This window comes from Acipenser ruthenus, chromosome 11 (assembly GCF_902713425.1).
Source record: "Acipenser ruthenus chromosome 11, fAciRut3.2 maternal haplotype, whole genome shotgun sequence".
Classification (NCBI taxonomy): Eukaryota; Metazoa; Chordata; class Actinopteri; order Acipenseriformes; family Acipenseridae; genus Acipenser; species Acipenser ruthenus.
In genome coordinates, this window is record NC_081199.1 from 13,126,167 (window position 1) to 13,198,255 (window position 72,089).

Here is a 72,089-nt window from a genome sequence, read left to right on the forward strand (position 1 = left end):
AAAAGAGATTTGTTGCTTGGAGATCTTGTATTTAATAAAAACAATCTAAGATGGGTCACAGCAGGGATACTAAGAATGCCACTGGACGATGTTTTAATTTGAATTTAATTATCACATGGATGAAATCTGAGAGACATCTGCAGCTGTGTGGGGGCGAGGCACTGGTTTCATGACATCACTGCTATAGAAACGCATTCTTCGCAGTTTCAGCTGCAGATTGAAGCAGACACTGGAGGGAAGTTTGGCGTTTGAAAGTTTTGACAATGGAACAGGAATGCTCTGTTTTTACTTTGATACTTCTCTGTTTAATCATAGGTAAATAAACTGCTACACAATTAGACACAACTTTTGACAAGATTTTGGCAATGTCTTTCGTGTTACTGTATCTGTAGTCAGTTCCAGCATTTTACAGTTTCTCAACATATAGGAAGCATAACTATGTATTTCCTTTGTGGTTGTAATGATTATTTATCTGTCTATTTAATGTAAGGCAACTGGTATCTGCAGTCTATTTCATTCTAATTTCACAGTGATTTCACAGTGATTATCTTTCCTCTTTTAGAAATGATCCAGGGAGATACAGTGACTCAACCTCCAAATTCAACCCTTGTTAAAGAAACTGAGAACACCACTATACACTGTAGTTATAGCACAGCTGCCAGTAGTCCAGTTCTCTTCTGGTACATTCAGGATCCCAATCAAGCCCCACAGCTCATACTCAGTGACTATTCTAAGCAGGAGGACATTCCACCAAGGTTTCAAAATCGTTTCTCTGCATCTCATGACAAGACAGAGAAGACCTTTCATCTGAATATCATTGCGGCTGTGCTGTCTGACTCCGCCACGTACTTCTGTGCTCTGAGTCCCACACTGTGAGAGTCTCTATATCACTTCATACAAAAACCTCCTGCTTCCTGCCGAGTGAGTCTCGCTGTTGAAGATGGCAGTGCAGCCTGTGTTTTGTGTAGAAACTACTAGAGAAAACAGCACCCATTAATTTGTACCTGATGATAACTAACCCCCTGCCAAGGGCGTAGGTTTGGTTTGAACATTGGTGGGGACACAATTTTTTAGGGGGGTGGAGTCGCGGTCGCTAGGGGGGTTCAGGGGCGTGTCCCCCCGGGAAGACATTTTTTAGGAGACAGCTGTTAAATGGTCACTTCTGGTGGCTTGAAATGAATGAATCGAGGATAATCTGATTGACATGAAGTTGGCTGGTATACACTTAAAACACTATGATAAAGTGGCCCTCCTGGAAGCTGGTTTGACATCCCTGCTATAGAATTACTAATAACCTGAATTATAACCTATCCCAGCCTTACTGTAAGCTACCAATACCCCTGGCGCTACAAGCATGAGCACATGCACACTCACGTGCTCTGCCTACCTCTCCTGTGTCTGTGCTGCTGCTCGTACCTGGGTGCATTGCTTCATTCACCTGATAAAATAATAAATTGATGCATACCATATAGAGAGAAAATATATGGCTATGCTAACTTTATTTGTTGAGTATTACTATACAGCATTAGCCTACTATCATATCACAATGTGCCTCAAACAATAATATATCTAAAAACTGAGTCTAACACTTTCACTTTTATTATCACTAAGCCATTACAAACCTCACCTGCGACCCTGTTGCTCTACCTGCCTCTGTACTGCTTTTACCAGGTTGCACTGCTTCATTCGCCCGATAAAATGATAAATTGATGCATGCTGTTTAGAGAGAAAGTATGACTCTGGTAACTTCATTAGTAAATTATTTTTTCATTTGCTATGAGAATCATTATCAATTGTGTTTATTACTTTAACAACATCTTCCTACTTACACTTTGACTTTTTGTAAAAAAAACGTCCTTATGTCCGTCTTTATTTTTTTGGCTGCCATTATGCTTTAGTCACCTAAAGCCAAATTGAAGTGATTAGCTAACGTTAGTTGGTTGACGATATCAAAACATGCTCATGCACACTGACTCTCTCTCTCTCTCTCTCTCTCTCTCTCTCTCTCTCTCTCTCTCTCTCTCACACACACACACACACATAATGATTAGCTGTGAAACAAGCTAGCTAGCCACCAAGGACGTGGGGTTAGCAGCTAGCAATGGGTCGCTAACGTAATAAACCTACTTACCTACCCATTAGGTAGGTAGGTAGGTTTATTCTCTCAAACTATGTTGCTGACGAGCTGACAATATCTTCAGCCGCGGCACCTGGCTTTCATTCAGTCAGTGGCTCACACTCATATCAGACTGACCGGCAAGCGGCACCTTCAGATGAGCGTCTTTCCAGAGTCCAGCCTAAGCCAGCGGGTCTCAACCGTTTTTTACTCACGCCCCACTGAAATTTATTTTTATATCCTCCCCCCCAGGTTAATTTGACTTTTTAATATATATATTTTTATGACTACCTATATAATATAGAGCGTTTATTTAGCCGCCTGGATAGTCACACTGTCCATTCAATCAAATATATGTTCGTGTTCGCTTTTTACACACACGATACAAAAATATCAAGCAAGGAGTAAGTTAGTTACAAAGGGAGGAAGGAGGAGGATTGAAATAATGTGACAACGCATTAACCAACAAACACAAAATAAATATCGAATTTAACTGATTACATTTGTTCTTATTTTTTAAAATAAATGTGAAAAATGTGGCACAATATACACCGTTTAAGATTGACTAGAATGTTCCTTATTTTAAACCCGGAGAATCACCTTTAACTCCCAAGTCCTTGTATACTTTCGCGCCTCAATGAAAACAGAACACTCTGCTTGGTCCCTGACGTGAGCCGCGCACTGAGTCCGTGTTACAGTGATGCATTATGGAATTTGTAGTTTTCTTGTCTGCTGATTACACCCCAAAACCCCACCAAACACGTACAAATCCCAGGGTGCCATTCTTTTTAAAGCTATCTCTTTTTCTCTCTTTAATAACTCGCTGCACTCAAAGGGCGAAATCGGGAGTATCGTTTGGCACGTCACTGTTATAATTACTAGTACGTTATTATTCAAACGTTCACCGCCCGGTTGAGAACCTAGTGCCTAAGCCAATCAAATTACCGTTTTTATTTTTTTTTGGGGGGGGTTTGGAGGAGGGAGGAGCAATGAGGGGATCTTGAGAGAGTTAACCCTTTGTGGAGCGGATAAAATAACATGACAAAAGACGTTTCAGATTTATCAAAATTATTGGTAGGGACAATTCAACGGTCCCTTGACATTGGTAGGGACATGTCCCTACCGTCCCTAGCTAAATCTACGCCAGTGCCCCCTGCACTCTACAAGAGAAAACAGCACACATGAATCTGTACCTGCTGGTAACTACCCCCCTGCACTCTACTAGAGAAAACAGCACACATGTATCTGTACCTGCTGGTAACTATCCCTCTGCACATGGGTGCCTTCATACAATGTACGAGATAAGAGTTCATTTAACGAACCTGCACTGGTTGAGCTCTATACGGCTTCTCATTGCATCTCATCTTGTGTCTCTATGAAACTCACATGTTATCTGAAGACATTTCAGATCCTTGTTAAGGACATGCCTGCCTGGCTATATCAGTGAATTGTTATGCGATCCTGTTTGAATGGATGGCGTGTGTTATGTGATTGCCTGGGTTTCTATTCTAATGGGATTGTTTGTGTGTGAGTGTTGGTTGCATCTTACTGCTTGCTTACAGCTTGCTGCTTCTGCTTCTATGGGCTCCCTTGTTAACAAGGTATTTCATCTCACATTTCAATACACCTTGTGATTTTAACACCAACATATTGCTTTAATCTTTGCAGACACTTGTGGGAAGGAGTCAGTGACATCATTGTCTGCCCATGTCAGCAACACTGAAGGAGAAACAGTCACAATACAGTGTCCATACACTGCAATCAAGGGTGATAGTATTTACCTGCAATGGTACAAGCGGAATGGGAATACTTCTCCACAATATTTACTACAAACCTATTCCATTGCTGGAGGCACAGTCAATACAGACAAGCCTGAAGCCACTGACCCCAGACTGTCTGCTTCTTTAAACCCTGAAGCTAATTCAGCTAACCTGACTGTGAACAATGTCAATGAGCTGGACTCGGTGAGGTACTACTGTGCACTGAAGCCCACAGCGATGCATTCACTGATGAGTCTGAACACAAACCTTTATACTGCAAGAGAATATGTTGTTAATGCAGTTTCAATGCAACACCGCCAGATGACAGTGTAGAACTGCATGTCACTTTTCCACAATTAAGAATCTTGTCAGAACCGTTCAGTGCCACGGACAGATACCAGCGTCCCTAACTGCTGAACGCTCTACTGAAACAAAAACTTTTCTGACCGTCGGGATTTCGTGTCGGTGTTTTAATTTTCCAACTGTTTTTCGTGTTCAGAGCAAAATCAGTCAAGATGACAACAGTCGCAAAATCCAAATTCCGACAGTATGAGGAATGTTATCCAAATGAAGTGGGTACGTAATAAACATATCTCCCGTGCAAAAAAAAAAACTGAAGTGTTCATGTAATCAGAATGATCAGTATTTTCCATCTAAAGCGGTTCCACTCGTTTCAAAGAGTCCTAATGGAGATGGGAGGCTCATTCAAAAAGGACTTTCGCTAAATAAAAAGGGTCTGATGTGGGTGCAGTTACTCTGACTATGCTAATGGTGGTGGAGCCCAATGTGCTGCTAGGGATTTAGGTTTAGGTTTCTCATTCAAATACTGAACAGTTATTCCGCCAACTTTATGTAAATTTCAACCATTCCAACTCTCGGAAAATATCAGGAAAATGTTTCATTTTTTGATGGAAGCACGTTCGGGATGAGCCGGTAAAACAGAGTGAGCCAGCGAGTTTCAGACTGTAGGAAAACATTTTTGATAATCAGTGCCATTAACTCGATTGATCCCAAGTTCTGGTTACCATGACATTGCTGATATAGAAACACATTCTTCACAGTTTCAGCTGCAGATTGCGGAAGGATCTGACGTACGGAAGTGCTGAGAAACTGAAATGCTCTTTGCTACATGTTTGTTTAAGAATAGGTATCACACACTGACCAGATCTACAAACACGCCCTTATACAATAAAGCAATCCTTGTGACAACATGTATTTTGCAAAGTATTTTTTGTGTTATTGTGTGTTTTTAAAGCATTCTTTGCAATGTACTTGCAATTTACTTGTCCCGAAAAATTAAGCAGTTTAGCCTACTGTCAAAACATGTAGTGTAAAAGCGGGGAAACTGGCAGTGGAGACAGCTGTTGCGCGTGGTTGGAACGAGAGAAGGACTGTGGTTCTAAACTGGAGTGGGGAAGTTCCTGGGACTGTATGAGATTATAAATACTTTATTTTACTTCTCCTGGTTGCAATTTACGGCCAGTCACTGAACAATTTGACTCTTTATCTTGATCTAGAAATCAGGAAAGTGCGACTTTCATTGTGTTTTAATGTACTATTGCAAGTCCCATTGTAACGTGTGCTTTAGAGTGGGATCGTTGTAAGACAATTTATATGTTGTATGCTGGGCTTTTAGATCACGTTTTTGATAACTGCTTTGCTGTGTGAAAAGAAGCTAGTAGTTTATATTTTTGTTTGATTATTTGGGGATGTTATATATTGTTTTAGTTTCATTGAATTGTTTAAGAATCACTGTATTTTAACAGGGATCCCTGAACGGCTGTAATTGGGGTAAAGTACATGTTAGTTTATTTTAACAGTATGTTTTAGTAAATTATTGAACCTTTACCTTGGGGTCTCCTTCCTTGATCATTGTGACATTACTACTGGTTTTCCCTTCCATAGCCAGACCTCACCGGCTATTAAAGGTGGTGTCAGCTGTAGATTATTCGGTATAAACAATTTCATTACAATCTCTCTCTCTCTCTCTCTCTCTCTCTCTCTCTCTCTCTCTCTCTCTCTCTCTCTCTCTCTCTCTCTCTCTCTCTCTCTCTCCTGTAAATCCGCATCCACTCTTTCATCTCATTAATTATCTGTCTGATTTGTCTTCTTTTAAAAATGATCAAGGAGACTCAGTGGCTCAATATTCAAACTTCACTGTTGTTAAATAAACAGAGAACACCACGCTACATTGTGATTATATCACAGCTGACAGTAATCCAGGTCTCTGCAGGCAGGGGAAGCGATAGTTCAAAACGAGACACCAGAGGCCCATTTCAAAAAAGCGATTTGCGACGATTCACAATCGCCTTGCAGTGCTGCAACATCGCCGATTTTCAGAAACATGTGACTGCCAGACAGCCGCTGCAAGTAGCAAATTTCAAAGCAGGTCCTGTGAGAACATACAGCTCGTCATCGATATGGCAGGGAAATCCGAAGGGAAAGAATATTTAGGGACCCATCAAATCCTCTTGATTCATATACAGACTCCGAATTAATAGTGAAGTATCGATTGCAAAGAGGAGAGATAACTCATTTGTGTGATTTATCAGATGAAGAAATTAGAAACGAAATGCGACAAAGTATGGTATTACCCGTGCCATTGCAAGTGTTAACAGACCATAGGTTCTATTCTAGCGGTAGTTTTCAGGTTGGGTCATAATATTATTTTGTTTATGAAATTAACAGACATTGAATATACAGGGGGTCCGAAGCCATTCTCTGTGTCTGCTTGGTTTCTTGTCACGAACTCCCCCACTTTTCCAATGGGAAAACACTCCACGTGGACTCGGGCACAGCCCCAAATAAACAAACTATCCAATCACCGAGGTGAAGAGACGAGTAGAAAAGGACTAGCACGACTTTCAATCCGGATTCCCCGACACGCATAACACATTTCTGAACTTTGACACTTGAAGACCGGCAGCTGTGGTCGGCTTGAAGAGAGATACCGTTTTCAGAAACTCTGATACGGGATAACGACCCATGTATTTACCTTGGTGTAGAAGAGTGCTGCATAAGATGTCTAAAATCCTGAAAGTACTTGGAATCAAATCTCTAACTTAGCCTGAATTGATCACCGGAGGAAGATAGTTGGACATATCATTTGAAGTCGACAGACACTGAAATATATTCAGTCTGTTATTAAGCTAGCAGTGCTAGAGTCTGAGGTGTAATATACTCGGACATAGAGTGCACGTCATGTGGAGGATTGGGCAGCAGTGTGGAGTAGTGCTTAGGGCTCTGGACTCTTGACCAGAGGGTTGTTGACTACAGACCAATAAGCCTGACTTCTATTATATGTAAACTTATGGAAACTATAATAAGATCTAAAATGGAAAATTACCTATATGGTAACAGTATCCTGGGAGACAGTCAGCATGGTTTTAGGAAAGGGAGATCATGTCTAATTAACCTGCTTGACTTTTTTGAAGATGCAACATTGACAATGGATAATTGCTCCCCAATTGAATAATAATTCGGCCTAATTTGCCTCACCCACAGCAGGGGGCACCACTCCGCCACCAAGCCCAGACAGACCATTTTCAGGTGGTGCCACGAAAGCCAACCCCGACTGAGCCATGGTGCTGGTGCCGCCTGTAGCACTTGAGTGGTTGTGGTCTTCAAATGCTCTGCTTCAATAATTTAATTAAAAGCAGACATTAGTTAAACAACTACTATCCATCTAATACATCTATAGACAGGGCAGATACATTAGTACATATAAATGATACAACAAGCAAAAGGTATTATACTTTATAACTTGTGCAAAATAACTTTGGTTTAATTAACTTCACAAATACAAGCTCCACTCATTCTCTGCCTATCCGAACATGCCCTTTCCACAGGTACTCTCCACACCTCACTTCCAGTCTCAGGGTTCTCTTTTTGTCTTGTCCTCTATTTTTCAGGGTCTTTCTCCATCCTGCTTTCTTTCCAGTGCCACCGCTGTTCTACTGCTTCTCTGCCCTCTGCTCTGCCTCTCTGATTTCTCTCCAGCCTTGCCACTGCTCTACTGCTTCTCTGCCATCTGCTCTGTCTCTCTGCTTTCTTTCCAGTGCCCCTGCTGCTGCTTCTAATGCTGTTGCTTTCCTTTCATTTTGTTTTTGTTCTCTGCCTCCTCACTGCTTCTGTCTCTTCATTTTTGCTTCTGTCTCTTCGTTTTCGCTTCTGCCTGCCTGCCTCTGCTCTTTATAGCCAGTGTTTATATGTGTTGGTTAAATTGGCTGCACCTGTAGGCAATCTGAAACGGCTCATTAGCGTCTCCATTACTAACAACTCTCCCTGTGTGTGTGATCTGAGTGGAAACAAAACAACATCTCAAAAATCATAATGGGTCGATTGCAACATACAAAGTTAGTCCACTTGTTGTGTCTAACTAGCAGATTAAACAGGTTTAGTCCACTTGCTTAGACTAAAGTTAGTACACTTGTTAATCCCGATTGCATCGTACCAGAAGATAATCACCACAGGTGGATCAACTGCTAAATCAGACTAAACAAGATCCTGATTGCAGCGTACCAAATCGGGTGTGAGATGATCCTGTTCAGGTGGACAAACTTAGTAAGAACATAAGAACATAAGAAAGTTTACAAACGACGAGGCCATTCGGCCCATCTTGCTCGTTTGGTTGTTAGTAGCTTATTGATCCCAGAATGTCATCAAGCAGCTTCTTGAAGGATCCCAGGGTGTCAGCTTCAACAACATTACTGGGGAGTTGGTTCCATACCCTCACAATTCTCTATGTAAAAAAGTGCCTCCCTTTATCTAATCTCCATTTGTGACCCCTGGTCCTTGTTTCTTTTTTCAGGTCGAAAAAGTCCCCTGGGTCGACATTTTCAATACTTATTAGAATTTTGAATGCTTGAATCAGATCACCGCATAGTCTTCTTTGTTCAAGACTGAATAGATTCAATTCTTTTAGCCTGTCTGCATAAGACATGCCTTTTAAACCTGGGATAATTACGGTCGCTCTTCTTTGCACTCTTTCTAGAGGAGCAATATCCTTTTTTTGTTTTAGTCAGAATTCTAGCGGCAGTATTCTGAACAAGCTGCAAGCAGGATAACACACGTTTTGGGACACCAGAAAAAAAGTGCATTACAATAAACTATTCCTGATGAAACAAAGGTGTGCATTAGTCTCCATCAGATACGGAAATGATTGGTATAAGTTTGGTTATATTTCTCAAATGGTAAAAATATACTTTTGTAACTTCCCTTATATGAGTCTCAAATGAGAGATCAGGGTCAAAGATGACCGCCAAACTCTTAATTTTTAGTTTAAGTTTTGATGAGAGACTGCAAGGGTCAAGCTCACGGAATCCCACATTTCCTTTCAGTTGGTTCTGTGAGTCCACTAGCATAACCTCTGTTTTATCTGAATTTAACATTAGAAAATTCTGTGACATCCAATGCCTGTCTGTAAGGCAAGTAACTAATAACAACCAGGCAGAAGAAATTCATGACTTTAGGGACAAATATAGCTGGGTACCATCAGCATAGAAAAGGAAGTTCACTACGTGTCTGCGGATAATGTCACCTAACGGTAGCATATATAATGAAAACAACAAGGGTCCTAGAATGAAGCCCTGTGGAACACTACAGACAACTTCCGATAATGCCAGATATTATCTCCCCAATAGAGATTAACTGAAACCTATCAGGAAGATAAGATTTGAGCCAGGACTAGGCCAGACAGTCCCACTGTGCACGATTCAGTTGGATGGAATGGTCTACAGCAGCTGTAGGTAACCCTGGTCCTGGAGGGCCACAGACACTTCTGGTATTTCTTTTACCCAAGCCCTAATTGATTCAACGATTGGCTTAATTGGTCAGAATTACTATGTGTTCCAGGTATTTAGCAATTGATGATTAAGAGATACCTACAAAACCTGCAGGATTGTGGCACTCCAGGACCAGGGATGTCTACCCCTGGTCTACAGTATCAAAAGCAGCACTTAGATCTAAAATAATTAAACTGATGGAAAGCCCAAGTCAGAACTTATTAGTAGATCATTCACAACTCTGACAAAGGCCATCTTGTTGCTATGTGCAGCACAAAAAACAGACTGAAATAGAATTTCCTTTTGACATATAGTCTTGTGAGATATTAAACCTCGCTGAATAAACCCATATAATAACACAGAGCTGAAATCAATCATACATACTATGGTATAGTTCACAAGTCAAGCTACAAATACTTCCTCTTTCTGTTTCACATTTCTGTTACTATATGCAGCTAACCTCTCCAGAAACATAATGGCAAACTGTATATACCACTGGCAAGACTGTAGCACATATATTGTTGAAAATGAAAAGTACTAACTTTGTGGTTTTGATGTTTATTTGTTTTTTTTAGGTATTCAAACTGAGTTAGGAATATTAAATGCAGTCGCGCTACTTTTATGCCAAGCGAAAAGGCTGGGAGAGCCAGATTACATTTTTTTTCCCTGACGTTCAATGAACACAAGCAGTACGAACACAGATTAGAAAGCAGTGAATTTACGTGAATGCTAGATTTTGTTTTTTCTTAAATAATGCTGCCTAACAAAAAAGAAGTCAAATGTCAACAAGACAAATGTCCCTTCATAATGTGTAAGTTAGTTAGTAGTTAGTATGTGTTTCACATTAGAAAGCTGTTTCAGTTAATGGCGGAGCTGTAATAAATATTCATTTATAAACACACCTGTAATAAAAGAAAACAGATAAAGGGGAATAATGCAGACTGCATACATATCTTATTTTGGGAGTTGTTTGTGGACCACTGTGGAAGAGTGGTGGGCAACTCACTGACACACAGGAGACAAAACTTTATTTGTTGCGCCGCTCAGGCACACTGATATATTTTCATACCCGCAGAGGGCGCTGTTGTCCGTGGCCTGAATACTGCCAACACTAATCAGGACCACAGGGTTACCAATGCGGTAGACAGTCCAGTGCACATACAGTGCTCAAAATAATAATTAAAACTAAGAAAAAGGGAAAACAAAACACTACTAATAAAACTACAAAATAAAGGTGCTGCACTCTGCAGCGTTTCCTCGACCGTTGCTACCCGCACGGTCCGGTTCTCCGTTTTCCACCGTTCCTTCAGACTATGGTCTATACATTTGGGCCTGCCCACGGTTTGTCCGCTACCCCTATATTTATTTTTGTTTTGGTTCTCCGGTCGTTCTCAGTCTGGCAATAGAGTTTCCACTCCCTCGTTTATTGTCCTATAGGGGCCGACCTGCAGGAACAACAGAGCATTATTTTATAGGCCCAGCAAACCCCAAGGCCCGCCTCCCAACCATTCAGAGAGAGAGACTGCGTCCCAAACCATTCCCTTGCACCCTACACCCTTCGACAAGTGTACACTTCGCGTGACGTTTTACTGACGTCACAGAGTGTGCACTTGGGTGAGCGAGGGAGTAGGGTGTAGCTAAAAGCGTTAAATGGGATGCACTTCAGCATCATCATTCAGCGCCTTTACCTTTGACTGAGCAAGAATCTACGCAATCTTTTGTTATCAGATTGTAGTTTGGAAGAATGGCTGTAGCATTTGCGCTATTCCTGTTCCAAAGAACTGTGGCAAGAATTTCGGCAAGTAGGAGACATCCTCGCCGCGCTATTGCCCTACTAAGCGAACAAGAGGTATTTGGAACATTTTACATGTACTGTAAATGGCTATTTTTTAAACTTTGAGATAATTTGAAAAACTTTGATATTGGTTAATAAAATGCAGACTTTGCCACATCTTACGAACATGTTCTTAATAATGTAGCCTAATATTTACGTTTATTTTGTTTTTAAAAATATTTTAAAGAATAACACTATGTAACACAATTTTTGTTCCTGGGTAGTAAGTGTTATTTCCTAATTGCTTATGCCTCAAAAGTATAGAAAATGGCTATTATTCCCCACAAACTTTGCTTTTGTGACCAGGACAGTGATATTTTGAAATTTACCTATTTCCAATGAGAAAACGGGCGAATTTGTGTCTTTTCGTTCACATAAAGTCAGAAAAAAACAACATATGAATCCAAATTAACATGTATTTATACTAAAGTAATACAAAAATGACTACAAAAGATTTAGAAGTGAGTAGTTTTTCAAGATTTACGATTATACTGTAAATCACTTTCACAAATCAGCCCCCAAATGTAGTCTCCCATCATGTTCTCATTATACTGTCCTTGGTAGCGGCGTTCAAAGTCCAATATATCCTGGTGGAAGCGCTCGCCTTGCTCCTCCGAGTACGCTCCCATGTTCTCCTTGAATTTATCAAGATGAGCATCAAGGATATGGACTTTGAGGGACATCCTACAGCCCATTGTGCCGTAGTTCTTCACCAGAGTCTCAACCAGCTCCACATAGTTTTCGGCCTTGTGATTGCCCAGGAAGCCCCGAACCACTGTGACAAAGCTGTTCCAAGCCGCTTTCTCCTTACTAGTGAGCTTCTTGTGGAATTCATTGCACTCCAGGATCTTCTTTATCTGTGGTCCGACGAAGACACCGGCTTTGACCTTTGCCTCTGACAGCTTAGGGAAGAAGTCTTGAAGGTACTTGAAGGCTGCTGTCTCCTTATCTAGAGCTCTGACAAATTGTTTCATAAGGCCCAATTTGATGTGCAGTGGCCCACAGAGAACTCAGTCCGCTGTGGCCAGTCCCGCCTGTGGTAGTGCGCCTTGGTGTCCCTGCTGTCCCAATGGCAAAGATAGCAGGGAAACTTGGTAAAACCGCCTTGGAGACCCATCAGGAATGCCACCATTTTGAAGTCTCCTATGACCTCCCAGCCGTACTCATCATTCTTCAAGGTGTCCAGCAAGGTCTTGATGCTGTTGTAATCCTCTTTGAGGTGCACCGAGTGAGCCAGGGGAAGAGACGGGTACTTGTTACCATTATGGAGCAGCATGGCTTTGAGGCTCCTGGATGAGCTGTCAATGAAGAGGCGCCACTCATTCTGGTTACAGGCGATTCCGATTGCCTCGAACAGACTGGTCACATTGTGGCAGAAGCAGAGCCCATCTTGATGGTTGAAGAAGCTGGAAAAAGGTTGGTGACGCTTCCTCTGATCTGCGACTTGCACACTTTCATCCAACAAGTTCCACTGCTTGAGCTTAGACGTCAAAAGCTCGGCATTGGACTTGGTGAGACCAAGATCTCTAACCAAGTTGTTGAGGTCTTTTTGGTCGGGGTAGTATGGGTTTCTCTCCTCAGCTCCACCTCTGAAATTGTCATCTGGATCTACAACGTCTTCCTCGCTCTCTGACTTGCTGCTCTCTTCTAAAGACGGCTACTCTCGTTCCGGAGGAGTGGGTACGAGAAGCTCATGGCAGTGTGGCACCGGGGCGATGGATGAAGAAAGGTCCGGATACGTGATAGCAGGTGCATTCTTGCCAGTCCGACGTTTGGAAGGGTCCACCATGCAGAAGTAGTAGTTGCTTGAGTGGTCAGTGGGTTCCCGCCAAATTCTTGGGATAGCGAACTTCATGGCTCTCTTTTCCCCTCTGTACCATCCTACAAAAATACATTTATTTCACCCATGACTAATGTGTAAGAGATTCTCGCAACATTTTTCATATATGATATATTTTTTCAGTAACATTGAAAATTGTAAAACATTTTAAAATTAAAAACTTTTACAATTTAAAAATTTTAACAAATTTTATAACATAAAATTCTGAGCAACAATTGTCCATCTTACCTTCCAGAGTTTTTTTGCAGTGCTCGCAGGTGAAATGAGGTGCCCAGGGTTTGTCTTGATCCTCGACAGGCATGCCGAAATATGACTTGTAGGCCTCACACATCTTAGCAGATGCTTCCACGGAGTACTTTTTCGCTCTTGTCTTGATAAATTGGCCGCAGACATAGCAAAATGCGTCTGCTGGATGCTTGCAGCCTCTTGATGCCATCTCAGAAAAAATGCAAATATGTATCCACTTAGGCAGCTGGAACTAAACTGAACTGGTGGGCTTAAGGCCCCTGTATTTATACTACTATTTATATTACTGGAAAGTTCTAGAAAGTTCTAGAAGTTACTCCAAGTTTACTCAGCACTGAATCTATCTGGAATGTTCTGGAAAATAGGTGAATTTCAAAATATCACTGTCCTGGTCACAAAAGCAAAGTTTGTGGGGAATAATAGCCATTTTCTATACTTTTGAGGCATAAGCAATTAGGAAATAACACTTACTACCCAGGAACCAAAAAAAAAAAAAAAATTGTTACACGGTGTAATATTGACTTTATTTTTTTGTATTTTGCTTTATATTCAGTATCACTAAGAATTATCTAAAGGTTCTACACTAATTTATTAATCACTGCAAAAACATATAATGAAAATGATAAAAATGTGCAGGCTACATAAAAGTTTCAAATGTCACTCCCAGCCCGGCTTCGCAGCGTTTCTTTTCCCCGTGAAGAGGACATTGTTTGCCGCACACAGCTGGATCAGTTTTAGGGTCTCTTCCTCTGTCCATGTATTTTGTAAAAAAAAATATATACATATAATTTTGAAATATATTGCTCGCTTATCTTCTAGTTTTGTAGCTACCTATCTAGTTCATTAATTAATTGATAGATAATTAATTCAAGCAATCGATATGTACTGAAAAGATTTTTTGCTGTACTTTCTAATCATATATTTAAATTGTGATCATAGATTTAAAAAGATTAATTTTATTATCTAAGCGACTCAATACAACATACATTTCACAAGTAATTTGCTTGTGAAATAACTTAACAATATCTACAATTTCCTAGCTTACTACATTTACATCATATTTATCTGCAGCCGCGTCTGCTATATTTGCAAATTGTTCCAATTTGTCTCCACTTTTAACACAAAGAGTTCTGGGACTTCAGCACAAAAACACTTCCACATAAGTCAACTGTTTTGTACACTCAGTCGAAGGGTGCAGTGATGGGCACATAAAGCTCCCTTCACTCATTCCCTAAGGAATTGGGACAGCCCTTAAGATGGCGAACATAGTACTTCCGTCCCTCAAGGAAAGGTAATGAGTGAGCAAGGGTGCAGTTTGGGACGCAGCCAGGGAGAGACCACACACCCTCATCCCACAGGTTGCTGTCCTCTTCCTGCAGAACCACGCATGCATCAGACAGTCAGCACAGATCTCCCCTGTTACAACCACCTAGAGTTTACTCAAGGACCACAAATTGGGAACCACTGAGTTAATGCCATCTACTTGTGGAAAGATTGATTGACATTTGTGTCATCCAATGGAAGCATTGAATGTTTTTTGCCCACTCTCTCCTAAAAAAATTAAAAAATAAAAACTCGGAGGACTGATACCTGACGACTGACTCTAGGAGGACTGCCTGACGCGGGAAGGAGTGATCCCTCAAGATGTCCTAAAAAGGACAATATATTAATTGACAGACACCATTCACTGGGCGAGTACAAGAAATTAGATTTTCTTTCTCAAGCACAAAAGAGTAAAATACACAAATACTATATTTACGTATTTAACACCGAATTGATTTGGAACAGTGAATTTCAAAGATAACATTTGAGGTCCTTTACCAGGGATTAAGGCTATCGTATTGACCAATCAGGTTAAAGGAAATCTCTGATCCATTTTCTAATTAGAAATAATGAAATTATTAGAATAACACATATTCATCAAATACATTAAAACCCAACACCAAGGACCAGACAACTTGTGCAATTATGGATGTCTAATTACCAAGGTCTAGGAAGGCACTAACGAGTGCCATCATTTCTAGTAAAAAACTCCTCATTGAGGTTTCATAAGATCATGTTACACAATGAAGCCGCCATTGCTGGCAATGCTGTGCTGTGCTTCTGGTTTGGTGGTCACACTACAACAGACTACACCAGTGCAGGACGGTTATTCTCTGAACAAATTAAAACCAAGAATCTAAATACCCAAGAATTACACAAGACCAAGAATTACACAAGACCAAACTATGTAGTTCTTAAATTGTTATATAATAACTGGAACTTACAGGCTCAGTAAATAGAAAATACACACATCTTTTAGCACCAAAGCAATCCTTGTATATAAATATGTAGCAATCAGACTAGATATCATGTTTAAAACAGTATTTAGTAAACTGGTTAGATAACTTCAGTCCCAATAAACAGGTACAAGACAAACAGAACCATGCTTTGCTATAAATATCGGGCTAATAAATATGGGTAATAGTCTTAATCAGTAGATTTATATGATTTAATTAACTTAAATTACTTAAGTAGAAATCTGACAAAAAACTGTGTATTGGGGGGTTGGGGGGGGGGGGGTATTGATCATCAATTAAGCTCAATGTGGAGGGTGAAGACCCTGCACATTGAAATGTTTTCTTTTAGTTTGGCAGAGACATATGTATAAATGCAGCTGAATCAATTCAGTTAAGGGAGGAGCTCAGGAGAGAGAGGACAGCTCTTCCAGTATATAGTCTTGAAATGCTGACTCTACACAGAATTAAGTTCTGTATTTAGAAGCCTGGGTGTAGGACATTTTTGTTTGATAGATCTGTATTTGCAAATACAGCCAAGAGTGTCAAGAAAAGGAGAAGTGATACCACCACATACCAAGCGGCTATTGAACAAAACAGTGCACCACATATCAGTGTTAAAACGTATACATATTAAAAACAGATTTTCCTCTTTATTCTTGCATGATTTTAGACACAGCTGGCAAAGGGAAGCATCGCTGCAGTGTGAAGGTTGACCGACCAAGTAGAAAGAAAACGTCTTGACTCACAAAGATCCTGATATGTCGGGTGAAGTTCTCTACTCCGATGTGAAGTTTCCTCAGAAAAACAAAGGCAGAAAAGCAGCTGATCAAACCAGCACAGGTAAGAGAATTGTTCATTTAAAGAGGCAATGCTATTCAAAGTGTTTGGGCAGCCACAATGGAATGATGCTGCCATTAGGAGAATGGTACCACAGCAGGATCACTGATATTAAATGGTAATGTACACAGGCACAGGTGTTGCAATGGCAATACAATGGTATTGTTCTAAGGAGCAATTACTGAGATGCACAAATATCATTCATATATTGAATTGCTGTAAGTGGAGTGTAGCCTACTGTGAATTCCAAATGGAATAAAAACATGTTGCTTATTTTCATTATACAACTACCATTACATTGATGTTAAAACATTGCAATTACATTGCAATCAAGTTCATTTCTCCTAATGTTTCTTTACACAAGGAGATGGAAATGATGTCACCTACGCTGACGTGAAGTTTGCAGAAGCTCCAAGTGCCCAGAAACAGGGTGAGATTACAGAGTAATTATTACATCAACATCTCTGGATTTATCTTGCAATCTACAGCGTCTTTCTTGAAAGCATGTATTTATAACAAGAGTATGGCCACTAGATAACATTATGTATCATTTTTAATAGTAGCAGTCATAGTACAACCAGGATTAGAAGCAGCATGCTTCTGATTGCATGACTCAGTCTGCACTCCGGCACTGTGCTGTCCTTATTGGATGAGCCACGGGGGACCCCCAGCTAACTGTGTAACCGTACAGACTAGGAAATCTTCATTCATTTAGCAAATATTCATTCATTTAGCACCCCATCAACCTATCAACTTCCTATCATTGCAACCCAAGTATTGTGTACTCAACAGCCTGCTTAATAGTGAATAGCAGTCACTCAATTGAGGAATCAATCTTTTTTCAAACATATAAGACACAATACTACTACAATAATAATACTACTAATAATACCTATAATAATAATAATAATAATAATAATAATAATAATAATAATAATAATAATAATAATAATAATAATAATTTGTGGAAATCACTTTTACAGTCACAGAGCCCAAGAGCTTTTCTTGGTACCACCGTCTTCACTGCTATTCATTTGAACAGGTGATGCACTGGACTGCTGTGGTGTGCAGGTGGTTTACTCAGTTCATTTGAACAGGTGATGCACTGGACTGCTGTGGTGTGCAGGTGGTTTACTCAGTTCATTTGAACAGGTGATGCACTGGACTGCTGTGGTGTGCAGGTGGTTTACTCAGTTCATTTGAACAGGTGATGCACTGGACTGCTGTGGTGTGCAGGTGGTTTACTCAGTTCATTTGAACAGGTGATGCACTGGACTGCTATGGTCTACAGGTGGTTTGCTCAGTGGTATCTGTAGTGGTAGCAATACATGTTCAATTCCCCCAGAGTATCTGTAAAGCTGCTGACCAGTGAAATCTTTACTTATCTACCCTCATCTTCCTGTTATCACACAGTATCACGAGGTGCTGTTTATTTCACTGCAGTTGGTTCTCACATTATTCTAATACAGCACATTTGTGCAAAAGGGGAAGCTTGCCCTGCTAAAGAAAGAAAGAAAGAAAGAAAGAAAGAAAGAAAGAAAGAAAGAACCCAGAAGGCCAGCTATCCAGAATTAACAACACACAAGAAAATATGTCAGGAAAAAATGGCCTATCGACTTAATGGAGCTCTTACTCTTGAGAGTGGAATCCTCAGAGGAAACCACAGAGTACATGTCATCTTTTGAAAAACCAAGACTGCAATGCTTCAAAACAGTGGGGATGGGGGTGGTGATTCTGATGTGAAACAGTTTTATTGAAAACCTTTTTGTTTCAATTGTAGCAGCAATTGTATTTTGTTCTTATATTTCACTGTTGTTGCTCCATATTGCATTGCATATCATTGCCCAAGATATTTTCTTTATTTCTTTATTTCTTTAATATAATTTTATACTGGCTGTAGAAATCTGTATACTAGAGTTTGACTGTTGAAGTTCTCCCATTTCTAGTTATATATTACAGCATTAAATTTATTTTAAGTACAAAACCGCTGTTCCTTTGATTTTATAGTATCAGGTTAAAGTGATCATAGCTAACACAATAATTCAATACAACTGACCTACTTTGCACTTTTGCACATTGCTCTCAAATGTGCAGTTTTGAAAGAAACACGTGTTACAGCAAACGTGGATTTATTCTAAAACAGCTGGTGCTACTTTAGGGTTAGAACACTCTCAGTTTCTTTGCATTTAAGATATCTGCTCTGCTTGCACTTCCTGGGTCATTTTACAGCAGCAGCATCTTCTCAGTCAAAGCATGTTACTGGATGAATACATGTTAGTCAACAGGGAAGCAACTGATTGGTTAATAACAGGAAAAAAGCCATTGAAGAGGTGGGGACAATTATACAGAGATTTATTTGACCAAGTGTTTTGATATTAAAATACATTTGAAACCTATATAATGAATCAAAGTGCACAGAAGCTGTGATTAATATATATATATATATATATATATATATATATATATATATATATATATATATATATATATATGTGGTTTGCAGAAGTATTCAACTCCTTTGCTACTGCAGCCCTAAATCAGCTCAGGTGCAAATTATCTGTTTGAAAGGTCACAAAATAAGTGAAATGGTTTCAGCCTGTGTGTACTCAAAGTGGTTTAACTTGTAGATCATTTCTATCAGGTATATAAAGACTTTCAAGCTGCAACTCACATAGTGATCCAACAAAGCAATCATGAAGACCAAGGAGCTTTCGACACAAGTCAGGGATAAAGTGGTAGAGAGGCACAGAGCAGGAGAAGGGTACAAGAAAATTTCAAAGGTGCTGATTATCCCTCTCAGCACAGTGAAGTCCATCATTAAGAAGTGGAAGATGCATCATACCACCCAGACACTACCCAGATCAGGTCGCACTCCCAAACTGAGCAGCCGGGCAAGCAGGAAACTTGTTCGGGATGTCACTCTGAAGCTAACAATGATCTTGAGAGATCTGCAAAGTTCTGTGTCTGAGATGGGAGTCAGTGTTCACACATCAACAATAAGCCGGTCCCTACACAAAGCTAGCCTGTATGGACAGGTGGCAAGAAAGAAGCCATTATGCAAAAAGCCTCATCTTAAAGTAGTATGGAGTTTGTTAAAAAGCATGTAGAGGATACTGCAGACATGTGGAAAAAGGTTTTGTGGTCAGACGAGACAAAAATTGAACTTTTCTATCTAAATTCCAAGAGTTCCATCTGGCGCAAGCCCAACACTGCACATCACCCAGTCAACACCATCCCAACTGTCAAGCATGGTGGTGGCGGCATCATGTTATGGGGATGCTTCTCTTCAGCAGGGACTGAGAAGCTTGTCAGGATAAAGGGGAGAATGTATGGTGCAAAGTACAGGCGAATCCTTGACGAAAACATGTTTGAGTCAGCCAAGACTCTGAAACTGGGGAGGAAATTCATATTTTAGCAGGACAATGACCCGAAGCACAAAGCCAAAGCCACACTGGAGTGGTTGAACAAAAAGAGAATTAATGTTCTTGAATGGCCCAGTCAAAGTCCTGACTTGAATCCAATCGAAAATGTATGGCAAGACTTGAAGATTGCAGTCCATCGACAATCCCCAACAAACTTATCAGAACTGGAGCAATTTTCCCATAAAGAATGGGCAAAAATGTCACCATCCTACTGTGCAAAGCTAGTAGACTCTTAGTAGTAATTGCTGCAAAAGGTGCTTCTGCCTAGTACTGACTTAAGGGGCTGAATACTTATGCAACCATTGAATTTAATTTTGTATATTTTCTTTGCAAGTTTTGCTGACATTTAACCTCCTCCTCATATAACAGTGTTCAGTTTAACCACTACAGCTTTGAATAAAAAAAGTTTGTTTGAAAAACTGTGCATACATTATTTGTAATTTAACTAAATGTGATATTATTGGTAGGGGGTGAATACTTCTGCAAACCACTGTGTGGTGAATGTGTTATAATAGTGATAAGTTTCTTTTGATGCTCGGTATATATATATATATATATATATATATATATATATATATATATATATATATATATATATATAGAATTATCTTCAATCATATTCTTATTTTTCTTCACACAAAGGAAAGGAAAGTGATGTCACATATGCTGCAGTGAAGTTTGCAGAAGCTCCAAGTGACCAGCAACAGGAAACCTCTAATGGCACAGCAGGTGAGATCACAGATCACAGTACATCAACAGCTCTTCATTTTACCCAACAAACAGGGGCTCAGTTAACATAAACTCCAGAGTGCCATTCTACAAAGAGCATGACCAACATGTAAGAGATGTATGATGTATGATAATAACACCAACTGCTCTGGGAGGTCTGCTGCCTCCCAGCTGCCAGGGTCAAATACATCACATTGCAGGTTGACAAGCTACTGGCCAGAGTTGGGCAGAACCCGGGAGTCATCATCCATGGTGGAACCAATACTGAGGAAAAGAGCCCAAAGGTGTTTCAAAGAAGGGCTCCAGCACACTAAGTGAGTGCATAGACATAGAACTGATTACCTGTTTAAGCTAGGACTGAGGAGGGCAGGGTACACTGCTGGACCACTGGGAGAAACTAGTAAAGAGGCAGAGAGTAGCCAAGTCACAGTGGACAACAATGGTAATATTTTAAAATGCCTATGTTCAAGTGCAAGAAGAATTCAAAACAAACTACTAGAGTTACACGCAACAGAAGCCTCTGAAAACTATGATGTCATCGGGATTCAGTTTGTGGGTTTAGGTTGTTGGACAGACAAGACAGAAGAGGAGGAGGGGTGGCGCTTTATAGAGACAACATAGAGGTAAAACCAATGGACATAGATGGAACACAACATCTGTGTGAATCCATCTGGGTCAAGGAAACTGACAAGAAAACAAAAGGACTGACACTAGGAGTGTCCTACAGATGCCAAGCACAGATACCAATGATAGAATCTGTTTATGCAACAAGAAAGAAGGGGATGCCTTAATCCACTGGAACAGCCCCACAGATTGTGGAGCGACAGAGCAGGAAATGGTGGAAGTGGCAAACGACAGCTTCTTAACACAACGTGTAAAGATATATATTGCATTTATATAGTGCTTTTTATACAAAACTATCGCAAAGCACTGTACAGTACATAGCGGGAAAAAAGGACAAACCACAATACATTTGTATAGCATGTCACACATACAAATGAAGGCAGAGCATTCCATAGTTTAGGAGCTCTACAAGAAAAACCCTACCTCCCGTGTTGCTTTTGTTGACCCTAGGAATAACTAGCAGCCCGCATCCTGTGATCTCAGAGAGTTCAGAGACATCATGCTGGAAATGCAAGACCTCTTCATCCCAAAGACTAAGAATTCCAAACTAAACAAACAGTCGGAAATATGGTTTAATTGTAAAGAGGGAGATCTACCGAGCGTACAAAAAACACAACATAGAGCAAAACAAAATGAGCACAAGGAAGTTCTTGTGCAAGTAAAGAAAATATATTAGACATGCAAAGAGATATAGCTCCATATTGCTACAAACAATAAACATAACACCTCTCTGGAAAGAGTCCAGTGAAGAACAACCAGACTAATCATTTACTACCGCCCTGATGAGACAAGCATCAGTGAGAGAGAGGCCAGACTAATCATTTACTACCATCCTGACGAGATGAGCACCAGTGAGAGAGCTACCAGACTAATCATTTACTACTGTCCTGATGAGACGAGCGTCTGTGAGAGAGAGGCCAGACTAATCATTTACTACTGCCCTGACGAGACGAGCGCCCGTGAGAGAGAGGCCAGACTAATCATTTACTACCACCCTGACGAGACGAGCGTCTGTGAGAGAGTGACCGGACTAATCATTTACTACCGCCCTGACGAGACAAGCGCCCGTGAGAGAGAGGCCAGACTAATCATTTGCTACCACCCTGACGAGTCAAGCACCAGTGAGAGAAAGGCCAGACTAATCATTTACTACCATCCTGACAAGACAAGCGCCAGTGAGAGAGCAACCAGTCTAATCCCATGGCTCAAAGGAACAAGCTATAAAGACCCAACTTGACAGTTTTGAGATCAATCAGCTACTGGCAATCAAACAAGCTTAGATGGGCCAGATGGCCTCTTCTGCTCTATACATGTTCTTATGATTTTATGTTCCTATGCTCTTCAGTCTACCCAACAAACACTGTGAGAGAATGAGCTATTTCACTGCTGTCTGTGTAAGCTGTGTGTGAGTCAATCCTGTGCTGTGTTCTCTCTCTCATTAGATCCTTCTGTCTGCAGAGTGTTTTCGTGCAGACAGGTTGCATTGGTCGTGACGTTGCTGTGCTTGCTCTTAATGGCTGCCATGATATTCCTTGCATTCTACCGTGAGTATTTCACACAACATAGATGGAAATGTTTCATGGTTCACTTATAATCAAAGCTTAGCAACAGAATCATATAATACAGTTGTGAACCAATTGTGAAGGCAATTTCTGAAAGTGTTAAGCCTCCATCAGTCAGAAACCAAACAAAGTCACATAACTGCAATATGGAAGCTGCATAAGTTTGGACGTTAAGGCAATTTTGTTTTACTTTCTTTTCAGTTGTGGGCGTCCTCCAAGGTCAGTGAGCATCCTCCTGTTCCACTATAAATCAAAGTGTTTGACGACCTGAAATGAAGGCATTTATAATTAGACCATTCTTTAACCTAGAATGGTACCTGCTCTCATTTTCTAAAAAAAGAAAATTGAATGCATGTTTGCTATAACAGGTGTGTACAGTATTTCAAAACTGCATGTGTGAGACCTACAAAGCGAATGGAAAGTCATTACAGGTAAGATCATAAGTGCACACTGGTGCAGTGGGTGCTGAGCCTCCCTGAAGACGTGCATGTTTGTTATAAAGTGTGAGTATAGACATTAACTAATGACATTCAGTTTATAATGTATTCTAGACATTAACTAATGACATTCAATTTATAATGTGTTGAATTTGTATTAGTTCTATTTTGTCAAAAGTAAAATAATCTGACTTTTTTTCTTCAGCAGCACCCCATTCAAGTATGGAATGTTTTTTTTTTGTTTTATTATATACAGGGCAGTGATCCAAAACTCACTTTTAAGAAAAGACACAGAGAACACAAAGCAATCCTCTAACAACCATTTGCAGCTACCAGATAAATACTTCGTGCAACAAGCTTGATCTTGGTTGTGGATAACTGCACTAGAAACAGGACTTTGTGATCTTGAATTGCACATCTATTCATAACCCACAACAGTGAAGGTTTCTTTTCTGCCTCAAATTACAAAGAAATGACTTCAGTCAACAATGACTTGAGCAAGACTGAACAGTATTGTACTCCACAATCACAAAGAGGGATCTAAAGCATTTGTAAATTAATTAACAGAAGCCCAGCGAGAAGGAACCGATGTGCAAGGTTATATAATTGGGTAATTTGCTAGAACCTCTTAAAAGACAGCTACTGTATCTTTCTCTCATTATGCAGGTGTCCCACACTGTCCACAGGAATGGGAGATGTCCAGTAACAAGTGTTACTTCTTCTCAAATGATAGAATGGACTGGAGTTCCAGTCATAAAAACTGCACATCAATGGGGGGTCACCTGGTGATTATAGAGACTGTGGAAGAACAGGTATGGCAATCTTCTTTACAGTGTTTATATTGTCATTTTTATTAATCATGGCATTGCTTGTTGCGCTAGACCATTCTGGACAGAAGCACACCTTCATTCTTTTGAAAGAAGTGCTGTTATATTCTTGCACCATCTTATTGAATTAATTTGTTTATTTCATGAAGTTTTAGCCAGGACTATTACTCCCTGAGCCTACAGGTTTCAGTCTGTCTCTCTTCTTTAACAGTAACGCAGAATCAGACTCTTCCAGGGTCCTGCTTCATCTGTGTGTCTGCAGTGCACTATAGGTGATGAAGACCTCCTAGACCAATGAATCATTTCAACTGTCTTCTCTTCCATCTCCAGGGTTAGGAATTTCCAAAACATATGCCAGTACTGGAGAACCGCACATTTTGAATAAGTAATCCAGTATTTAAATGCTGGTCCAACAAGAGGAGGAGTAACTTGTAGGTTATTGATTTTTATTCCAGTAGTATGAATAACAGGCTGTAATAGATACACCTACTTAAGAAAGCAAGTCAAAGCAAAAGATTCAGCAAAAGAAACTTCTGTGTCATTGCAAAATCCTGCTTGTGTAAATAATGTGTGTGGGAATGTAAGGTTGGCAGAAATAGAGTTAATTTTGTCCCTGCCAGCAGTCACAGGTGTGGTCATTCCCCAATTGAGTGCTAATTGGGGAGTGGCCACCTGTATAAAGGAGAGAAAAATCCTTTGTTTGGAGGGTGGAGTTTGGAGTGTGTTTTTTTTTTTTTGGGGGGGGGGGGGGGGGGGATTGGGAATGTACAAAATGCCTACACACAAAAACCCAAGAAGAATGTGCCCGTGACCATAGGGATTTCATTGACTTTTCATTGTCATTTCAAGACAGCAAAGGAAATAAGGTACAACTTAAGTATGCAAGTACTGTCGAGTTTCTACTATACATATTTTGACAGAAAAAAAAAACACTCAAGCATTTTGGAAAGTAACCGAAAACACTAATTTCATACAGTATATCAAAAACGAAAGTCCCGAAAAAAAACAATTTACATAAAACTCGAAAATAGCTAAAAATAATCATTGAAAAATACAATTAATAAAACCCGAAAAACAGAAGCCCTAAATATAACCTACAATATTATATTGTTCTTATATACAAGCCTGTTGTTATCTCTACTGGACCTGGCAGCCACCAATTCCTTCGTTTTGAACAAGGAATGCACCAGGGAAAATATCAGTAGGAGCGATTTCATCTTGAAGTTAGCCACAGCGCTTTGGCAGAAACATTTTGATCAGAAAGCAGCAGGCTGCTGCAGCTCAACCTGGATTCAGTGCTACATATGTTACTTTTGTTTTAAATTAAAAAATAATATGTACATATACCTGTTTACACACTAGTTTCTTTTGAAATGTTTATTTTATTTGGGTTTTTGAAGTAGTGCTTTATATTTGGTAAGTTAGATAAACCCCTTTTATGTTTAATTGTTCATTTTGATATTGAGGTTGTTTAAAATGTAACTGTCATAATGAGTATGAGTATATACATATGAGTATAACCATGGCGGTTCTAGTGTTAAACCCCATTCTCTCATCGTAGATGAGATCATTCAGAGATGACGGCTTATAGTGCAATCTGTTTATGTGTCTACAGATAGAAGGGAGAGAGTGGTGTTTTTTATCAACTTTAGATGTAAAATATAACTCTGAAGAATATATTTTTCTTGGAGGGGATTTTAATTGCACTACTAACGATAAATTAGATAGGAACCATATGAGGCTCCATGCCCAGTCTGCCAGGGAGATGCTCAGGATTGTGGAGAAGTGGGAGTTAGTAGATGTGTGGAGGAATTTTAATGGTGACAAAAGGCAGTATACCTGGATGCAGATCAGAGATATCACACTCCCTAGCTAGATTAGACTGGGTTTATTGTTTTAAACACCAGTTTTACAGGTTGTTTTATGAGCCCCATGGGAATATCAGACCACTCTCTAGTAATCACTACTGCTTTACTCCCATCATTAAAGCCAAGGAGTTCACATAGGCATTTTAACACACTTTTAACTCATGATGTACATTTTAAGGAATGTTATTTTTTTTTGGTAGAGGTGGCAAGTATAAATTCACTGTTATAATTCACTGAGGCAGTGGTGGGATGATGGGAAGCTGCAGATCTGCCAGTTCTGTCTGCAGTACACTGTGAGTGTCACAAAGAACATCAATGAGTCAGAGAGCCCTAGAGATTGACATTGTGGATCTCCAGCATGATCTGGAGTCCACTACAAATAGCAGGTAGATTGCAGACCTCAAAGCCAAGAAAGATTAATTGAATGACTTGTTAGACACTAAAGTACAGGGGGTGCTCATTTGATCCAGGTTTCAGAGTGTGCTAGGATGGATGCCCCCACGCAGTATTTCTTTGGTCTGGAGAAGAAACAGAGCCAGAGTAAGCTGATCCACTGCCTGCATTTAGTGTGGGGAGATCCGCGGGAGAAAGGTGGAGTTTACTCCCAGCTGTTCTCCAGTGAGTTGCAGGACAAAGAGGATGGCACTCAGCTGTTATACAGCAATCTACCACAGGTCCCTGCAAAGGAGAAGGGCAGACTGGAGAGGGCACAGCGATCTACCACAGGTCCCTGAAGAGAAGGGCAGACTGGAGAGGGTACAATGATCTACCACAGGGCCCTGAAGAGGAGAAGGGTAGACTGGAGAGGGTACAGCGATCTACCACAGGTCCCTGAAGAGAAGGGTAGACTGGAGAGGGTACAGCGATCTACCATGTCCCTGAAGATGAGAAGGGCAGACTGGAGAGGGTACTGCGATCTACCACAGGTCCCTGCAAAGGAGAAGGGCAGGCTGGAGAGGGTACAGCGATCTACCACAGGTCCCTGAAGAGGAGAAGGGCAGGCTGGAGAGGATACAGCGATCTACCCCAGGTCCCTGAAGAGGAGAAGGGAAGACGAGAGGGTACAGCGATCTACCACAGGTCCCTGAAGAGGAGAAGGGTAGACTGGAGAGGATACAGCGATCTACCACAGGAACCTGAAGAGGAGAAGGGCAGGCTGGAGAGGGTATAGCGATCTACCACAGGTCCCTGAAGAGGAGAAGGGCAGGCTGGAGAGGATACATCGATCTACCACAGGTCCCTGAAGAGGAGAAGGGCAGGCTGGAGAGGATACAGCGATCTACCCCAGGTCCCTGAAGAGGAGAAGGGAAGACGAGAGGGTACAGCTATCTACCACAGGTCCCTGAAGAGGAGAAGGGTAGACTGGAGAGGGTACAGCGATCTACCACAGGTCCCTGAAGAGAAGGGTAGACTGGAGAGGGTACAGCGATCTACCATAAGTCCCTGAAGATGAGAAGGGCAGACTGGAGAGGGTACAGCGATCTACCACAGGTCCCTGAAGAGGAGAAGGGCAGACTGGAGTGGGCGTTCATGCTGCAGGAGCTCTTTGATGCCCTGCAAGGGCTGAGTAATGGTAAAGCCCTCTCATCGACGGGCTCCCGGTGGAATTTTATAAAACCTTCTGGGGTCTGCTGGGTCTGGCCCAAAAAAAAATGCCCCTCAGCTGCAGGGTGGCAGTTGTCACACTACTAGCAAAAAAGGGTTACCTATGTGCAGAGGAACTGGGAGGGGGTGCTGGAAGAGCAGAGGAACTGGGAGTGGGTGCTGGAGGAGTTGCAGAGGACCCCCTGTATAACGCTTTTCATGGCAGAGCCATCTTAAGGCACATAACAGAAAACAACAATTCAAAACATTAACAATAAAACGGCAAAACTCATAAAAACAGTAATAAAAATCTAGTACATAATATATTTTTAATATAATTATATAATTAATATATAAGTATAGGCCTGGTTGCCTATAATTATGGCTAGCATGGGTGCAAGAGGAGACCTCAGTGACTTTGAAAGTAGGGTGATTGTTGGGGCGCGTTTGGCAGGAGCTTCAGTGACCAAGGCAGCTCAACTTGCTTATATATATATATATATATATATATATATATATATATATATGTAAGAACAGTAAAAAAAAAAGGCAGATTAAAATGGAAACGATAAATTGTACAAAATAGGTTTTTAATCGGACAGGCCGCCCAGGGATATAAGGGACTAAAAGATCCCTTAAGTATGATGGGGCCAGAGGGCTGGAGATCTGCAGTGTAAGGTATCACATACCATCACTGCTATTAATTATTTTATTAGTGTTCTTAACCCTTCAGTGTGTGACTCCTGCCCGTTCAGCACTCAATGGAAAACAACTAACAATATTTATTTTACGTCAGACCAAGATCACTATATATATAATAGCAGAAAAAACCTGGTCGAAGGTCATTTTAAGCTTGATGGTGTTGTATATTCATGATCCTTGTCAAACAGAGTTGGATCCTGTAATTAGTGTGTCTCTATCTTTGCACATTGTAATTGATTACATTGCTTTCTGTTTATCTGTATTTTTATACATTTGACAATAAAGTACACATAGAACTCAGATCTGTTTTCAGATCTGTGATTAGGACTACCACTGCAGTCTGGTTTTACCAGAGAAGGACTCTTAACTGACAAGATGAGTTGTTTTCTGTTTAGAGATTCCTATCAGAAAAATCTAAGCAGATCCTGAACAATACTATTCTGACCATGAAAAAAGAGCTGCAGCACTGGATCGGACTGACCGATGTGGTAAAAGAAGGAGACTGGCTCTGGGTGGACAACACAACTCTCAATTCAAGAACAGTGTAAGAACTGCACTCCCATTCTGAAATCACATCACAAAGATTAGGATACATTTTTTGCTGTGCACTAACTTGATGCCTCTAGAATATTGCTGATTAAGTGCTACAGTGAAACACTGAGCATGCACAGGTTAGTGCTGTGATCCTGACTGACACTTGCATATCTTTCAGATACTGGGCCACTAGACAGCATGATGGTGGTAAAGAGCCAGATAACTATGATAAACTGGACACATCTGGGGAGGACTGTGTACATCTACTTCCAGTAAAGAATAACACCCTGAACATCTGGTACGATGCATTATGCTCAGCTCAGTATAAAAGGATCTGTGAAACAATACCACAGCTGGTCTAAACAATCCACAAGCAAGGGTTTTAGCTACAACTATTTAAATAAAAAAAAAGAAAAACATCAATTACATAATTCTGAAAAATATCCAAATCATAATGAAAAAACACAGCAACACAGCAACACTTCCCATTCTAACATCACTTGAACTATTCCATCATTACAGACCTGTATATGACAGGTCTAGTAAAGAGAAATCCACTCAATACAGCACACCAGTAAACTAATCAAGTGTCTGCTCATATATTGCGCTTTGTTATTTCTGTTTCTGTACAAGTCACTGGAACTGTTTAATTTGTTTAACTGTATTGTCTTTTTAAAGTGATTTATTGCTGAAAGGTTTTAAGGAGGTGAGGCTTATTATTTTCCAATGTGTGTATATTATTTTTTCATATACAGCTGTGGCCAAATGTTTTGCATCACCTAGAATTTTAGGATGAGACATAATTAAAACAAAAACGATATGAACATTATGATATATATTGTTTTAACATTATGTAATCAAAGAAACTACAAAATTATATCTCAAAAGTCTACCGGAAGTCATAATAGTAGTACTGTACAGTATTTTGTGTTAGATTTTGAAATGTCACATTTTTTCAATATTTGTCAGTTTTTTGTTAAGTATATGGTAATCTACAAAGCATTATATAATTCTTATGTTAATGTAACATTATTCAACACTTTTTATTTGACTTTATGAAGCAAAATGACTTATAATATAATACTTGTATGTCTATGTGGCAGGGCAGAAACCCTGCATGTGTAAATAATGTGTAAATATAAAGTTAAATGTGAAAAAGTGTGTGTTAGATATGGCAGGGCTGGAAGTTAAGATGTCAGCCCTGGTTGTTTTTGGTGTGTTTTTGGTGGTGGTTGGCAGGGATAGGGTTAATTCCTATGCCTGCCAAATAATTGTGCAGAATGTAGCCAGGTGTTGATTGAATTATTAGTTCTCAATCAACCCTGGCCACATGGTATTAAAGGGATCTAAAGAACTCCATTTAGAGTGAGAGCCTGCGAGAGAGACACATGCTCCTGAATGTGTGTTTAAAAACCTCATGTGATAGCACTGCCTGGGTTCTTTTGTTTGTTCATTTTTGTGGTATGTGATTGTTTTGTTATAACCTTTATTTTGCTATGCGCGCTGTGTTTTGTTTTCTTATTTTCATTTAATAAACCAGTGCAGCAGAGATTAAACTGCAGTTTTACTGTCTCTGAGTCTCTGTCCACCCAGCCACCCAGTCACAGTCTATTTAATGCATCCTGTATAAAAAGTTTTCTCCAGTGCGCCTATGTGTGTATCTGCAGTGAGATGGACAGCTCACCATCATAGAAGTACAGGATTGTAAGTAGTGAAGATAGTGTAAGTGAGTTGTTTAATTATAGTAGTGCAGATAGATAGTGTTAGTGGTTATTTAAGACAAAAGGAAAGACTCCCAGTGGAAATGAGTGTCATTACATTTGAGAAGTTTCTTTAGTATAACTAATGAGAAATCTTATCAGTCCCATATGATATGACATTGCAATGTACACCAAACATGCAGTACAATAGGAACGTGACATTCACCATGAGTTCTGAAATACAAGACACAGGCAGGCATGTCTGTTTAAGACGGCTAGCTTACATGACAACTGTATAAAAGCAGTTTATTGCTGAATGAGTAGAGGCTTATTATTTTTCTAACCTTAGGCCAAAGCCAGTGTGGTCGTGATCAATTGACATTGAAGACAGCTCCTCACTTCCAGGACTGAGGGAGAGTGGATTTCTGTCCTGGTCACTGGGATTGTTAAATGGCTTGGTTGCATTTTAGTTAACTACTGGCAGTACCATTTTTGGTTTGATATTTAGATGTTCATGTTTTTAATTAAAAGTGCTCTCTTCATCGCTTACCTGCATGTTCTGTGTCTGTGAGTCCTGAATCTGCCTTGACTGCCAAGCTACCCTGCACAGAATTACATTAGAAAACATTTTTTTTTTTTTTTGCTGTGCTTGGTAAAATGTGCATCTTGTATGATTAATAGTTTGGTTCATCAGTGTACAGAAAAACAGAACAGAAAAAACAAAAAAGAACTTGCATTCACAAACGTATTCATGATTTCTAATTATAAAGATATTAAACTGCTTCTTAAATTTGGAGAAGTACAAAATCATAATACTCTTCCAGGAAATGAATTGCAACACATTCTGCCTTGGCTATAATGTTCTGTTCCCATAGCAATGGTCTCTTGAGAAATAGGAACCTTGTTTTAGATAACTTTCAGACACTGAGCTTCTTGTTGCATACAGTGTGCTAGTGATCAGAGCCGTGTTTCAGACTGAACTGCTGTCATGAACACACTTCAGAACCGTGTGCCCCAGTGTGCTAGTGATCAGAGCCGTGTTTCAGACTGTACTGCTGTCATGAACACACTTCAGAACCGTGTGCCCCAGTGTGCTGGTGATCAGAGCCGTGTTTCAGACTGTACTGCTGTCATGAACACACTTCAGAACCGTGTGCCCGAGTGTGCTAGTGATCAGAGCCGTGTTTCAGACTGTACTGCTGTCATGAACACACTTCATAACCGTGTGCCCCAGTGTGCTAGTGATCAGAGCCGTGTTTCAGACTGTACTGCTGTCATGAACACACTTCATAACCGTGTGCCCCAGTGTGCTAGTGATCAGAGCTGTGTTTCAAACTGAACCGTGTGCCCCAGAGCATTTATTTAGAAAAAAAGAAAGCTAAAGCTACCAATCATTGATTAAACAAATCAAGCAAAAATGTAAACAGTCCCATTAAGAGCACATGTCCTGTATTGTAGCTCTGTTTTCATTTCGATGCTGTAAAAGCCATTTACTGGCAGAAAGTTGTTTAATGAAATTAGTTTAATTGTATGCACATGGGGGCTGATGTAAAGTGATCTGTGGCTGCAAAACACCGATATTGCACCAAAATCAGTATTTTGCACACGCAAACCGTGTTTAGTTGCTTCAAAGTGGGAGTTTAGTGGCCACTAAAAATGCAGCGTATGTAAAGAATGGTTTTCACTTGCCGTTCTGCACCTGTTATCAAATTAGCACTTTACCATCATTTATCCATTTAAATGATTGTGACAGAATAGTTAAGTGTTGACGTCCCCAGACCAGGAAGTTGACAGACACAAGTACTGCTTGTGAAAGTGCTGGGCGTGTTTTTATTAACTTAAATACACTCAAATACAAAAACACTTTTACAAAACCAACATGCTCACAGAACAAAATAAAAGTTTAAACAAAAACAGTCCCGAACACACAATCGCCTCACAAGTATCGTGCTGGTCCTTTCAGCACGAGTAGCAATTGTTATTTTATTAATTTCTCTCTCTCTCTCTCTCTCTCTCTCTCTCTCTCTCTCTCTCTCTCTCTCTCTCTCTCTCTCTCTCTCTCTCTCCACCCACCCACCACCAACACAGACAAAGACAAGCTTATGTACACTTGGACACTCAAACAATAAGTCAATTGCACAATCCCCTCAAATGCACCCAGGTGTTTCCCATTCAGCTCTAGAGGCTTCTGGTACATTAAGTTTGTAGGCCTTTGGCCATGACACGCCTCCCATGGACTAAAAACTACACCTAGTGAATCTACCAGCAGGGCTCTCAACCTGCCATTTTTCTACACTTAAGGCTCTGCCCTGCCACAATGATACTGAAATGTATTCAAATGAAGAAAAGAGCATAGAATTGGGCGGGAATCTGGAATACTAAGCGACACAAACGTTATAGTGAGAGGTAAGGATTCTGCCTTGTACTTAAGAACATAAGAACGTTTACAAACGAGAGGAGGCCATTTGGCCCATCTTGCTCGTTTGGTTGTTAGTAGCTTATTGATCCCAGAATCTCATCAAGCAGCTTCTTGAAGGATCCTAGGGTGTCAGCCTCAACAACATTACTGGGGAGTTGGTTCCAGACTCATAATTCTCTGTGTAAAAAAGTGCCTTCTATTTTCTGTTCTGAATGCCCCTTTATCTATTCTCCATTTGTGACCCTTGGTCGACATTGTCAATACCTTTTAGAATTTAGAATGCTTGAATCAGATCACTACGTAGTCTTCTTTGTTAAAGGCTGGATAGATTCAATTATTTTAGCCTGTCTGCATACGACATGCCTTTTAAACCAGGAATAATTCTGGTCGATCTTCTTTGCACTCTTTCTAATGTAATGAGGTGACCAGAACTGAACACAATATTCTAGATGAGGTCTACAAATGCATTGTAGTTTTAGCATTACTTCCCTTGATTTATATAGGAGGCTGTGTTTTTACCATTACTTGCCTTGATTTACATAGGAGGCTGTGTGGTCCAGTGGTTAAAGAAAATGGCTTGTAACCAGGAGGTCACCAGTTCAAATCCCACCTCAGCCACTGACTCATTGTGTGACCCTGAGCAAGTCACTTAACCTCATTGTGCTCCGTCTATCGGGTGAGACATAGTTGTAAGTGACTCTGCAGCTGATGCATATTTTATACACCCTAGTCTCTGTAAGTCGCCTTGGATAAACGCGTCTGCTAAATAAACAAATAACTATATATGCGAGCATTTTGTTGGCCTTTTTTGTAGCTCCCCCACATTGCCTAGATGAAGTCATTTCTGAGCCAACATAAACTCCTAGATCATTTTCATAGATTCCTTCTTCAATTTCAGTATCTCTCATGTGGTATTTATAATGGACATTTTTATTTCCTGCATGCAGTACCTTACACTTTTCTTTATTAAATGTAATTCGCCATGTGACCAGTTCTGAATACTGTCTAGATCATTTTGAATGACTTTCGCTGCTGCAACAGTGTTTGCCACTCCTTCTGTTTTTGTGTCATCTGCAAATTTAACAAGTTTGCTTACTATACCAGAATCTAAGTCATTAATGTAGATTTGGAAGAGCAAAGGACCTAATACTGATCCCTGTGGTACACCTCTGGTTACCTCGCTCCATTTTGAAGTTTCTCCTCTAATCAGTACTTTCTGTTTTCTACATGTTAACCACTCCCTAATCCATGTGCATGCATTTCCTTGAATCCCTACTGCATTCAGTTTGAGAATTAATCTTTTATGTGTGACTTTGTCAAAAGCTTTCTGGAAATCTAAATAAACCATGTCATATGCTTTGCAATTACCCATTGTCAATATCCTTAAAAAAGGCAATCAGGCTAGGCAGACACGATCTCCCTTTCCTAAAACCATGCTGACTCTCTCCCAGGATACTGTTACCATATAGGGGTTTGTCTCCATTTTTGGGGATAGGTATTACGTTTGCAATTCAACAGTCTGTCGGTACAACCCCTGTGTCAAGGGACTGTTGCATGATCTTGGTTAACGGTTTGTAAATAATTTCTTTCATTTCTTTGAGTACTATTGGGAGGATCTCATCCAGCCCAGGGGATTTGTTTATTTTAAGAGCTCCTAGTCCCTTTAACACTTCTGCCTCTGTTATGCTAAAGTTATTTAAAACAAGTAGGAACAGGTTGACATGTGGGGCATGTTGTCCATATCCTCCTTTGTAAAAACTTGTCAAAAGTAATAATTTAATATATTTGCTATTTTTTTTTCTTCATCTATGATTTTGCCATTTGTATCTCTTAGACATACAACATCCTCTTTGAATGTTATCTTGCTGTTATAATATTGGAAAAACATTTTGGAATTGGTTTTAGTCCCCTTAGCAATATTGATTTCTATCTCACTCTTGGCCTTACTTTTGGGATGTAATTGTTTTGTGCCACTAGTACTACATTTTTTTAAAAAAACATCCTTTTCTGTGGATGTTTTCTCTATTTTACTCCTATCTACTTCTGTTAGTCTCTGTTTCATACCTTCATAGTTTGCTTTTCTAAAATTGTAAACCTTAGTTTTAGTCATTACTTTTGGGGTTTTAAAAATCACTTCAAATGAGACCATGTTGTGGTCTGAGTTTGCCAATGGCTCTGTGACCTCTGTTTTAGTTATTCTGTCTTTGTTATTTGAAAAGACTAAATCAAGGCATGCCCCCCCTCTAGTCGGTGCCATGACAAATTGCATTAGGAAGCAGTAATTTGTCATTTCCACCATTTCAATTTCGTCTGTCGTGCTCCCCACCGGGTTTTCCCATTTTATATGGGTGAAGTTGAAATCCCCCATTAGTATGGCTTCTCCTTTTCTACCCACATTTCTAATGTCATTGTATAACAAATTATTTTGCTCGCCGTCTGAATTTGGCGGTCTATAGCATGCTCCTTTTATAATGCCCTTTTTGTCCATTATTCTAACCCATATTGATTCGGCGTTGTTTTCTTTGTCCTGATTTAACACCTGGGCTTCAAGACTATTTCTTATGCATAGCGCTACCCCTCCTCCTCTTCTGTCCTGACTGTCTTTCCTGTACAGTGTGTACCCACTAATATTATATTCGTCTCCATCACTCTCAGACAACCATGTTTCTGTAACACCTATCACACCATAGTTACTTGTTAGTGCAGTAGCTTCAAGTTCTCACATTTCTGTTTCTGAGCTCCAGTGAAGACTACCAGACCTCAGATGGAATTCTGATCAAACCGCATTACTCATAGAATAATGAGGAACATATTTGTATTCATTAGCAACAAAACTAGTGCTGCATAAAATCACGAAAAAAACCCCAGAAAAACTGTAAATGTTATTTTTTTTTAAACGTATCCATTTTCTAATAGCAACATAACCCTCATAAGAGTGCTTTATGATAGGCACATTGGAACTGCAGTTTAACACCACACTGCAGTAAAATCACACTGTAACTGTAGTTTAACATTACATTTTCATTTTAAACCGAAAAAAAAAACTAATAAAACACCCCCAATACAAAATAAAAAATTAAATTGGTGTATAGCCAATAAACACCAGAAAACACTGGAAATGGTTAATCGATTCACATTGACTACACCCGTTTTGCGTTTAAAAAAAAAAAAAAAAAACACCTTTCCCAGTGTAGTTAGGCAATGTCTTCCTGTCTTGCATCTATCATTGATTCATTCTGAATACTTTAAAACCACCCCAAATACTGAGTGGCAGAACATTCCTACATGTAGTGGACAAAAACATGGAAACACCAAGTGTTGGGCCACTATGGTATCCAGCTCTGTGGAGTTCTCGGGGGACCGTTTTTGATGAAACTGGCTGCTCGCGCCCCAGGTAGAAATTTGCAGTCAATTGATCTGCAGTTGCTCGCCTGTTTTGCCTTGCACTTCGAATTAATGCACGGATATCACAATCCTGGAGTATGTGCTTCCGTCCACTGCTACCCTTTGCTGATGATGTCTTTCCCTCGGAATTCCATGCCGACATCACCTTAGACACCGTTGCTCGTGAAACATCAGCAAGTTGAGATTTCTTGATTACTGAAGCTCCTCCCAGTAATCACCCCTCTTTCAAAGTCACTGAGGTCTCCTCTTGCGGCCATGCTAGCCATAATTATAGGCAACCAGGCCTGTCCAGCATTTTTGTGCATGACCCTAAGCATGCTGGGATGTTATTTGCATAATTAACGCATGAGCCACACCTGTGTGGAAGCTCTTGCTTTCAATATACTTGGTGTCGCTCATTTACCCAGGTGTTTCCATTTTCATGTCCACTACCTGTACATTTCTATTGGAGACTTTGCTTGTGAGATTTAAAACAAGATTACAATTACAATAGATGGATTGTTAGCAAGATTTAAAGCTACTACACAATACTAATGTTTTTATTTTATTATTATTTATTTCTTAGCAGACGCCCTTATCCAGGGCAACTTAAAATAGTTACAAGATATCACATTATTTTTACATACAATTACCTGTTTATACAGTTGGGTTTTTATTGGAGCATTCGAGGTAAAGTACCTTGCTCAAGGGTACAGCAGTAGTGTCCCCCACCTGTGATTGAACCCACAATCCTCCAGTCAAGGGTCCAAAGCCCTAACCACTACTCCACACTGCTGCCCAATGTACCAAATTCTTTTGTCAAAGTATGAAATTCGTTTTTACATGTTGTTTATGTTGTTATGCATGTTACATAATAATTTGTTTTATTATAAAGCTTAATCTTTACTTTAATTTATATCTTTCAATAGAACAATTAAATCACTTTCTTTCATTTTTTAACTGCTGTTTTTAACAATGGTTTCCGGGTGTATATGTCAAATTTATTATTTTTTTTTTTTTTTAAGAATACATACACAGCAGTCCTGACAGTGATGACAGAGATATCTCAATTTTAAAACAATGAACTTGCTTACAGACTGCGTTGTGTTTGCCTCCTGAGTTGGAGACAGCAAGGTTTTTAGAAGTGGGCAGAAAACAGCAAGGACATAGTAGACGCTGTTTTCAGTTTCAAACACATTTTCTAACTATCAGAAAACTAATTGGACAGTGACTGGATTGCCACAGTCTGCACTATCAGCTCCTCCTCACTTACCTCCCAATGGGAGCTATTACTAGAGAATGAAAAAGGGATCTTTAATACCACTCAGAATGATTACACATGTCATACAATGGAAAGGAAAGGGTCCATAGAAATACATTTGAATCTACTTATTAATTAATACAATAAAATATTTCATCTCAACCTTCCCTCTCTGTCTCTCGCTCTCTCTGAGTTTCTGTGTTGCTGTGTGTCTGTCTCTGAACACATGACCTTGTGGTAATGTGAGGGTGAAAGAACTGTGATGATTGGTGTGAGAGTTACCACAGAAAGTATACTGTGGAATACAAACAAGAGCATTCATGTCAAACATTTAGAAAGCCAAAGACTTCACAAACTATCTAATGATATATTGTTTTTCATGTGTTACAATGTTTAAATATTTAGTTGTTTGCCTAATTATGTCAGGTACGTAAAACTGGATACAGCAAGATAATGAATTAATGAATTAATGTCTTTAATTCAGAAGCTTCTCTTTCATTTCAGGTGCACACAGTGAAGACCAGGTGACTCAGAGCCCTGCTTCACAGGGAGTTTCAGAAGGAGAATCACTTCAGATAAACTGTCGCTATCAGACAAGCAGTTTTTATGCAATGCACTGGTATAAACAAGCTCCTAACCAGGGTTTAAAATACATAAACCAAGCCCGACGCACAGGAACATTTGGGGACGATTCAGGAAAATATAAACCAACAGTAGATACCTCATCTAAAACTGGCTCCCTGACAATAAAGCCTTCAGTGTCTGATTCTGCAATCTACTACTGTGTACTAGAACCAGCACAGTGATACAAAGCAGTGCCCTACCCATACAAAAACCCTGGAGTGTACAGAGGCTAGTGATTACAATGCTGATGGCATTTCCAATGACAGCTCTTCTGTGTAGAAGGGTAACCGCAGTGCACATTATACTGTGGTGAGTGCTGGATTTCCTGAGTTCTGGGAAGGTTCATTGGAAAGTGGATAGGGCGACTGCAGTTAGTCAATGAAGAACTGAAACCTCTTTGACTTGCATCCAGTTAATTGCTAATGAAGGTGTTGATAAAACAAGATGGTAACCACAACTATGAACTGCAGAGTTACATGATTACATCACATTTACATCACTGTTTCTGTTTCTCTTTGCTGATTGGTTACACACATTTGACGTCCAAAACCTCTAAGCAGAATATTTCAGAGCAGCATTGTGAAGAGAAAAGCACCACAATCAACACAGAGACAGAACCTTTCTATTCTGTTCTTAAAGAAATCAGCACTGAACTAAAACGGATACATTAATCATGTGTATGTTTATTATCCTGCCAGGTAATTTCAACATAATAAGAAATATTATTATTATTATAGTTATTGTTATTGTTATTACTGTTGTTTCTGACTCTTTATTAAATGCTCTATTTTCTCCATAATGTTCAGTCATGACAAGTGGGGATTCCATCAGTCCTCGACAGACAGCAGAGTCCAGAACAGAAGGAGAGTCAGTAACGCTCAGCTGCTCTTATACTGCAAGTAGTGAATACGTTTATCTCTACTGGTATCGGCAGAACTCAAACCGAGCCCTGCAATACATACTGCTTAAAGGAGCTCGCTCATATAGCAGTTCTCACACTGCAGACTTTGCTAAAAGCCAGTTCACTTCTACAGCAGACAGCTCTTCTACTATAATCACCATTTCCAAACTTGCTCTGAGCGACCCAGCAATCATCACTGTGCCCAGAAATAATAACAAGCTATACAAATAAAACACACAGGCTTTTTCTGATAAACACCCACCCTGTGTGGGGCAGTGTACACATGGTTCTATTCCAGTTAAATTGCTCAAGCTCTTATTGTTTCATCAGCCGTTTGTTCCTTTCCATTATGCAACCGCTGCTTACGTGTCCCTTTAAATGGTAGAGGAGTGAGAAATCATTGAAGGTCTGTCTCTAAACATTGTGTGATTTTCATGTGTTTAATGTAAGGGTTTTCAAACTACTGCTTAAGCCCAAACCTGTGAACCATGCAAGTCTCCACGTTGACATGTCATCTCTACACTGATTAACTGCTATAACCTGGGGTCCCGTCTTTGTTTATCACAAGATGTTATCACTTCAAAAGCTGTTTCCTCCTTTTCCATTGAAAAACCACAAGCCTGTCAGATAAAACCTGACTAGCAACTTGGACCCCTGCTCAAAGCTATTTGTGATATGTGCAAACCACAAACTTCTGCTAACATGACGCAATAGAATGATATAACTCCACCTCCTATCGAAGGAGTGGTTGACTCTGCTATTGGTAAGAATTATTAGGCTACACCTCGTTTGGGTTGGAACCCTACATCCTATGGGACATAACCTGCCCAGTATAACAATGGCTGTAATTGTTGTTTCAGGGCTCGAAAATCAGATGTCGAAATTGACCTGTAACTTGACCTGTAGCTCTGTTGCGCAGAAACACCATCTGCCACCATGGAGCTCAGAATACCATCTGCTGACACCTTGTGTTTATTGCATGTATCATACTTGATTTACTTTGTTCCTGAATAACCTCTTTTGATTGAAGTTACCTGAAGAAGACTGGCTTATTATTATTAAGAAGAAATCAAACCTTACAGCCCTACGGGCAGCACAGTGTGAAATCTCATCTCTCAGCACTAACTGGCACGGGCCCATTACCTGGTAAAAGAGTAAAGAATGTTGTGTTGAACTGCTTCCACACACTATCAACAGGTCGGCATACATTTCAGGGTGTGATATCATTAACATATTCGCTGAAACGATTCTGCTGACAGCGCAAATTAATAATAAACAAATATATAAATAAAAAGACGTCCTCTTTTGCAGATAAAATGGAGTACTACAGTTTGTGTATTGCACAATATTGCTATACGTAATGGATGTTATATTGATACTCCAGAGGATACAGTACAAGCTCAGAGGGAACATGATGCGGCACTTCATGTCCTGCTAGAAAATGAATCAGCTGCTGCTTCCACTAAACAGGTCAGGGAGGGTGTAATACGTGACTATTTTACACTTTACATGTAGTAATGTCAATGCCATGAAATAATGTACCTTGTATCCCTCACACTTATTTCAATGTGACTTTTGTTTTATGATATGAACAACTGCATGTAATCATGGATGATATGCTTGTATTACTATAATTTCATCACTGAGAGGTATATCAGGTATGTAATATTATTTTCAATAATGCATTACAAAAGAAACAACGTAGTTAGGCTAAATTGGTTTATTGAACCAACTTGGCCGCCAACTTCCCCGAGGTCGTTACACTGCCCCCTCTAAACAGTGAACCATCCCGGTCACTGTCACGCCTCTTACTCCAGGAACCTTCGAGAGGGTTGGTGTGCCCTCTTACCCCTCCGGGGCTCCCTCACTGGATCTGCTGCGAATGGTGGCTGCCCAGAGGGAGGACTGTCTACCCTGCCTGGACCGTCCTGCCCTCCCGTCTCCCTCGGCTCCTTTTGATGTGGGGTCTTCCCATGGCAGGACCCTACCAATGTGGCAGGACTCTGTGTCTGATTCTGCTCAGCTCACCACGGTGGCCCATAACGTCCCAGCGAACCTCCTTCCTGGGACTCCCCTGACCTGTTCTCTCCCTGCTCCGGAACCGCGGTTACCCCTGGTCGATAGGGCGCCAACACGTCGCCCCCCTGTGTCGCATCTGGATCTGGTACACCACATCGGAGAACCGGGCCAACACTTTACATGGCCCCTCCCAATGGCTATCCGGCTGGTCCACAACACTAGCTGTACAGCAAGCGTCCGGTTGAATCGCTCAACCATACCATCACTCTGTGGATGGAGGGGGTGGTGTGGGTCCTATAGATGCCCAGCCTCTTGCACAGCTCCTTGAACATCTGCGACTCAAAGATTTGGCCTTGGTCACTATGCAGCTGTTCAGGCATCCCGAACCGGCAGAACATGCCTTCCAGCAAGGCGGTGGCGATGTCCCACTGTCCTACAAGGCCCTTTACCTCCTTGGAGAGGGGTGCCACCTCTTCCCATGTCGGCAGCCAGTCCTCGATCAGTCTGGCCATAACGGGGCCAAGTTCTGGATCAGCTGCCAAAGTTATTTGGCCAGTACCTCTCGGAGTGGCCCTTGGGCCATAGTGACGATGTTGACTAGTGCTGCGGTCGCCTTGGCGGGCTCTTTTTCTTCAAGTTAGGTGCAGTGCCGATACTGCTCCTCTTTTCAGGGGCAGAGATAGAGCATCCACGTTTCCGTACTGCCTCCCGGCCCAGTGAGTGATTTGAAACTGGTAACCTTGCAGGGCCTCGATCCTCCAGGCGGTCTGCCCCTCCGGCTCCTTGAACTGCAGTAGCCACAGCAGTGACACGTGGTCTGTCCGGATGGTGAAGAGCCGCCGTACAGGTACGGTCAGAAGTGGCGGACGGCCATGACAGCAGCCAGTAACTCCCAGTGGGTGACACAATAATTGCACTCTGTCTTGCTGAGGGCCTGGCTGTAGTAGCTGACCAACTGTTCCCCTCCAGGGCTTTCTGGGACATGACAGCCCCAATTCCCACATCGCTGGCATTGATGTCCAGAATGAATGGCAGGTCGGTGTTGGGGGCATTGGCCAATGCATCGCACTGCTCTATCCAGAGGAACCGACAGCCCTTCTCAGTGGTCTGGTGAAGTGGCCGAGGGATGTCCGCGAACCCCTTCATGAAACGCCAGTGGTAAGAGGCGAGGCCCAAGAACCTGCAAACCTGGCAGACAGAGGTTGGAATGGGCTAATTCCGTATGGCGTCCACTTTGGTGGGGTCGATGGCCACCCCATTGACCCCCACAACGTGGCCCAGGAAACATACCTCTTTCCTCTTCAGGTGGCACTTCCCAGGGTGCAGCTTCAGCCCGACGCCCCTGATCCAGTCCAGGCCCTTGCTGAACTCAGTGGCATGCACCAGCATATCATCCAGAAAAACCCAGCAGTCAGAACGTGGCACTCCTTGCAGCACCCTCTCCATCAACCTCTCAAACGTTGCGGGGGCGTTGCAGAGCCCGAATGGCATCACCTGGAACTGCCAGAGGCCTTGCATCAGAGGAGAGTTCAACCTGCCAGTACCCACTCCACAGGTCCAGCGAGCTAAATCACCGGGAGCCAGCAATCTCGTCTCGTCTACAAAGAGACGTAAGCTGCCATTCTTCTTCTCACTCAAGACGATCAGGGCAGCCCACGGGCTCTCTGAGCACTCAATTACACTCAATTACTCAATTGGCGGTCATCTCTCTGATGAGAGCCTCAGTTTCGTCTTGCTTGGCCAGAGGCAGACGGCAGGCTGTCTCGCAGCTGGGCCTGGCGTTCCTTGTGTCAATCTGATGTTGGACCAGTTTGGTGCGGGTACAAAGGTTGGGGTCTGGTCTGTGAGTTGGCACGGTAGCTGGCAGTCTTGACTGCGGGCGCACAAGCGGCAGAGCTGAGTGGCCAGCTGGCAGGGTAGCTGCCAGGCTGGTATGCTGGCAGGCTTGCTGCCTGGCATGGTAGCTGATATGCTGGCTGGCAGGTGGCTGGGCTGGTCAGTGGGCAGGCTTGCTGGCTGGCATGGTAGCTGGCAGGCTGATAAGCTGGCTGACAGGTGGCTGTCCTGACTGATAGGCAGGCTTGTGTGGTAGCTGGCAGACTGGTATGCTGGCTAGCAGGTGACTGGGTTGGCTGGTGGGCAGGCTTACTAGCTGGCATGGTAGCTGACAGGCTGGTCTGCTGGCTGGCAGGTGGCTGGGCTGGCATGGTAGCTGACAGGCTGGTAGGCGGTCTCTCTTCCTTCTCCACGGCAGTCATATATGGAACACCTCCACAGACGTGGTCTAGTTTATAATGAAAATGAAATGAAAATCAAGGCAATTCATTGCAAAAAACTACATTAATGCAGCAATTAGTGTTGAACTTATCACTACAAAAAGCAAGGAAATTTTAACCCAAGCTCGCCATTCCCACACCCACACAAGCAGCCAAAGGAACCAGACAACACAAGCAACTGCAGACTGCCATCATCAGGTAAGACATGGAACATGCAACTCTTTCCAGATGACACAAGAAACATCCATCATCATGGTCCACCGGTGCTGTAGCAATAGTTATACATGTACACTTCAACACATACACAACAGCTGCAGAACCTTATCAACTTTACAAAAATAGAACTATATTTGCAGCCCACACCTGGTATGAAGAGATGGCTGCCAAGTGCACTTTGAGTGTTGTTAACCGTAGGCAGGACTGGGAGGGACCAGAGGTAATCCAGGATGCTCACCACTGGGCAGGACAGGGGGTCTAGCTCCATGCCCTGACACCAAATGGAAAATCTCTTCAATTTGAAGGCGTAGCACTGGTGTGTTGACTGCTTCGGAGAGGCCTGAACGACGTGCAGATAATATTCTTTTTCCCCTTTAATTCTGGAGGAAGGTCTTTAAGCTTGCTCCTCATACCCACCCGGGTGGTATCCTCCTCCGCACAGGCCTATGACGTCAGATCTTACACACTGGAAGCAATAATCAGTGTGCCATATGCCAGGGGAGGTTGGTGGGTTGTTTGATGTGCCTCTGTGAACAGGCTGGCTGTAGGGGTGACGTCAGGCCGGAAAGGAACACACAGACAGTACTGGCAGGTGAAACTGAGACACTGCGGCGCTCAGTGCGTTTAATAACACACAGAAAATAAAAGCTTGAACAAAACAGTACACGGCACTTGAGGCCAAAATAAATAGACAAACAAAACAGACAGTGGAGAAACAAACAAACAAGTACAGTGCTGGTGCTTCCAGCACGTTGTAGCAATTATTTCTTACTTTTTATTCTCCTCTCCACACCCGTTCTCCACTCACGAACACAAAACCCCGAGAGAGTAAAACGTGCATCTATATATACTGTTGTGCCGGGATTCAATTACCAATTAATTATTCACTTGAATCCCAGCACATGAACTAATTTTGTGCAATCCTGTGCTCACATACTTTATTTACACATGAAATGATTATGCTTCCCTGTGCCTAAATACAACTATATATTTTAAATCACTCGTGCTACACAGACCCATTTATATCCTGTGCACCAATACCTATACACCAACATTAACACACCACATGCAACACATAACACAAAACACACACATGGGCAGGGCACACTGCCACATCCTCATATACCACTCCTAGAACTATGGTTATTTATTATTATTATTTATTTCTTAGCAGACGCCCTTATGCAGGGCGACTTATAATTGTTACAAGATATCACATTATTTTTACATACAATTACCCATTTATAGAGTTGGGTTTTTACTGGAGCAATCTAGGTAAAGTACCTTGCTCAAGGGTACAGCAGCAGTGCCCCCACCTGGGATTGAACCCACAACCCTCCGGTCAAGGGTCCAGAGCCCCTAACCACTACTCCACACTGCTGCCTGATACTCCACACTGCTGCCCGAGTAACCCTCATTTCTAGGGCCGTGGATAAGGTACACTATCTACACTTATGGCAGACTCCTAGCAGTTCTCTGGGAGGAAGGGTAAAGGCACACACCCCCTATTTGGGAAAAAGAGACTGGAGAACCAAGGCTGCAACACAAGCATCCCAGCATAACTCAAGGTTGATATGGTAATGGGAGGTACAGGTGTGTATTGACTTCCAGGTAATGCTAGAAAATGGTAATAGTTTATACTTGCATTGAGATCAAAAGTGCAAATATAGTTCTATTTATGTAAAATTGATCCGGTTTTGCAGCCTGAAGTGGGTGTGTATGTGTTGAAGTGTACATGTATTTATTTTATTTTATTTATCTTATTTATCTTATGTACATGTTGGCACTGAAAATAGGAGTGGTTTTTAATCTCATTGTACATGTGTATAGTGACAATAAAGGCATTCAATTCAATTCAATTCAATGTATATCCATTGCTACAGCACTGGTGGACCATAATGATGGATGTCTCTTGTGTCATCTGGAAAGAGTTGCATGTTCTATGTCTTACCTGATGATGGCAGTCTGCGGTTGCTTGTGTTGTCTGGTTCCTTTGGCTGCTTGTGTGGGGGTGGGAATGGCAAGTTAGGGTTAAAAAGCCTAATGGTGCCCAGTGCTCGGTGTCCTTCTTTGTTTTATTGGGCTGTGCAGTGCAGTAGTGCTCCGGGTGATAAGACTGGCTCCGTGGATGCAGCTCCCTGGCTCTCACTCTTCAGAATCAAAACAAACAAAAAACAGTGCTCTGGCTTAGTTAGTACATCAGCAGTAAGGGCCAGACTCACGTAGCTGCGTACCCCTTTGTACTACCAGAACTCCTCCCCGCGATCAGCCTGTCGCCATGGTAGCTCCAATCAGTGTTTACCTTGCAGCTGGTCACAATGGAGTTGCTCAGTGTACTTGCAGATACGCGCTTCCCCAAGATGGCCGACTTCCGTTTCCACCTACCATCGAGTTAGCCTGTCTAGGGGAAAGCTTACCACCAGCCTTACAGAATGCCCTTCCTGGTCGGGAGGGAGATTTACAGTTCAAATACCTTCTCTCTCTGTCACACTGCTTCATTAATGTAGTTTTTTGCAATTAATTTCCTTGCTTTTTGAGGAGACTTCTGTGGAGGTGATCCATACATGACTGCTGCATTTTACCATATTTTATTAGACATGTAAAGCAAAGACTGCAAACTTAGTAATTGTAGCAAAATAGTAAAACAATGCAATGCATAATTGTAAGATAAGATATAAAATGTCTCTTAAGGTGGGTTCACACTAGACAATATAAGTTACTTAACGTAATGTAGTATCCCTTTTATGTCAGTTTAAAAATGTTTTAATGGACAAGACATAAGGTTAATGACTTAGATTCTGGTATAGTAAGCAAACTGCAAATTTGCAGACGACACAAAAATAGGAGGAGTGGCAAACACTGTTGCAGCAGCAAAGATCATTCAAAATGATCTAGACAGCATTCAGAACTGTGCAGACACATGGCAAATGACATTTAATAAAGAAAAGTGTAAGGTACTGCACGCAGGCAATAAAAATGTGCATTATAAATACCATATGGGAGTATACTGACATTGAAGGAGGAATCTATGAAAACAATCTAGGAGTTTATGTTGACTCAGAAATGTCTTCATCTAGACAATGTGTGGAAGCTATAAAAAAGGCCAAAAAGGCCAACAAAATGCTCGGATATATTGTGAAAAGTGTTTAAATCAAGGGAAGTAATGTTAAAACTTTACAATGCATTAGTAGGACCTCATCTAGAATATTGTGTTCAGTTCTGGTCATATGCAGACAGGCTAAAAGAATTTAATCACGCGGTGAAAGAAACAAGGACCAGGAATCACAAAGGGTCATTCAGAACAGAAAATAGGAGGCACTTTTTTACATAGAGAATTGTGAGGGTCTGGAACCAACTCTCCAGTAATGTTGTTGAAGCTGACATCATGTGATCCTTCAAGAAGCTGCTTGATGAGATTCTGGGATCAATAAACTACTAACAACCAAACAAGCAAGATGGACTAAATGGCCTCCTCTCGTTTGTAACCTTTCATATAACAGTAAGTAGAAAAAGTCAAAACATGTTTTTTTTTTTTTAATATATACCATAAAATTATTATTATTATTATTATTATTATTATTATTATTATTATTATTATTATTATTATTATTATTATTATTATTATTTATTTCTTAGCAGATGCCCTTATCCAGGGCGACTTACAATTGTTACAAGATATCACATTATTTACATTATTTTCATACATTATTTTTCCATACAGTAATATTCTGTAGAAACTGACATTATAGCAACAGGATCATTTGAAGAAATATTACTGATTATGTACTGCACTGAAACACTGAGCATTCGGGTTAGTGCTGTGATCCTGACTGACACCTGCCCCTCATCGTTTTCAGATACTGGGCCACTAGGCAGCATGATGGTGGTAAAGAGACAGATAACTATGATAAACTGGACACATCTGGGGAGGACTGTGCACATCTGCTTCCAGTAAAGAATAAGACCCTGAACATCTGGTACGACGCATCAAGCTCAGCTCAGTATAAAAGGATCTGTGAAACAATAGCAGTGTTAGCCTAAACAGTCCATGAGCATTTTGCTTGAAATGAATGAATGTGTGCTGATTATGCTGATTCAATAAAAGGTGATCTTCTTTTGACTTGACCATCGATGACCTTCAAATGCAGCCTTGGGGTCAGTATCACGGAAGGTAAGGAATGGGGCGGCATTGCTCAGAACTACTGAACATAACTTATCCTGTGGACCATGCAAAATCTATCTTTGCATTGCTTGCCAGTTAGTCTGGATCTAATTGAAGATCTCATGTATAAAGCATGTGGTCTGGTCACCCCCGATACACAATTTGTATTTATTTGTCTCTGTTAGGTAGTAGCATGTTTGTGACGTCTTTGTCAGCATCTAACCTGTACATTTCCAGCAGCACTGACAAGCGTACACAGACACACACTCTGACGTTTACAGTGCTTTTTTAATTCATTTGAGTAATTTAGTGTGGTAACTAGTTCTATTCATACAACAAGCTACCTCACTGACAGCGCTATACACTTATGCCATGAGATAAATGTTGTATTCAAATATATCTTTATACATTAAATATATATATATATATATATATATATATATATATATATATATATATATATATATATATATATATATATATTAGCAACTGACCCTGATACTTTTTGTTTTAAAGAATACAAAGCTGACACACTATCACTGAAACAGTGGGCTTGCTACACAACGCAGGCACCGCCTCCATCTCTGTTTGGCTGCTAGCAACATCTATCTTTACAGCGATTTGCTGAAAATAATTGAATGCAGTGGCGACGCGTAGGGCAGGGGGAGGGCACGCCTGGTCACGTGCCCCCCCCCCCCCCTCCCCCCCCCTATTTTTTTTTGCACAACAGTGTATTTGGTTATTGGATCTTCTGTTAAATAAAGAACAATCTTTTTTTTCGAAAGTAAAACGTCAATGCACTAATACAAAATCAGGTTGCCAATTTCACCACTGTGCCTACTCACCTTAAAAAAGTTACCATTTCCACCCTCTCTCGAAAAAAACCTGGCTACGCCACTGTTGTCAAGGTTTATTATTTTAAAATACGTAAGTGTGCAGTTTATTTCAAACTTTCAAAACTTAACAACATAATTATATTTGTTCTCGTGTGAGACTTTCACTTTTTCAGTCAGCGAAAATATGTGCTAAAGACAGAGTGAATTTGATGTAGCCCTGTTAAAATGGCAAAAAGACAGCTACGTTTGGAGTTTTTGTACAACAAAAAAGCTAAACCTCCAACGCCAGAGACATCAACAGAAACCAAACCTGACTCTTCTGTAGTTCAGAATGTTATTAACAGCACGAGAGTGTGACGATACTTCCATTTCAAACGCTCAGGTTAGTGCAGGTGCAGCTGTCTGTCGATAAGAGACTTGCCTGTAAAGTGTTGTTTGCAGCTCTCTTGATTGTGACAATCTGGCGTAGAACTGTTTGTGATGAAATATCTGGTAATGTTAGAAAGCTAGCTTAATGTTTACATAAAAATGGTTCAAATCGGGCATCGGATTTGAGCACAGTTTCGTTTTTTTAACAACAGAAATTGATAATTAAAGGCACAGCAGTCTGTCACACAACTGCACCACTGGCACAGAGTCGGTGGTGCTTCGGCGTCATTGGCAGTAAGTGTTAACGGGCAAACCGTACAGCAGATTTAAAAACCGGACTGCGGGTTAAAACTGGACGGTTGTCAATCCTAGTTACTCAACAGCTACCTTTCCTAATTCTCTTATTAAACACAGTAGTCTATAAAATAATTACATAAACACATAAAATATATGTATGTGCTAAGCTCGTTTTATATGAGGAATATATTCAAATATTCACGCTTTAAATCATGCTTTATTCAATTTATTGTGAATTAAATATTCTTTATCCAAATCTCTTCTACCTCGTTACAGCACATATTACTGTGATACAGTGTAACAACACCAATGAACTGCTACACGAATTACTCTGACAATAAACTCTACCACACGCGCGACAGCTCAGTAACCTCAATGTACACTGACAGCCAGCTCTACCCCACAATGCACCAGAGCAGGATAAAAGTAGGTTAGCATGTTCTGAGCACACCAATTGCACAAAAAGAAAATGAACAAATACAACAGTCCGTGGACCCAATTCAGAAAAATACGAAACATTTTTCTCCATATACTCATGCTAACCTTTATACAAGGTAATGTATTTATTTTAATTTTTGTTTCTCTCAAAGTTTAGGAAATATGTCAGTTTAAAAATCCATTAGTTTTTTTTTTCATTAACTTAATAACGACAAAAAACAGACTATAAGTGTTTATGGGTTTTGACCTCAATAATTTATTTTAGTCGATTTACCTGTGAATTAGTTGATTAATGCCCCTTTTATTTGTTTTTCATACATTTTTGCTAATTTTGAATCATCAATGTAATCGTTAACTTATATAAAACCTAAACAAATTACATTTGAGACCTTTGAAAACTACTACAAAAATAAATCAGCCGATTTAAATGGATTGTCAGTTCAGTTCCATATAATAAGCAATTGTAGCAATAGTCTACCCAGAAACATTTTTTAAGCTGTAACACAAAACAAACAAACAAAAATTAAAATGTAAAGTTCTACGATTAATCAATTATTGTATACACATAATAAAAAACGAAAAATACATATTTATAATTTTTTAAAGTGGTACAAGTGAGGAAAATGTATTAAACCCCACTGACACATTTTAATAGAGCAATGACAAAGGCTTTTTTCTTTTTTTTTTTTTTACGCCGCTGATATTCATACAATGTCTTTTTGAAAGAACCTAATTACCAATCAAACACGAACTTGTATTAAGATACTATGCCAATAAATAGGGTCCTGCTTGTTTGTGTTTTCAATATTCGGAATATCGTTACATATTTCCATCACCGCTTTTGCAGGGAATCAAGCGAAAGAGACACTATTGCAATTAGTATCTCATGTCACAGTAACAGAAGGACAGACAGCAATAATACAGTGCAAATACACGGCCGACAAAAGCTATGCTGTATCTCTTCAGTGGTACAGGCAGGACGAAAAGAAAGATCCACAATATTTGTTACAAACAAATTCCTTCTCTGAAGAAAAAATAGTCCTTCTCGAGAGACTGGCTGCTTCAATAGACGCTGAAAATCAAGCGACTAACCTGACGGTGAATGGAGCCTCAGTGCTGGATCCTGCGACATACTTCTGTGCGCTGAGCCTCACGGTGTTTCATTCACTGAGGCAGCAGCACAAAAACAACCGAGCCAGTCTAGTCAACTCAATCTGGAGTTCACAATCTACAACAATGTGCACGTCTGGGAATGAGAGGTCGTTCAGCCCAGCAAGGTTCGTCCCTTCTTAGCACACCATTGCCCCTCCTAGGGAATCTCATTTAATAGGACAACATCGAAATATGCTTTAAAATCCCCCAGTGTTTTACATCCAACTACTTTACCTGCTAGGCTATTCCAAGTGTGTATAACTGTAAAAAAGTGCTCCCTACATTCTGAATTTTACCCATGATGTCCCCTTGTTCTGCTCTCTGTCCTGAATTGAATGCAGTGACTGTAATGTTCATTTAAACTCCACCATTTTTTTTAGAAACATCTATGATCCCTCTCTTTCCCTTCCTAAAGATATACTCTATGGTCTGTATTATTTACCTAATATTTCCTACCTGTTCACTACTGTATTATGTGTGTTATCAAGATTAAGATTGTAAGTCGCCCTGGATAAGGGCGTCTGCTAAGAAATAAATAATAATCAAACAGGATCTCTTCTCATGGTTAGCAGTAGCGGAGGAAGAGGAAGATGGGCCCCATGCAGGACCTTATTGTGGGCCTCCCTCCTCAAACGTTAATTTAACCCTTATTTATAAACATCAAACATACCAAATCAAGTGTTCAATATTTAACTATATTTAATTGTCAGAATGTCAGCATGTATGAAACAATGCGTAATAAGAACGTTTTCTACTCACCTACTTTATTTTATTTTGCGTACATCTTTACATCCAACACTACTCTATTTTTTAATCATAAACGAACAGGTTTAACCACTAACCCTACCAGGATTCCCCAATTCTACCATCACAGAAATTATCACAGAATTCACAATTCTGCACAGACATTTGCGGAAATTTTCTCAGAGGAAACCGTTTTTTTTTTTTTTTTTTATTATTATTATTATTATTATTATTATTATTATTATTATTATTATTATTATTATTATTATTATTATTATTATTATTAAATCAGAAATACAGGCACGTTGATGTCCCCAATAGGTCTCGTCTAAACTACAGGATGAATCTTACACACAGAATATAACTGAAAATGTCTGTGCTGAATATTACCCCCAAACCTTCCATGAAGACGTGCCTCGTACCAGCCTCCGGGGTAAAAAAAAGTTAGGATAATTAAGACAATAGCGATACCTGTTGACATGAGGGAGGATACAGTCTGAATTACTGGCACCACACACCGGCAGCTATAATTACACAAATGTGTAACATCTGCAAATATAAATGCAAAGGATATTATCATTGTTAAAATATAAATAAATACATAAAAAACTGTATAACCCCTCCGGGGCCCTCTGAGTGCGTGGGCCCGTGTGCAGTTGTACCCGCTGCACCTGCTATTGCTCCTCCGCTGATGCTTTGCTTCCGACTTCAACCAACAGCGCTTCTTGCAAAAACAGAATTTCTGAAGCTTTAGAAATGTCCACTAGGGGGTGCAAAGTGAAAAGTGACACAACGTTGTGTTAAAGCAGATCTAACAGGACAGATATTTTTGACATCACAGTTGACATAGGATGATCAAAATATGTAATTTGATGGAACGGGATTTAAGTTATTTCATAACGAATAAAACATGATGTCTCAATAATGATAAAGCGTTTACAGAAGACTACAGCAGTATATGTCATCCTGGATTGCATTGACATTTATTTATTTATTCTCCCTCAGGAAATAGAGAATTGCACCTGTCATTACACAACGTTATACCAATCTGTCAGGTGTGCATCTATGAATGCGTTGTGTCACTCTGCAAACTAATTCTGAACGGTCTGGAGGAGCTCTGTGTCACGTGACATGCAATGCTATGTCAAATATTTCATAGCAAAATCTATAAGAAACGTTATGAATTGCATTTAGGAAACTGGTTATAAAGGATTACGTTATATCATGGCATGTAGTCTTTGAAGCGGTTGTGTAGACTACATGGCAACATTCAAAGAAAGCTTCACCGATTTTAAAAACGGTTAAGTTATAATCAAGTATAAAAGGACATTATACATTGCAATTTGAGAAATAAATAAATTAAGTATGTATACACTTATAATGGATCTAGTCTGTCTGTCTTTATATGTCTGTCTCACCAATTGTATGGGACTGCTTTGTTTTTGCAATACAGTTATTATATTATTATGCAATTTTTTCTGCTGTTGTTTATAATCACTTATAACTGATCCCTAAACTAATCAATCAATCAATCTTTATTTTATATAGCGTCTTTCATAGTGGACCACCATCACAAAGTGCTTTACAAGATGCAGTAACTACAAGAAAATCCATAATGCTTTAAATACAGAGAAATGTATAATACATGATATACAGTAAAAAAGAAAAGCATAATACATTAAATACAGTGGAAAGTGCATAATACATGATAAGATAATACATGAAATAGTAGCAGCAACACAGAAGCTAATAGCAGATATCAGGCTTAAAGAGCATGGAAAGTAAGAGAGAACAGGTGGGTCTTGAGAGCTGATTTAAAGTGAGCAACGGTGGGAGCATCACGCACCAAAGCTGGGAGAGAGTTGCTATAAGTGTTACCTACATTTATTTTAACCTATTTATAAACTAATAAAAAGTGTAATAATATAAAACCTGATATCATTTGCAAAACCTTACTACTACAACATTTTGGCGCTAACAATTTTAAATTAATTTCACTAATATGATCAGCTTAGTAAGTATTTAATGACTCTCACTCTCTCTCTTTTAAAGTGAGTTTTAAAGTGCAAACATGCATGAAGAAAGCAATTGCAACAGTTACAAAATTGCACAAGACTACAGATGTGTACAAGACTGTGGTGAGGTTTTGAATTGGAGCAACACAACACCTGTGCATGCTGAAGCAGGCAGCACCATTAACCCTTTACTGGTCTACAGTATATATATATATATATATATATATATATATATATATATATATATATATATACACACAGAGTCAGTATCTAGACAATTAACTTGCATGTCAATGCCAATAGTTTAATGCTGCCTATTACACAATTGTAATATTTACAAAGCTTTTCCTCATGAATTTTCCAGTCCTGGTTTATGAATACAGTACAGGGTTATTCAATATCAATCTAGAACATGTACACATGGAAGAGCCTTGTGAATAGATGCAGTATTTCAGATACAACTAGAATAGATCGGGGTTTATTAAACAGCATATCCTTTAACTCTTTCATGCATGGTGACCTCATATGGGTACAGATACAAAATCTTATAGTCTGAAAGAAGCAAATGCATGATGCCATTTTCCCCCAAAACTCAATGAAAAATATATATTTATTATGTGTCCAAAACTGTTTTTTTCCCAGCTATTTTTAATATTTAATTCATGAAAGTATTACGTGTATTGTACACATAGCCTTGATATATTTATATATTTGAGAACATATAAAAGAGCAAAAAACTAAAAAAAAAGATTAGCAACACATTTCTACAGACAACCAAGGCTTAACCCTGAAATTGAATGTGCTCAATGTTGAACTGAACCCTGACAATGAATGCGCTCAATATTCAACTGAACCCTGACAATGTATGCTGTCAATATTCAACTGAATCCTGACCATGAATGCTCTCAATATTCAAATTAATCCTGACAATGAATGCTCTCAATATTCAACTGAACCCTGACAATGAATGTGCTCAATATTCAACTGAACCCTGACAATGAATGCTGTCAATATTCAACTGAATCCTGACAATGAATGCTCTCAATATTCAACTGAATCCTGACAATGAATGCTCTCAATATTCAACTGAACCCTGACAATGAATGTGCTCAATATTCAACTGAACCCTGACAATGAATGCTGTCAATATTCAACTGAACCCATGAATGCTCTCAATATTCAAAGACAAATACACTTACTTTGTTAGGCGAGAGAGAGGGAAGCACGCTCAGAATGAAGATGTCTTGACAGTGGCAGCCCCCCCCCCTCTCACTCTCTCTATATATATATACAGTGCAGTGTTGTTGTCACTAAAGAGGCACAACACAACACCTGCTCAGAACGAGGGAGCACACTTAACCCTTTAGAATGAAGATGTCTTCACAGTCTCTCCAATCTCTCTCCCTCTCTCTCTCTCTTTATATATATATATATATATATATATATATATATATATATATATATATATATATATATATACAATTACAATTACAATCACAATTACACAGTTGTGCCATGCTTCAATTACAATTACAATTAAATTATAAGCACAATCACAAGCACAATTACAATTACAATCACAATTCTAAAACACAAATCTATAATGCTTTATTAACACACTATAACATAGCTATTACATATACATATTATATATTTATAAAGCATTTATAAAACATTAATAAGCAGCATCTTAATATAAAGTGTAACCGATCTTTGTTTGTTAAGCTCTTGTATCAAACAAAGACAAAGAAGCAGATCTATGCAGTTGGAGGAGTCGGCATGAACGTGGACAGTCTCCTGGAAAACAGTCACTTTTAACATTGTGTGCATTTCTTTTTTTCATAAACAAGAACACAAACATGTAGCGACCGTGTCAAAGACCCTGCTGGAGGGGTTCTTCTGTCAGTCCGGGGTTCCACAAGAGCTCCACTCAGACCAGGAGGTAGAGACCATGTCAGAGACCCTGCTGAAGGGGTTCTTCTATCAGTCCAGAGTTATGCAAGAGATCCACTCAGACCATGCCCACAATTCTGAGTCCCTGGTCTTTGCAGAGATGTGCCACCGCTTGGGAATATACAAGATGCACCACACTGCTACACCTGCAGGGTGATGGGCTGGTGGAGCGGTTCAATCGGACCCTCTCCGTCCAGTTTGCCATTGCCACTGTCACTCACCAGAGGGACTGGGACGTTCAGCTGCCATCCAGGAGTCCACCAGCTGCACCCTCATGCTACTGATGAGTGGCCGGCAAATCTGGACCTGAGCTCCTGTTAGACCACCCACCGGAAACCACAGAGGACACACTCGACCTGGAATACACCAGATGGCAACAAGAGCGGCTGGACAACCCACACTGCTTTGCCTGCATTCAGCTTCAGGCTCCAGGCACCGTTACCCAGGACTTCAGCATCACCAGCTGGATCTCCCAGCTAGCAGCCTGCCAGAGCCAGCAGCAACCAAACCAGCCTGGCCACTACCCTCCCCGCCAGCCGCAATGCCACAAACACCCCCTTGCCACCTCCATGACTATGTTGGCCTTGTAAAAAAAGGCTGGTGATGGGACTTTGTGTGTGCGTCTGTGCTTAAACTGTGCTTGCAATAAACCCTGCCTCTTTGCAGATCTGTTGCATGGTCTGTAACCATTATTTCTGTGTGCAGGACTGCTTACCCTACTGCAGACACTGCTACCCTATACTAGACTATTGGTGCAACCTTGCACCAGCGCTGACCCCTAGCAGACACGGGAAGAGTCTCCCTGGGATCATTATGTGCACCTAACAGGAGCCAGGGGGAGGGGAGCTGGTAGCGGCGACTGATTGGTCAGTGATGTTAAATTTAACATAACGAGAAGGGCCTTACCAAACCCTAAAGAACATAAGAACATAAGAACATAAGAAAGTTTACAAATGAGAGGAGGCCATTCAGCCCATCTTGCTCGTTTGGTTGTTAGTAGCTTATTGATCCCAGAATCTCATCAAGCAGCTTCTTGAAGGATCCCAGGGTGTCAGCTTCAACAACATTACTGGGGAGTTGGTTCCAGACCCTCACAATTCTCTGCGTAAAAAAGTGCCTCCTATTTTCTCTTCTGAATGCCCCTTTATCTAATCTCCATTTCTGACCCCTGGTCCTTGTTTCTTTTTTTCAGGTCAAAGAAGTCCCCTGGGTCGACATTGTCTATACCTTTTAGGATTTTGAATGTTTGAATCAGATCGCCGCATAGTCTTCTTTGTTCAAGAATAAATAGCTTCAATTTTTTTAGACGGTCTGCATACGACATGCCTTTTAAACCCAGGATAATTCTGGTTGCTCTTCTTTGCACTCTTTCTAGAGCAGCAATATCCTTTTTGTAACGAGGTGACCAGAACTGAACACAATATTCTAGGTGAGATCTTACTAATGCATTGTAAAGTTTTAACATTACTTCCCTTGATTTAAATTCAACACTTCTCACAATATATCCGAGCATCTTGTTGGCCTTTTTTATCGCTTCTCCACATTGTCTAGATGAAGACATTTCTGAGTCAACTTAAACTCCTAGGTCTTTTTCATAGTTCCTTTCTTCAATTTCAGTATGTCCCATATGATATTTATAAAAATATTGCTATTAGAAAATTGATACATTAAAAAAAAAAAAACATATGAAGAGTGGTACAAGCATGGCAGAGTGGAGTAAACGACAGTGAAATCACTGTAAAGCATAGGGAAGTTTGGAAAATCACGGGAACTATATTACAAATATGGACAAGCAACCACAGAACAGAACAGCGGGCTCTTTCATATAAGGCCTGCATTAAGTAATGTTTTGTAGGGACTGTTTATAGAAAGGCCATTTTATTAATGAAGGTAAGCCTGCAGAAAACCCCTTTTCTAGTGTAATTTCACAATCTCACCTGATTTACACTTTCAAGTGTTTATTTTGAATGACACACATCATAGAAAACATGTATTTTCAATTGTAAACACGATAATTGTTACTACTTCAGTTCAATGAAAGTGCTCATTTTCTATACTTTGTTCTCAGGATATCTCATTTCATCTCAGCCGTGGCTTCTGGGTTTGATTTTTTATATTTTGACACCTTTCCAATAGAATTGGAAAAAGTGTATAAAATATATATTTGCATTGTACACATTTGATCTGATCCTACTACAATGTATAACATGACCATTCTCATGCTACAGTGAGACAGGCAGACAGATACTGTCACAAACACTGACAGTGCTGAAGATTGTAGAATGTGACCCAATAAGATAATACCTTACAAGTCAGCTTGTTTCAAGTCAACAACCTTGTTAGTTAGTAAAACGGGCAGAACCGTTTTGAACCAGTTTGAAACCCCATTCAGGACCGCACTGCTTTATCCTTGTCAGAGTTGGGCACGGTGCGACTTCTCTGTGTAACCTGCAAAGCCCCTAGAATGGGTTGAGGTCAACATTACAGTCCATGACTGCCATCTAGTGGAAATGTTTACAACTCTTTCCAGGCGAATATATAATGATAGGAGAGTAGTTTGTCAATATGCCAGTAGATGGCAGCAGAGCACTGTTAAGCTATCTTTGTTATATTGCGTTACCTGTAATTTTACTGCACGCCACTAGATGTCAGTACAATGACACGAATAAGAGTCATTTTCAGAAAATCTGCACATACAACACATGCAGTACAGTAAAACCTGTACAGTGGCATTGTTTGGGACCAGAACATTGTGCTAAAAATAAATAACAAAACTATTTTAACACTTTAAAAAACAACTTTATTGCTGTACATACACAGTATAATTAACACAAAACTATGTTAACACAGATTTAAATAATCTATTGAAAACAAAAGGGCACCCTTTCCTAGATAAAACAAGTCACGAATGAAAACCCTGTGGGTACTGTAAAGCATCCATCACAGAAAATACAGAAATAAAAACCACATGTGGCTTACCCTTGCAGGATATAGGTTGATCATCCTAATGCTATACCTCTCACAGTGACCCTGATAGTATACCTCTCACAATGACCCTGATAGTATACCTCTCACAATGACCCTGATAGTATACCTCTCACACTGACCCTGATAGTATACCTCTCACAGTGACCCTGATAGTATACCTCTCACACTGACCCTGATAGTATACCTCTCACAATGACCCTGATAGTATACCTCTCACACTGACCCTGATAGTATACCTCTCACAGTGACCCTGATAGTATACCTCTCACACTGACCCTGATAGTATACCTCTCACACTGACCCTGATAGTATACCTCACACACTGACCCTGATAGTATACCTCTCACACTGACCCTGATAGTATACCTCTTAAAGTGACCCTGATAGTATACCTCTCACAGTGACCCTGATAGTATACCTCTCACAGTGACCCTGATAGTATACCTCTCACAATGACCCTGATAGTATACCTCTCACAGACAATGATAGTATACCTCTCACACTGACCATCTCTCACAAACTTAGGGTGCTGATCAATGTATTTATAGGGATAAATAACCTGGATTTTATTAGGGCTTTTTACAACATAGGGTGAATTCACTTGCATCTTATCAAGCCCCTTGTTTTCAGGATAATCTCTAGTGAACTCAGGTAAGGGTTGATGCACTTCAGGGGCTGCAAAGTGTTCTGATAAAACGAAGCCCTGGTTTATGGTCAGGGTTAGGGTTAGGGTCACAATGACCCTTGTTTTCAGGATAATCTCTAGTGAACTCAGGTAAGGGTCAATGCACTTCAGGGGCTGCAAAGTGTTCTGATAAAATGAAGCCGTGGTTTATGGTTTATTTATGCCAGCGGGGTGCAGGCAGGCTGATCAAACACCGAAGTTTGTGAGAATCAGAGTGTGAAGGTGGAAGAATGGACAGAAGGATGGTATACTTTAGTAAATTTCATGTGACTGCAGATAGTAATGACAGCTATTTAGAGCAGTTGAGTTACAGTTGTTGAAAGATTGTGTTTAAATGTGTTGTGTGTGAATGGTGGCACATGGACCCTTCTGGTATAACTTTTCACTGCCCAAGTGTATTATTTCTGTACTATGAATACATTATATTTGGGGATCTGAAAAATTTAAATCTACAGTGCAGTGCACATTCTGCAATGTGTTCCCCTGCAGAGACCACAGATCAGTTTACAAGAAATAACCCTTTTCTAGTTTTGAAATATTACATCAATGCAATATTGATGTTAAACTAAACTTTAGCAGCCAAAACACATAAAAGTCTTAACCTAAATTGTGTCAGACAGCAGTCTTCCGGACTGCAGATGATATATAAGTTTCCAGTCCTCATATAGAATGTGACCACGCCCTGTGTGAACTGACCCGAGCATTGTGTGGACAAAGGGGCAGTGATAAAGACTTTAATCACAGCATAGAGAGTACAAAAGCCAGCAGTGACAAGGCAGCACATTTCAATGAAAACACTTACAACACATTTCAATGAAAGGTTTGAAAACTGCAGCAAATCATTTCAACAAGATTAAAAAGGTAAGCATTTTTTATTTGTGTTTATACACATCAGATCTTTCATTCTCATTGCAGTATCAAACTGGACTCCAAAAGTGTGCAGTCCACCAGTGAACTACTAATGTTGTCGTTCGTTATCACAGACAGAACTGTCAGGACAAACACCCACATAGTTCAGCACTGAAGCCTAAAACACATCCCAATAGTACCAATTATGATCCAGCATTGCACAGCCTTTATTAATAATAGGTCATGTATAATGGAGTTCACCATCAATCAGCTCTAGGTGAGAGATTTACTGCAAGGCATTCATGACTTTGCGTTGCAGCTTCAGTTCTCATATTATTGTCTCTGTACTGCTTGCACTAGATTGTTCTTGCAAGCCTCCTGCACACATCCTGTTTGTGTGGGCTGATCAGTGCTGGCTGCTTTCTGCTGAGGCGTGTAACTGACATCCGGAGAAACACACTTCTGACACATGCAGGCTGCACCTCTTATCTTGGGTTCTCTTTTCATATTTTTAAACTGTACCATTTCTTTCCACAGGAAACGGATGTTGTTCACACAAGTGGTGATATTTTGAACAAGCGACCTAGTTATTCGCATGTGAAAAAAAAGCAATGGAAAATATGACAAACATCAAGTGACCTTTATATATTTTTTCTGTCTCTAGATGTGTTGCTTTTACATTTTATGAATATTTTTTTTGGATGTTCATATATACTTTAATAAAATCATAATACAATGTTTGTACTGCAGTCAAAACCCTGTATTAGTCAGCAGATCAGGAGTTCCCCAATAATCACTAACCATCAAACTATCTGATTCCCAGCATTGCTGTACAATATACAGGTACTCCCTCTTCATGGTAACCATTTCCAATGCTTTCCTTATGCCTATAATCCTATGAACAGTGTGCTTCTTCATAGCCTAGCGCTGTGTTATAAATCATTAGCACACTTCTCTGTGATGTACCATGCTGGCCTGTGCTTTACCAGGATTTCACTGTACTTTCTGTTATGCTTTATTAAAATGATTGAGGTCAACTTGGATATGGGATAGAATGCTGTCAATGATTTCATTCACTCCCATGTAAGTGTATTATAAAGTTTTGGTAGAACAATCTATTGCATTGTACATGCTGAGAGATCACAGTGCTGAACATGCTAATTGCAGTGTTTTGTATATCAGTGTACTGTACTATATTGAGATTTTGAACAAAAGCAATATAACTGGTCTATCTCCTCATTTCTATACCTGCATGGAATGTATGGCATACCAAATTCCAGTGAGGATTATGATTGATCAAGACCTTTCTTTACTAAGCATGCATGTGTTCATTTTTCACATGCCATTTAAATGTATTGTTACCATTCAATCATTCCTAATGGGGATTCAATATAAACTGCAGGTTCTGTATTTCTGTTTAACATTTAAAAACTATAGGGTTATTTTCAAAGCATGTTCTAGAGGATTTAACGAACCTGTAAGGGAGAGAACAACACTATGTGTAGTGATAAACACCTGCGAGAACAAACAACAAAGCTCATACCAAATAAGACATACAATGCAAGGGCCAGACCATCGACATGTCCTTAATATTTACTTTCTTATTTTGTACATGAATAACTTCTCAATTACACTTAGTAACACTGTAATTACACACAATAATTATTACAAAATAAACGTTTGTATGGGATAGAATACCATCAATGATTAAATGCACTCCTATGTAATGGATTGATTATAATATATTGTATTAGAAGTACATTCTATTGTAATGTATATGCACATAGACACCACAGAGCTTTCAACTAGCCCAATTCCAATTGAATCTCTAGTTTAGTGTATTTATGATTTAGTTTGATGTGTTTTTTGTATTGAGTAGTCATGATTGTGTCAGTGTATGCCATGTGTTTTTTATAGTCAATACTATATTGTAACTGGAAGATTATTTTGTGACTTGCTAATATTCCAAACGTGTTGAATATTCAGTGTTTGCATGCAGTCAGGGCTGGTTTTGATGCAATGCTGTGACAGGAATGGGGTGAAACCTCCAGGTTCTTTTAACATCGCCCAGACGATCAATGTCTCGTTCTCAATGAAGTATTTCTGGACTGAGCTGAAGGAATTCAGGTGAAAATGGAAGAAGAGCTGAACAGTTGAAATTGATGTAATAAATATATCCTGCAGACCCGTAGATGCTGTGGACACGCTGGGAACTAGCATTGAGAAATAGATAGAAAGGATAGCATACCAAGCTTCAATTAGATTGTGAGTGATCACTACATTATTTTACATACATTATTTTACAAGTACATTTAGCTATACATGTAATTTAAATAGAAACAGGTAGTGGCTCAATACAATAAACAATTACAAAATCAAAATAAAACCTTTTTTCCAAACTGCTGTATTGTTATAATTCAATGGCATATTTACTTGGGCATTACTTGTCCAAAACTTTTGGTAATTAATAAAAAATGCAGGCTATCTTATTAATTTCCTGCTGATATTTAAGCACTGTATTTACATAGGTTTTAATTTCAAAGCATGTATTTGAATTAACTTGCAGGGGGAGATTCATTAACGCAAAGAGGAGACAAATTAATTTTAGCGGCACAAACAACAAACAACACAACTAAAACCAAACAAATAATATAATTTGGGTTCAAACCAGCAACATTTTCTTAATATTATTTTTTACATGACTAAGTTACACTTAGTTACACTGCTATGACTCAGTAATTAAACATGTTGTTCTGTAGATATAATGCTACTGCAAATTCACTAAACTGGTAAAAAATTCACAACGCTTTTCTTTCGGTTTTGGTGTGCTGGGCAAAGAACCACACAATGAGTGCTCATTAGTTAGCCAACATGAGGCCGACTGTTTCAGCACTTGTCCTTCGTCCAGGTCTAGACAAGCATTGTTAACAACAAAGTGTGCAAGGAACACAAACAAAATAATTCTATAATAATAATAATAAAACCTGTTGTGTAGCCCTTATAGAAATGTAGTAACTGTAGTCTAGGGATCTGTAAATGTGTTATTGATTATGCAATTACTAGTTACAGATTGTGATTAGAAATAATATAAAAAGACTACTATTTTTTTTTTACTATAACACATTAAATGACTGTTATAATATATCTTATCACATGATTCATATACAGATCTCTTTCTTTCTATAAAGGTTCATTATCTTCTCTGTGCTTTAACATGCTTTCTTTCATCATGGGATACTACAGAAAAACAAAAAAAAATGAAACGCATTAGAAAGTAATCCATGGTTACAGATAGAGAAGGCAGGTGGCAGAGCATTCAGCCTTAGAGCCCCTAGGGCGTGGAATGATCTGCTGAGATTTGAAGAGAGGCACCAGCTCGTGCTGCTTTGAAAGTAAGATTAAAAACACATGTTTATAATTTAGCAGATGTATTTTGAAGGGAAAATCTATCATTCTATTTTAAAGTAAGAATTAAAATGACTTTATAAAAATGACTTTAATGGATGTCATTTAAAGGGATGTGTTATCATTGCATCTTTTACAATATCTCTAAATAGTTTTGTATATTATACAGTTTTGTTATATTTTATCATTGTCTCTTTTACAATTTCTCTAAATTGTTTTGCATATCTGTGATGGACTGGCGTCCCGTCCAGGGTGTAGTCTCGCCTTGCGCCCTGTGTATGTTGGGTTAGGCTCTGGCTCACCGCGACCCTGTAAAGGAGTAAGCGGTTAATGATAATGGATGGATGGATGGATGTTTTGCATATTATACAGTTTTGTTATATTTTATCATTGTCTCTTTTACAATTTCTCTAAATTGTTTTGTATATTATACAGTTTTGTTATCTTTTATCATTGTCTCTTTTACAATTTCTCTAAATTGTTTTGTATGTTATCTGTCTCTGTAAAGCGCTTTGAGGCGAGTTATAAGAAATTAAGCTTGATTGAAATGTTCCAGCAGTTCTCAGCCATGTGTAGGATGAGAGTGCCTGTAGTGGGATGTGTGACCGTTATAACACAGCCCTGAAGAGTGGGGGACTTTCCACAGTATTGAGGTTTCATTCATATTATTAGTGTGTCTATGTGTTGTTGTATGTTGCCGTATTTCTGGAAATAATGCATCATTTATTTTTCATAAACATAATTTGTTATTGTGGACAGTATAAGTTATGCGTGACACTTCATTAATCTGTTATACATACATGTGTTATAAAGGACATATAAACAGTTATTAATAACCAGAAAAACAGTGTTGAAACTCGACAAACACCAGTATCTTCTGGCTAGTTAATTACTCATTGTTAAGCTGTCTCTGCATCCTAATAAAGAGAAAACTACTCATTAAAGACTGTGTTTAAGATCATTTTTTTTCCTTGCTGCGAATCAAAGACATTTTAAATAATGTATTGCTATCAGTGTAAATTCTGTACTGGCCATTTTATGCTGAAAAGAAAATATGTCAGTCAATTCTGTTAAATGAGTGAAAATACTAAAAGCACAACAATAAACCAGGCGACTGCAAGCATGAAATGCAGTTAGCGTAATGTGTCAGATCTGTGTGAAATACAAATTCACAAAACAGAACCAGGCTCAGTCAAGATATGAAAGTAAAAACAAGTGACATTGTTTTGTAATTAACATATTTTTCTGAGTTTAATTAGGAAACAAAATCAGCTCAAAATTAGTTTAAAAGGACGTGATGTGATCAAAAAAAAAAACCTGAAAACTCAAAACCCGAATTATAATTCTAAACACATGTTTATTTCCATTGAAGATTAATATCTAAAATAAATATATACAGTGTGTATGGTCAAATCCATACACTTCCAATGAGCAAAATTAATTGACTATACAAATAAATAATATACCAGTATACATTTTTTTTTTTACTTTTGACCAATATTTCAGAAATAGGGACGTGCTCCCTCATAGCCTGCTATCCACAGACTCTTCATGCAACTCTAGTGGTGCATGTCTTCAGAAACAGGGATGCGCTGGCAGAGTTGTTTAAATAGGTAACCTATTCAGTTTGATTTACTTAAAGTGCCCAATTATTTTACCCATGTTTTTCTCCCCAGTTTAAAATGTGCAATTACTCTCCCTCACACTGAAGGTCAGCAGGCAACCCTCCAATCCCACAAGCATCTGGTGCTTTTTGGTGATTTCCCAATCATAAAATATACAAACCTAAATTACTGAGAATTCATTTGAATGCCCAAAAAGTGCCAAAGAAATCCTGGTATTTCAAAATATATTTTTTCTTTTGCATGCAGTGACTAAAGCAAAAATATGACCAGATTATTAGAAACCACAACTCAGCCAAATGAAGCTTTTTTTTAAAAAATAAAATGTTAGAATATATAAAATAACCTATTAGTCAGAATATACAGGTAGTGGACAAAAAAATGGAAACACTAATGTAAAGTCACTTAATAGGGCGTTGGGCCACTATGGTATCCCGCTCTGTGGAGTTCTCGGCGGACCGTTTTTGATGAAACTGGCTGCTCGCACCCCAGGTTGAAATTTGCAGTCAATTGATCTGCAGTTGCTTGCCTGTTTGCCTTGCACTTCGAATTAATGCACGGATATCACGATCCTGGCGTATGCGCTTCCGCCCACTGTTGCCCTTTACTGGTGATGTCTTTCCCTCGGAGTTCCATGCCGACATCACCTTAGACACCGTTGCTCGTGAAACATCAGCAAGTTGAGCTGTCTTGGTCACTGAAGCTCCTGCCAAACGTGCCCCAACAATCACCTCTGTTTCAAAGTTACTGAGGTCTCCTCTTGCAGCCATGCTAGCCATAATTATAGGCAACCAGGCCTGTCCAGCATTTTTTTGCTGGGATGTTATTTGCTTAATTAACGTATGAGCCACACCTGTGTGGAAGCCCTCTCTCTTTGGTATTGAACAGTAATGCTCCCATAGCTGCACACATCATCCCTTGTCAATAATCATCAACACCATTATAGCAGATGTTCATATATTGATCATCAAAGCAGTATATAATAAAGGCTTAATGTTTATTAAAACAAAGAAATAAGGTGCCCTATATTCATGACATACTTTCCCCACATTCTCACGGTCCTCTGACGAGTTTATTTTTTGAGGTAACCTATTTTCCAATACAATGTGGTTTCCATGGAAATCATCTGCCCCTATACATATGAACCCTCAACTGAATGGCACACTGCAGGCCTGTTAACGCTGGCAATGTGGTGTTTTTTTTTCCAGCACTAAAACTGCAGGTGCCTTTGTGGGTTATACTCGTGAGGAACAGGATGCACAGATACGCCTTGAAAACAAAGTGACTGTGGTGCTAAAAATGGATGTTTTTGTTTACATTTCTTTATCGTATTGTTCAGCAAATAGGTCACCTTTATGAACACCTGTTTAAAGATAAAGGTGATTACTCAAAATAAATGATAATGCTTTCCATAATAAAATTGTATTGACATATTACAAAGTCTAAAGCATCATGTCATCCAAAACATTTAATATAAAATTTCTTAAAAATGCTATAGTTAAATGCTTTTATAATATTGCTGTTATTACTACAGGCGGTCTCCTGTTGTTTGTATAGACCATTATATCACATGTAATGATGCATTATTTAAGCAATAAAATCCTGATTATAGGGCATCACTGTCTGGCAGTGGACTGCGTAGATAAGCGAGACCATACAGGCAAGGTCAAATACATGGTAATGCACGCTAATCAGTAAGATACGACACAGTACAGACAAGGTCAAATAGATGGTAATGCTTTTTATTGTGATTAGAAACTTGTACACAGTGGCTTTATTGTTATTTTTGACATAATTTGCAGGTTGATTTAGCTTTTCATTAGATGTTCTAGCTGCAACTACTGATTGAAAAAATGGTTTTTATCAGATTAATATTGTTGTGCTATACATGTTAGTTGTGTGGCATTTTACTGTGCATTCTTCTACTAAAGACAACTCTTTGTCCTTTTCACCAAATTACATGGGATACCTGGAAACAACATGCTCCTGCTCTCATCACCCTCATCCAGCACGACAGTGTCTTTAATAGAGACCTGGAAACAACACGCTCCTGCCCTCAACACCGTCATCCAGCACGACAGTGTCTTTAATAGAGACCTCAAACAACACTCCCCTGCCCTCAGCACGACAGTGTCTTTAATAGAGACCTGGAAACAACACTCTCCTGCCCTCATCACCGTCATCCAGCACGACAGTGTCTTTAATAGAGACCTCAAACAACACTCTCCTGCCCTCAGCACGGAGACCTCAAACAACATGCTCCTGCTCTCATCACCCTCATCCAGCATGGCAGTGTCTTTAATAAAGACCTGGAAACAACACTCTCCTGCCCTCATCACCCTCATCCAGCACGACCTGAAAACCACACTCTCCTGCTCTCATCACCCTCATCCAGCACGACAGTGTCTTTAATAGAGACCTGGAAACATCAAGCTCCTGCCCTCAGCACCCTCATCCAGCACGACAGTGTCTTTAATAGAGACCTGGAAACAACACGCACCTGCCCTGATCACCGTCATCCAGCACGACAGTGTCTTTAATAGAGACCTCAAACAACACTCTCCTGCTCTCATCACCCTCATCCAGCACGACAGTGTCTTTAATAGAGACCTGGAAACAACACGCTCCTGCTCTCATCACCCTCATCCAGCATGACAGTGTCTTTAATAGAGACCTCAAACAACATGCTCCTGCTCTCATCACCCTCATCCAGCACGACAGTGTCTTTAATAGAGACCTCAAACAACACGCGCCTGCACTCATCACCCTCATCCAGCACGACAGTGTCTTTAATAGGGACCTGGAAACAACACGCACCTGCCCTGATCACCGTCATCCAGCACGACAGTGTCTTTAATAGAGACCTCAAACAACACGCTCCTGCTCTCATCACCCTCATCCAGCACGACAGTGTCTTTAATAGAGACCTCAAACAACATGCTCCTGCCCTCATCACCCTCATCCAGCACGACAGTGTCTTTAATAGAGACCTCAAACAACACTCTCCTGCTCTCATCACCCTCATCCAGCACGACAGTGTCTTTAATAGAGACCTGGAAACAACACGCTCCTGCCCTCATCACCCTCATCCAGCACGACAGTGTCTTTAATAGAGACCTCAAACAACACGCTCCTGCTCTCATCACCCTCATCCAGCATGGCAGTGTCTTTAATTAAGACCTGGAAACATCAAGCTCCTGCCCTCAGCACCCTCATCCAGCACGACAGTGTCTTTAATAGAGACCTGGAAACAACACGCACCTGCCCTGATCACCGTCATACAGCACGACAGTGTCTTTAATAGAGACCTCAAACAACACTCTCCTGCTCTCATCACCCTCATCCAGCACGACAGTGTCTTTAATAGAAACCTCAAACAACACGCTCCTGCTCTCATCACCCTCATCCAGCACGACAGTGTCTTTAATAGAGACCTGGAAACAACACGCTCCTGCTCTCATCACCCTCATCCAGCACGACAGTGTCTTTAATAGAGACCTCAAACAACACGCTCCTGCTCTCATCACCCTCATCCAGCACGACAGTGTCTTTAATAGAGACCTCAAACAACACGCTCCTGCTCTCATCACCCTCATCCAGCATGGCAGTGTCTTTAATAGAGACCTGGAAACATCAAGCTCCTGCCCTCAGCACCCTCATCCAGCACAACAGTGTCTTTAATAGAGACCTGGAAACAACACTCTCCTGCCCTCATCACCGTCATCCAGCACGACAGTGTCTTTAATAGAGACCTCAAACAACACTCTCCTGCCCTCAGCACGGAGACCTCAAACAACATGCTCCTGCTCTCATCACCCTCATCCAGCATGGCAGTGTCTTTAATAAAGACCTGGAAACAACACTCTCCTGCCCTCATCACCCTCATCCAGCACGACCTGAAAACCACACTCTCCTGCTCTCATCACCCTCATCCAGCACGACAGTGTCTTTAATAGAGACCTGGAAACATCAAGCTCCTGCCCTCAGCACCCTCATCCAGCACGACAGTGTCTTTAATAGAGACCTGGAAACAACACGCACCTGCCCTGATCACCGTCATCCAGCACGACAGTGTCTTTAATAGAGACCTCAAACAACACTCTCCTGCTCTCATCACCCTCATCCAGCACGACAGTGTCTTTAATAGAGACCTGGAAACAACACGCTCCTGCTCTCATCACCCTCATCCAGCATGACAGTGTCTTTAATAGAGACCTCAAACAACATGCTCCTGCTCTCATCACCCTCATCCAGCACGACAGTGTCTTTAATAGAGACCTCAAACAACACGCGCCTGCACTCATCACCCTCATCCAGCACGACAGTGTCTTTAATAGGGACCTGGAAACAACACGCACCTGCCCTGATCACCGTCATCCAGCACGACAGTGTCTTTAATAGAGACCTCAAACAACACGCTCCTGCTCTCATCACCCTCATCCAGCACGACAGTGTCTTTAATAGAGACCTCAAACAACATGCTCCTGCCCTCATCACCCTCATCCAGCACGACAGTGTCTTTAATAGAGACCTCAAACAACACGCTCCTGCTCTCATCACCCTCATCCAGCACGACAGTGTCTTTAATAGATACCTGGAAACAACACGCTCCTGCCCTCAGCACCCTCATCCAGCACGACAGTGTCTTTAATAGAGACCTGGAAACAACACGCACCTGCCCTGATCACCGTCATCCAGCACGACAGTGTCTTTAATAGAGACCTCAAACAACACTCTCCTGCTCTCATCACCCTCATCCAGCACGACAGTGTCTTTAATAGAGACCTGGAAACAACACGCTCCTGCCCTCATCACCCTCATCCAGCACGACAGTGTCTTTAATAGAGACCTCAAACAACACGCTCCTGCTCTCATCACCCTCATCCAGCATGGCAGTGTCTTTAATTAAGACCTGGAAACATCAAGCTCCTGCCCTCAGCACCCTCATCCAGCACGACAGTGTCTTTAATAGAGACCTGGAAACAACACGCACCTGCCCTGATCACCGTCATACAGCACGACAGTGTCTTTAATAGAGACCTCAAACAACACTCTCCTGCTCTCATCACCCTCATCCAGCACGACAGTGTCTTTAATAGAGACCTGGAAACAACACGCTCCTGCTCTCATCACCCTCATCCAGCACGACAGTGTCTTTAATAGAGACCTCAAACAACACGCTCCTGCTCTCATCACCCTCATCCAGCACGACAGTGTCTTTAATAGAGACCTCAAACAACACGCTCCTGCTCTCATCACCCTCATCCAGCATGGCAGTGTCTTTAATAGAGACCTGGAAACATCAAGCTCCTGCCCTCAGCACCCTCATCCAGCACAACAGTGTCTTTAATTGAGACCTCAAACAACACGCGCCTGCACTCATCACCCTCATCCAGCACGACAGTGTCTTTAATAGGGACCTGGAAACAACACGCTCCTGCCCTCATCACCCTCATCCAGCATGACAGTGTCTTTAATAGAGACCTCAAACAACACGCTCCTTCTCTCATTACCCTCATCCAGCACGACAGTGTCTTTAATAGACCAGATGCACATTGTACTAATAGATTGCTAATTGTTTTAAATAATGCATAACAATGCAGATTAATAATTAGGTTCTTTCAGCTAAACTGTAAATAAAGAGGTGCCCTATATTGTGACATACTTCCCCTACATTCTCACGGCCTAGTGACGTAACGGCTTCTTTTGAGGTAACCTATTTTCCAATACAATGTGGTTTCCATGGAAAACATCTGCCCCTATACATATGAACCCTCAACTGAATGGCACCCTGAAGGCCTGTTAATGTGGGAAATATGACGTTGTTTTTTCCAGCAGTAAAACTTGCAGCTGCCTTTGTGAGCTGAACGTATGTAGAACAGGAAGCACAGATATGTCTTAAAAAGCTTTTGATTGTGTTGCTAAATATGGGTTGTGTGATTGTTTCTAAATCACCCAAATAGGTCACATCTATTAGCATCTGTTGAAAGCTACTGATGATTATTCAACAATTTATTACAACAGCATTTGAAAGATACATTACAAGTGTAAAGCATGTAATGTGATACAGTCAATGTATTACAAGTTTATTACATTTTCTTATAATACTGATATAGCCTTATTGATACTGTCGACTGCCTAATATTGTTAAGAACATCCTTTCCAGATCCTCATTGGTCATTTATAAATGATCCTTAAAGAAAATTAGAGCTGTCCCACTTTGCTTGCTAATTCAGCCTTGCCCCTGGCCTGTATATTTGTGTATATCAGCTGGACACCCTGAACTAAAGTGTTACCAAATAATTCAATATCACTACACTGCAATCCTATTAGCAGCATTTCCTTTCTGTCAGAAATGTATATTTTACTGACTAATAGAACTGCTCATTCTAGTGGTCAGTTTGAAGTACACCACTGTATTCTTTAATACACACACATTTCATTTAAGGGAATGTCCACTTCAGTGGGCAACCTCAATTCCCACTGTGAAGCCTATGGCCTCTTTTCAAGCTGCTGAGCCCTGGAGTAAATTGTCCAGCCTGGGAATTCTCCGGCTAACTTATGAGGAAGCTGACTAGTAGCGATGAGGTGAACTATACTAGACTGACCTGCCCTCGGGAGTGTCAAAGCCAATGCATTGCTACCTGTGGCTCCCCAACCAGTATCAGCCCCACAGGACAAGCAGGATTCAAAGCAGTCAGCACCTGATTGTATTACTGAACCTGCAGGATTCGAAGCAGCCAGCTCCTGATTGTATTACTGAACCTGCAGGATTAGAAGCAGTCAGCTC

At 40.3% G+C, this 72,089-nt stretch overlaps 1 protein-coding gene and 1 long non-coding RNA gene across 4 annotated transcripts; both read left to right on the forward strand.

Annotated features, from left to right (window-relative positions):
• The first annotated feature begins 16,331 nt into the window (after positions 1-16,331).
• Positions 16,332-39,037, forward strand: LOC117426402 (C-type lectin domain family 4 member E-like). Of its 3 annotated transcripts, XM_059033387.1 has the most exons (9): positions 16,332-16,698; positions 17,060-17,125; positions 20,760-20,846; positions 22,913-23,014; positions 23,234-23,251; positions 24,136-24,281; positions 28,846-28,994; positions 29,163-29,282; positions 38,253-39,037. In XM_059033387.1, the coding sequence occupies exons 1-9, from the start codon at positions 16,617-16,619 to the stop codon at positions 38,263-38,265; spliced, it is 783 nt and encodes a 260-aa protein (XP_058889370.1). In that variant the 5' UTR covers positions 16,332-16,616; the 3' UTR covers positions 38,266-39,037. The 3 variants fall into 3 exon arrangements, with proteins under 3 accessions (XP_058889370.1, XP_058889369.1, XP_058889371.1); XM_059033386.1 differs by lacking the exon at positions 38,253-39,037 and having other exon boundaries at positions 29,163-30,545; XM_059033388.1 differs by lacking the exons at positions 17,060-17,125; positions 38,253-39,037 and having other exon boundaries at positions 29,163-30,545.
• A 21,126-nt stretch (positions 39,038-60,163) lies between these two features.
• Positions 60,164-61,012, forward strand: LOC117426415 (uncharacterized). The gene is made up of 2 exons (XR_004548116.3): positions 60,164-60,284; positions 60,810-61,012. It is a non-coding gene; the product is annotated as an uncharacterized LOC117426415 (long non-coding RNA).
• Positions 61,013-72,089: the final 11,077 nt, after the last annotated feature.

What these genes read in the sequence shown, in the direction of transcription:
- LOC117426402 (XM_059033386.1), top strand. Translation starts at nt 16,617, where the DNA reads ATGTCGGGTGAAGTTCTCTACTCCGATGTGAAGTTTCCTCAGAAAAAC. An exon ending in TCCAAGTGCCCAGAAACAGG is followed by an intron (nt 17,126 to 20,759) that starts GTGAGATTACAG and finishes CTTCACACAAAG; the next exon opens with GAAAGGAAAGTGATGTCACA. An exon ending in AACCTCTAATGGCACAGCAG is followed by an intron (nt 20,847 to 22,912) that starts GTGAGATCACAG and finishes CTCTCTCATTAG; the next exon opens with ATCCTTCTGTCTGCAGAGTG.